Source organism: Ascaphus truei, chromosome 2 (assembly GCF_040206685.1).
Source record: "Ascaphus truei isolate aAscTru1 chromosome 2, aAscTru1.hap1, whole genome shotgun sequence".
Taxonomy (NCBI): Eukaryota; Metazoa; Chordata; class Amphibia; order Anura; family Ascaphidae; genus Ascaphus; species Ascaphus truei.
In genome coordinates, this window is record NC_134484.1 from 478,879,751 (window position 1) to 478,941,663 (window position 61,913).

The 61,913-nt window shown below is 46.5% G+C and overlaps 1 protein-coding gene and 1 pseudogene across 1 annotated transcript; both read right to left on the reverse strand.

Annotated features, from left to right (window-relative positions):
• Positions 1–25,734: 25,734 nt before the first annotated feature.
• Positions 25,735–27,080, reverse strand: LOC142488414 (uncharacterized). The gene is given in 2 exon segments (XM_075588920.1): positions 25,735–25,928; positions 25,930–27,080. Coding segments are annotated over 2 exon segments (1,194 nt in total). The 5' UTR covers positions 26,946–27,080; the 3' UTR covers positions 25,735–25,750.
• Positions 27,081–29,813: 2,733 nt separating this feature from the next.
• LOC142488307 (uncharacterized) lies at positions 29,814–60,353 on the reverse strand (annotated as a pseudogene).
• Between the last annotated feature and the right edge of the window lie 1,560 nt (positions 60,354–61,913).

Here is a 61,913-nt window from a genome sequence, read left to right on the forward strand (position 1 = left end):
TTATATCTTGTCATAAGTTACCGTGACAACTGTCTCTCACTGACTCTTCCACAGTATTTGAGGTATCTGCTACAGACTAAAATTATATATATATATATATATATATATATATATATATATATATATATATATATATATAAAATATGCAAAAGAAGATATATAAAATATATAAGGCAGCGCTCTACCAAAAACCACAGTAATAAAAAGAAATAAACCAATACTTAATGTCCCGCAGCCAGAGTCCAAAGGAGGCTATTCAAACTCCTCCAAATTTAGAACGTGTAAAAGGAAGAGAGTTCTCCGGCGCGTGGTCTTTAAATCTTCCTCTCCAAGGTATATACAGGAGAGAAAAAGACAAGAAAGAACATACCACAAACAAGTGGTATAATACGGATAAAAATAAAAAAACAATGAAATTAAAACTAAGAGTGACTATAATCTTGATACTTGCCTGTGTCTGATTCCCACTACGTGTGCTTCTCCATGTTATCTCCAGGTATATCTTAAGAGTAGAGAGGAGAAGGGCATAGCATAATACCGTTTTATTGAACAATCAAACAGAGTTAAAAGTTCTAAGTGGGCTTAGTGAATGTATTCTCCAGTGTATGCCTTCAGGTGCAATATCCCCACGTTGTCCCTTTTTTCTTAGGGTGCTTGCGTGGGCGCCATCTCAGCTCTCAATTACCAGCTCACAGCATGTTGAGGTTCCTCCAGGCTCGTGCACCGTCTGGATCCCTCTCCTGAGTCTCGTCTCTTGATAGGGACGCGGTCTGCGCATGCGTGTGCATTCTGCTGGTTCATGACGCTGATTGGGCAGAGTACTGCTTCCTTAGGGTACGGTGGCTCCAAATGTCCAAAATACCACCATCCGCTACAGACTGCATGGCTGCTACTACGAACTCAGGGTTATCTCTCTTGGAACCTTCAGTAGTACCTGTTCCTCCTACAGATTCAAAGGACCCTGTGTTTAAAACTGAGTTATACGTCCCTGATTCACCCACAATTTTTGGGGTACCCACTACTGACTGCTCTTCCTCTGCCGCAAACTCAGGGTTACCTCCCAGGGAGGGTTCTGTGGTACCGAATGTATCTGCTGATTCAAAGGACCCTGTGTTTAAAACGGGTTTTTTTCTGCACTGATTCCTCTACAGTATTGAGTGAAGCCATTGAATCTTGGACTTCCACTCCAAGTCAAGTTCTTGTTTTCTTGATTCTCCTTCAGTGTTTGAAGTACCCAGTTCTAATTCCAAGACTTTTGTTTCTAACTCAGTTTTTCCACTCACCCAGCCTCCTGCGGTACTGGATAAGATCTGTATTGATCCAAACTCTCTCACTTTACAAGCAGCTCTAATACCCTGTGTGGTGCCTGATGTGTTCCCTCTGGTCTCCTTGTTGTCATCGTCAAAGACTGAAATGTCCCCATTGAACTTCCTTGTCTTGCCTGAGGTACCTGTCCCCGCTTCTTGTACTCCCATTGTCGGCACAGGCCAGCTTCTCTCTGCTCGTTCTTTGGTGCCTACTGCATCCATCGGACCTGATGCTTTCTAAACCTCCTATGCCCAGGGATGCTGGCCTCCTATCATTTGCCAGTACCACGGCAGAGAACTACATAAACACTACTACCGTCACACTCGACTTGTTTGAGATAACGGGCCTGGACTGTATCAAAAGAACTGTATCTTTCAGTGAACCCTCCCGCCCTCTACCCTCGCTAACAACTGTCCAGATTTCTTTTGTAGTAATAGCTTCTCACAAATTTCTACGTGCCCGTTTGAGCAATATCATTACTCGTCCAGGATGTTCCTCTACCACAACCGACCAACAATCACTCTGTCTTGTCTTGTACTCTGGGACTAGTGCTGAGTACCGGGCACCTGACTTGTGCCCTCGGATGTCCCTGTTCTGGAGCCTCTGGTTCTTGCACAGCTTTGGATTTCCAAATCGTTTTGTGATGCGTTCTGCGTGTCAAGAATTGCAGTACCTTCGTTTTCTTGTCCTTATATTGTACTTGCCAATGGGCTGTTGAATCATGGCCCTACTTCCTGCCTAAGACACTTCAGAAACAATTCTATGTCACCCAGATCTCTGATCCTTCTCGTCCGGAGGCCTCGCCTGAAAGGGGGGGGGGGTGGTACTGTAAGGAATCCGTTCCTGGGTTTGAAGCAAGGTGGGTAAGGGAAACTCCCTTAATTGGATGCTCTATAACAGTCCAGTGCAATCATTCATTAACGCATATCTTTGCAAAGATATGCGTTAATGAATGATTGCACTGGACTGTTATAAAGCATCCAATTAAGGGAGTTTCCCTTACCCACCTTGCTTCAATACACAGAGATTGTGGTAGCTCATACACAACAGTGTTTTCTATGGCATGAAGTCTGTGGCCATATTATGACTTTGGGACACAACTATAATTATCAAGAGGCTGTGTTTTGGGGAGTGTGTGCGCTTCTTTCATACATTATTTTATGGTATTTTTCATACTTTTCAAACTGAGCATTGGAGCCTTTTAACCAAGAATCGTTTGCATATAATTATCCCACACTACGTTTTTGAGACTGTCTGATCTGGTTTGTGACTACATCTATTCATAATGGAAGAACTCTTAGAAGAGATTCCACAGGATGAAAATGAGGATACATACATTTTTAGATGCAGTGATCACACAAAGCGTAGCAGGAAAGCGGAACATGTGTTTGATGAAAGTGGAGGACTATTTTGTGAGGAACCCTCAGATCTTATCCAATATTTTCAGAAACTAGAAAAACTCTTGGCCCTAAATATCAGATTATGGTGGGATATAACAACTTTGGATAACTACACTAGGGTACAAAAGAATACCCAGAGGCCTCAGAATTAAAATATCCCCCACCTTTGGGTTTGTTAATAGAGACTTTGAAAATAAATGGAAGTCAGTGTTAAATGAGTGCTCCTCCAAACTAATTGGTCTTATTATAGATCAAAAAAGTGAGAAGCGTGCCTCCCTAGAGAAAGAAATTAATGAGCTTAAAACCAAGCTCAAGTCTTTCAATAAAATGGAGCATTTTTTCAAACAATGACTTAATTCTCTCACAAAATATTGACGAAGTAGAGAAAGAAATTATGGATAAGAAACAGACAAAATTTGAAAGAGACAAACAAGACTACATTAAAAACAAGTTTATTTTTGGGAAAGAGTACCGTTACCAAATGTCAATCGCTTTAAGGGCAGATCAAAGTCCCCACATAAAACACCCAGTGAACGAGACAAGGGATCTTCTACCCCCAGAAAATCTATTCTGAAAAATAAATACACAGAGATATCCAGCATGGAATCCGACAATTCGGAAGGAGAAACCCGTGGCCAACTGGTGTCCTTTGATAAGAATGAAGATCAATGGAGAAAGGAAAGTACTGGGGAGGTGTATCGAGACTCTTCCACCTCAGCTCGAGCGGGTTCAGCAGCGAAGATGTTTGACGATGATGTAAGACCTTCTACCTCCTCCTCTTCTTCCGCTTTTTTAGGACGCGGAGGTCAAAGAGGAAGAGGGGAGCATCAAAGAGGTGCAACAAAGAGAAAGAAGTACAACTGACGGAGGACAATGTGATCAATATTTCAAATACAACACTCACTCAGAACCAACTGTCACTCCTCAATAAGGGCTTACATTTTGCCCCACAGAGTCAATTTCGCCTGTTTGATACAGTTATTGATCTGCAATGCTTTACCAGAAAATTAGCCTTAACCAAATTTTTCTCCACAGCAAATGTCGACCAGGATGTTGGGTCAGATGGTTCAGATGAAACAGACTTGGATACTGTAGATATTCTGAATATGGGCTTAAACAGACAGGGGCTCTCTTTTAGGGAACATTGTGCCATTGCTGATTTAGAGGGTTTGCTAGATGAACAATTACCGGATTTGCCATCATATGACATTTCAACAGATTTCTTTCAGCATAAACATACATTATTCAAAAAGAAATCAATTTTTTGTGCTAATAGCTCCAAAGGTCCATTTATTTCAACCTTTGAAAAATTGGTTGAAAGGGACTTGAAAATATTGGCCGATGGCTTTACGATTGGCAACCCCGGAATTGATAATCTGACAAGGGCAGAGAGATATGAACTAACCAGACTCCAAAAAGATAAATCGCTGGTTATTAAAGCAGCGGATAAGGGGGGAGCAATTGTGGTCCAATCCTCTGAGGACTATAACAAGGAGTCACTGAGACAACTTGGGGACACATCCTTGTATAAAAAACTCAGGTCAGACCCAACCCCATTATTCTTGAAAGAATTAAAATCTTTATTGGAGCTGGGCGAGATACTTTATGTTCTGAATCCTAAGGAGTTGGGTTTCCTATATCCACCACACCCAGTAACACCTATTTTTTACCATCTCCCAAAGATCCATAAGACCCTGACACGTCCGCCTGGCAGGCCGATTGTGTCAGGCATTGGATCTTTGGGAGATGGTCTCTCACGTTATGTTGACTCATTTTTACAGCCCATAGTTTTGGGATTACCTTCATTTATTAAAGATTCTAGAGATCTCATAGAAGACCTCAAACACATCAAATGGAACAGTAATTGTATATGGGTGACAATGGACGTCAGATCTCTATATTCCATTATTGACCATAGGCAAGGCATTGAGGCCATTCAACACTTTTTGAACACATCTAATCTCCCACCAGCACTGTGCACTTTTTTGATTGAGTCCATCACTTTCTTACTTACGCACAATTATTTTTGTTATGATGCACAATTTTATTTGCAACTTATAGGCACAGCTATGGGCGCATCATTTGCACCTTCATTTGCTAATTTATTTATGGGGTTATGGGAGTCACTTTTTCTTTACGGTAATCACAATCTATATAGACACCACATTTTATTTTATCGTCGTTATATAGATGACCTTATTTTTATATGGGTGGGTGATGCACAAACATTGGATTGTTTTAAACAAAATCTCAACAGAAACAAATATAACCTACACTTCATGTACGAGCATAGTACTCATCACATCTGTTATTTGGACCTCACTCTATTCATAGATGTAGAAGGGAATATACAGACTGACGTATATAGGAAGCCCAACTCCAGGAATACTTATCTCATGGCCAGTAGTAACCACGCAGGGCCCCTGAAGAGAGGTATCCCAAAGGGCCAATTGTTACGCCTTAAACGGCTATGCTCCACGGAAAAAAGCTTTGACATACAGGCAAAAAAACTCATTACCAGATTTCTCGAGAGGGGGTATAAGGAAAAAGATCTCAAAGACACACTAGATTTGGTGAAGTCCATGGAGAGAAAAGATCTCTTTTTTATGAACGTCTCCAAAAAAGGACGCTGGGGTAAGCAAGGCATTAAACCATTACCCCTTTTTATTACCCAACAGAGCGGACAATCTAATGCTATACGGGCCATCCTTTCCAAACACTGGGACACATTGAAATTAGATACAGATTTGAAATCAATAACAGACAGAGGACCAAAATTGGTGTTCCGTAAAGCCAAATCGGTAGCATCATATGTGTCACCCAGTTTGTTTACCTCCCAAAAAACTATGGGTGTATCAAATATACCAAAAGGCTTTTTCCCTTGTGGCCATTGTAGTGTCTGTTGCTTTGCCAAAACAATTAAAAACATTGAATGCTCTACGCCAAAAACACGTAAGAATTTACAAACGTTCATCAATTGTAACACTAGTTACGTTATTTATATGCTTAAATGCGGATGTAGTAAGGTTTATATTGGGCGTACTATAAGGCCCCTAAAACATAGGATACAAGAACACGTTCGCTTGATCAAAAAGATGGATACACTGCATCCGGTATCGAGGCATTTTTCAACTTGCCCAATGGGAGGAATTGAGAGTCTCTACTTTTCAGGATTAGAACATATCCCAGTAGTAACTAGGGGGGGAGACAGATTAAATATCCGTAACAGACGCGAAATGTTCTGGATATTTTGTATGAACAGTCTCCATCCACATGGAATTAATGTGGATTGGGAATTGGCTCATTTTCTATAAATTCCCAAATCATAAACCGGTATTGTCTGTTAAAAATGGTGTATCCACTTCAATATTTTCCTATGTTCATGAATCTACTATAAAGGTGGATACTCACACTTCAGTCTAATATTAAGTATACTGTATAAACCAGTCCTAACTAGCTATTTGAATTTGTCTCTCTGAGTAGCGTGACCTTTAAGATTATAAATACGACTTATCATGACTTGTAGAATGACAACAATGTATGCCAAATAGTGTATATTAATCTAATTTAATATTCATAACATGATAAAGTATTGAGATTAAAGACAAGATATATTCATGGGTCTGACTAGACATGGAGTCATTCTTATAGTCATATTTGGTATATTCTTTGATTGTTCAATTAGGATCCTTTTGCAAACGATATATAATATATATTTTATATATATTATTTCTTTTTTATTCCCATTTGGAGTTTCTTTTAACTTAGGGATTATTTGATAAATTGTGGTTTATGTATGTGTTTATATTGTATTCATTATTACTGTGTTTTGTAAAATAACCTTTTGCTTTTTTAATTATTAAAGAATTGTTTAGGTTATAAGTTATATTTAGGGGTTATACATACACATATAATATTCCCTATTGAATAGTTGAAGGTCCAAATTCCATTTTATGGACTTACATTCTGTGTATTATATGCGCTTGGTTATAAGCCCTTTTTCTGTATCTTTTTTGTATTTTTAATATATTAGAATGTCAGTTTGAACAGGTTGAACCGGACCCGTTGCCAGCTAAATGTTTATATCCTCCTATGTACTGACACTGTGTGCCCATAAAGTATTCAACATGTTGCAGATCATATATGTTACTTTAATCATATTTGTATAGTACAGGGCACTTGGTGCAGCGCATATGTGGTGGTTATACATCAGTGTGTGTTCTTTTTTTATTGGCTGCCTGCTCTTGGACGCAATTGCGTGGCGACTCACCCCCACTTACCATCGTTCTCTTACGGCTGTTTGAGCTCATTACCTGGAGGGGAGGAGCCATGCACCGGCGCAGGGGAGGAGGGGCTATATATACCTGGATCCGGTTACCTCAGATCACTCTTTGACAAAGTCCCATAAGTACGAAACACGTCAGAGGATCCTCCTCGTGTGTTTTTACCTGGGCTTGTATGCCTGAATAAAGTTATTTTTTGCTGCACCCTGCCTCCAGCCTTCCTTCACAGCAGTGCTCGTCCAATTCTTTTCCTACTCTGTTCCTGGGTTTGGCTGGAGCTCACTCCTGCAGAGTTGGTGAGCTCTAAGACAGACCTCCCCTGGGATCTGCAAGCACTATCACCTGTGCGTGCAATCACTGCAGCTCTGTCTCTCTGCTCTGTCATTGGAGGAATTCCCACACACCCCTGTCTTTGGATTGGCTATCTGCCCTTCTTATACTGGGCTCTCCCTTTCCCTCATTGCTGAGCATAAACCAAGATTCCCTTGGATGTAACTGTGTTTTCTACAAACACTCCTGCCTTAGCCTTGCCTTGTTCCTGAGACCTGCTGCATTCCCTCCTGGCAGAGGTCTGGTTCCTGTGCTGAAGCGCTGGATCCCCAGTGCTAGACTTACCTTGTTCCTGAGACCTGCTGAAATGGCAAAACCTTTAGACCACTAAAAGTCTGTATACTAGAACATCTGGGATCCATACGCAATGGTCACGATACACCGGTGGCCAAACACGTTAATGGCATGCATCAAGGAGTCTGTAAGGGACTATGATTTGCAGGGATTGAATTGATACCTCAGGGGCCACGCAAAGGGGATTGGAACAAACATCTCCTACAAAAAGAATGTAAATGGATTTTCAAGTTACAAACTTTAAGCCCCCTGGGATTAAATGAGGGATTCATTTATTTCCCGTTTATTTAACCTCAGCACACATAAATGTCTCCATATTGGTACCCTATGAAGAAATCTAGATAGCATAAATATGTTAAATCCTTAGAAGGACCGTATTGACCCCTAGGGGTGGCCCACGTAGAGAGATCACACTCCTACACCCCTACATTACTATACCACCATCGGTACATCTTGGGATTTTACCTCAAGATAATCTTAATATTAGCTGATTTGGATTGTTTCTCTAGAATCAACACAAGCAATAGACTCCATCATTTATGCTTTTATTTATTTATTTTATTTGATTTCATTTAATTTTACATAGATTAAATTATACCCAAACAAAATATGATACAATATGATAAATGGTTCATATCTGCTGGTTTTCTTATTTGGATACAAACATGGGCTTTATTTGAAATACTGTCCTAATGTTTTGCCTTATTTTTGGCTGGTCCATTCACTCCATACCTGTAAGAAAACAGAAATATGCATTATTAATGATACTAAAACAAATGTTATGCTAACATCCTATGAGGAGGATGGAAAAGGAGGCAATCAGAAACTAAATGATATGATGAGTGACGTGCAACACAAACGTCCTTAATCACGCCCCTCAGGAGGGGTATATATACCCAGTCATTAGGAGTACAGATACACTCCTCCCCTTTGAAGTTGTGCCGGTTGACGGCACGAAACGATCGTCGGGTTAGGTGGCGCGACGCACAGGCTGATGACGTCAGCAGCCGGAGAAGATTGTTGTATGCCGAGGATCATATTGTAGCAGCCGCAAGTACTCCACACATATGGGTTTAGCGGGGTCAGGCAGCACAACGCATTGCTGACTACTGGAGCAGCAGTTGTATGCCAAATTATTTAATGAGGCAGCCACAATTGATCTGGATTAAGGAACCTAGCATTGTATAACTATGGCAGTTGCTAGAAGTTACTGACACATGAGTTGTCATTATCACTTCCCTTGCTGTTAGAATCAAACACAGCAAGGCTAAAGTGAGATTTTGCATTTGTATACAGCTTGTTATAGATACACAATATATGCAACATTTGGTTGCTCTAACAACTATGCTGTGTGTACAATGAGTAACTAGTCAGGTGGCTATACAGACAGTGTTTGGTGGATTACAATTATATCAATCACTAATATTGTTACTTATTGCAACACTGTGGCAAACATAATGCAACTGACTGTTTACTGATACTCTGATAATATGCTACTATAGCTGTTTATGTAAACATTGGGGTTACAAATACGTACACACTATCCCTGAGCCTTAATAGATAGAAACTCTGTGACAATTCTTTCTCCAGAAGCATAGATCTACACTATTGGATTTTGCTCAGTTTGAATATTGATACCCTCATATATAAATATAACTGAGGTTAAACTAGTCAAGGCATACTCCAATGGTTTAATTTTTTTTTTTTAATATATTTTCACTTAGAAGAGTTAAAAAGTAATTAAATTAAATGTTATTGTTTTTTCCTGGACTATATATACACTCCTGTTTGATGCATCACTTGTATGTTGGGACTAATTAGTTCCCTATTACTGTATTATTCCATTGTAGGCTGTGTGCAAAATAGTGGGATTCTTTTTTTGACCACTTCTTTGGTCATTTTTGTAAAATGTTTAACTATTCCCCATGCACCGTCAGAATACCACAATATATGAATACTAAGGCAGAGCTATGATTACACCCTCTTGACTCCTGCGCTGAAGCACTGGTCTCCCAGTGCTACCCTGCTGTGTTCCTAGGCCAGTCTGCATTCTCCCCTTGCAGAGACCTTTATCATGGGCCGCTCCCACTCCTCACACAGAGGCCAGTCCCACGCTTCAGCTGCTGCACTGAAGCGCTTCGCCCCAGCCTACCTGTTGCCGAACCCCAGCCTGGATATCAATTACTCTGACATCTCCAACTCTGACCCCGGCTTGTCCATGGATTACCCTGCCTTCTCCAACCCCGAACCGACTACGGACTGCGCAACCCAGAACCGGCTTCGTGGTCTAAGGTTGGTGTATTCACATCCCCACCTAAGCCCCGCGATCCGGTCCCGGTGTGTGACGAGCATGTCCGTTACACTACCACTGTGGTCAAGAGGGTCAAATCGCTAGGACTTGCCCGAAGCTTCAAAAGTCCCCTACAAGTGCCAAGTCCTTCACGGTACAAGTGCAAAAGGCATTACCCGCTGCACCAGAATTGCCCGAGGAGATTGGAGAGGAGGCGGCCGCAACTCTCAAAGAAGCTTTCCCAACCGAGGCCTGCTGTCGGGTAAGACCGGCCGCCCTCATAAGAATTGTGATAAAAGGCATTTATGCTTCAGCTCTACTGGACACCAGGTCCCAGGTGACCATTATCTACTGGACAATTCGCCTTCCAGGCACAGCTCCGCTGCTTTGGGTGTGTGGCTCAATACCTTCCCACCTCAGTATCGGGGTCTTGTCTTGTTTGTGGGTCGTGCAAGCATTACAGTACAGTACCTTGTCGAAGACATCTTTGAACTCGGCATAGACCTCAGGTAGACTGGATTTTTCCTCCTTGGGGATCTTCAACCCGCAGAACTGCTGCTTCGGATTGACTTGAAACATTGGGGGCTTCACTATATGAGTCCTTTGTTGGTCCAATCCAAGTGTGGGTTGTGTCGTTGGAGCCAGGGAAGGCCCAAGATGACCTCAACGGATGGTGTATCGATTACGTCCAGAGAGATTTCCTCCTGATGTCCGTCCTTGGTAATGAGAGAGAAGTTACAAGTCTTCAGAGAGATAGACGCCGGTTGGAGGGGACATCCATCAATGGCATCCAACCCGACAGGCACAGTTTTCTGAAGAAGCGGAATCTTGTTCCTTAGCGCAAAGTCTTGGTCAATAAAATTATCACCAGATCTGGAACCAATGAAGGCGGATGTAGAGACCTGGAACTTGGCACCTTTAGGGAGAATGGGTAGCATAATCCGATTCGGCAGAGTTTTCTGGGAAGAAGGAGAAGAGATAGTACCCAATGTGACCCCCTTATACCTCATTTGAGCGTTGGCATTACCCGGCTTGAATGGACAACGAACCAGCTGATGATAAGGGTGACCGCAATAGTGACAAAGTCTGTGTCCCATCGGCGTAGTTTCTCAGTAGAAGATAGTCGTGGCTTCCCAGCTGCATCGGTTCAGGTTCATTAGAAAGTGAAGCATCTATAGGAACAAGATTGTTGGTAGAGGATCTGGCCAGAAAAGGCCGGGAGGTACAGTAGAGCGTTCGATCTTTCTCTCCTGGAGATGCTGGTCGACACAGATACATACTGTACCGCAATGAAATCTTCTAGTTTAGTAGGTTTGTCCTTAGCAGCCAGTTGACCCTTGAGGGGTTCGGCTAGACCCTGCCAGAAGGCCACAGACAAAGCCTCATTCCTGAACTTAAGGGCCTATTTAGCGACTGGCCGGAGACCTTGAGAAATATACAAAAGAGAAGATGCCGCGGTGATCTTGCGACCTGGGGTATCAAAAACTTGTTTAAATTCTTTTATAAAGCGAGGGTAATCCAGAGTAATTTCTGGTCTCTGTTCCCAAATGGGGGATGCCCAGGCCAAGGCGTCACTGGTCAGCAGAGCGATAACGTAATCCACTTGAGACCTTGCAGAGGGAAAACGAGATGGGTTAATTCGAATTGAATTTCACACTGCACGAGTTGAGGAGGTGGCGGTGTGGGAGAGAGATCCGGAAAGCAGGAACTGCGGTAGGCAGGTTTCAGCAAGGAAATGGGAAATACGGATGGTATTTTCATAGATGTCGGGAGTTGTAGGCGGTATGCTACCGGGTGGATTTTTTCCAAGACTTGAAATGGACCCAAAACTCTTGGTGCTAGCTTGAGTGTGGGAGTTTTCAAGTGTATGTTCTTAGAAGAGAGCCATACCTTGTCCATGCAGGTGATGCAGGTTGGATACAGAGGGGAATGCAGGTTGGATACAGAGGGGGATGCAGGTTGGATTCAGAGGGGAATGAAGGTTGCATACAGAGGGGGATGCAGGTTGGATTCAGAGGGGAATGCAGGTTGCATACAGTGTGGAATGCAAGATGCATACAGAGGGGGATGCAGGTTGGATACACAGGGGGATGCAGGTTGTATTCAGAGGGGAATGCAGGTTGCATACAGAGGGAAATGCTAGATGCATACAGAGGGGGATGCAGGTTGGATACAGAGGGGGATGCAGGTTGGATACAGAGGGGGATGCAGGTTGGATACAGAGGGGGATGAAGGTTGGCTGCAGAGGGGGGATGCAGGTTGGATTCAGAGGGGAATGCAGGTTGGATTCAGAGGGGAATGCAGGTTTGATTCAGAGGGGGGATGCAGGTTGGATTCAGAGGGGGATGCAGTTTGGATGTAGAGGGGGATGCAGGTGGTGAGCGTAAGGGCTGCTGGACAGGCCACAAACAGGCTCTTTTAAGAGGGGCTGGATGGCTTCAGCAACAGCTTGCAGGAGGTGGTGAGGCTGGAGTTTACACTCGGATAGGGGGGCTTCCCACTTTTGTTTGCATATGTGTGGGGGGCCCAACTTGAGCCCCTCACTGGGGTGGGGAAACTATACTTGTGCTCCCACTGGGGTGGGAGGATCCACAGGAGGAAGGGTGGGGGCTTCACGGGAGCACCCATGGGGTTGGTAGGCTTTCTTTAGGGGTGTAGTCCCACTTAACACCCTGCGGGGGCTGTGGTGGCTCCGCTTAAAATGCACACGGGTTGGGAGCCCCATGAGGGTGGAAGGGCTATTTGAGCCCCCGTGGGAGTGGGAGGAGTTACATTGACCATTGGAGTGGGGAACCTTTCTTGAGCCCCTCAAGGAAGGGGGCTATACTTGTGCCCTGAGGGGTGGGAGGGCCCACAGTAGGTAAGGGGGGCTACACAGGAGCACCCACTAGGTTAGGGGGGCAGCCCCACTTAAGCCCCTGCGTGTGGCTGCCATTATAAAAACGGTGCTGGAAGCCTTGGGTTTTCACTTGTTAGGAGGGGGCAAAAAGGGAAAGATATTGGCAGGGGAGTACATGGAGATACTATCCCTACTACACAGCTATAGGGAAGTGCTGAACTGTGGGATTGATTGATTTCTAGTGCTGGTTGTATTGAGTGTACGATTAGAACCAGAATGAGTGCTGTGCTGTGTATACTAGCAGCAGTGGCTGAACTTAGAGTGTTCAGTGGGTTAATTTGGGGCGCACAGGTGGCTAACTGGAATGTAGTATTCTGGAATGACAATATGGGGGTGGTTGAGGCAGTTAATAATTTGGGTCCCGTTCCTTTCCCCCCCAGTGGTGGCTTTATTGTGTAACTTTGTTCTAGCTTGCCTGAAGTTAAATACAGCCTTTAGGGTTATGAATGTACCTGGGGTGGCTAATGCGGTGCTGACTCTTTATCCCGAAAGCAGTTAGCAGAGTTCAGGAGGTTGGCGCCAGAGGCAAATTGTTAGATCCTGAGGCGGATCCGACTGATCGGTCTGTAGGGCAGGCACACCACACACTAAACTCGCCCCGGGGAGATTTCACCACGGCACTGAATATTCTCGGCCTCTCGGATTTGGCGACACGAGCTCGGGAAGTAAGAACACAGGAATAAAGGCTGCTGCTATCTCACTTCAAATTAATTTCAGCGCGCGCGCAGGATATTTATACAGAAACATAAAAGGGCGTTGACACTAGTACACATTAATAATTATAAACCATTTCTAGTCAGACTGAAGCATACAGATCTGTCAGCAGGCATTTGTGGGTGCATATCCTGTCCGGAATGTCATCTCGGAGAATAGAACAGTTGTTAGCTTTCTCGCTCAGAAGTCACTTCTAAGAGCAGGACAGTCGCTAGCTTTTCCTGCTCAGAACATTTTGCTGTTTCACTTCTGTGCAAGCGACAAACTAAAACAGGAGGAGAATATAATGAGGAGAATATAACTAACATATTATTTTAACTCTTTCAGTCCCTGAAGAGAATAAAGCTGGCATATATTATTTTAACCCTTTCACAGATCCTGTCAGCCAGCGATGCCCGGTGGAGATGTGGAAGTTGGTGACGGCCCAGTGATGGACTTGGTGCTGGCTTCAGTGGCACCTGGTTTTTGCCTCCAGACGTTTGGATATTTGGGTATTCTTTTTTTTCATTGGGCAAAGAAGCATATGGGTTCCCGGCCATACAGGAGGAATTTGGGCATGAGCGAGAAACAGGGAAACGTATACTGGTGGGGCGGCTTGGTGGGTGTACGAGCCATTGTTGGGGTGCCATCGGCCTTTACCCGGGGGAAGAGCATGGGGGGGGGGGCGCACAACTCCAATAGTTTGTGCACCCCTAGGTTAGGCAATAACAAAAATACTTCCCAGCATAACAATATTCAGTAATTAATTTGATAACAATATATTAGCACCCAATAGAAAACAAAAACGCAAAGTCACCAAAATGTTCAAGATCATTTATTGTGAAACATATTTCTTACACAAATGCATTTCATTGTTAATAAAATGTAAAAAAAAAAAAGCAAATACATGTTAGAATATTTTAATTTTAAGAATTAAACATTTATTTATTTTTTTTCAACTTGAATTTTATTGATAACGTACATGGTTTACAAACATGGCATACAGTTGTATTAAGAGAACAAATTCCAACCGGTCATCCACGTGTAAGTACGTACAAAACCAGGCATATGGGGTAGACAGACAGACAGACATACATAAATCCCGAACCAAAGTGAAAGGGGGTAGGGGGGGAAGGGTAGTGGGGGGGGGGCGGGGGGAAGGGTAGTGGGGGGGGGGAAGGGGCATCCTGCCATGGTTACGCTTGTTGCTTCGCGTCCGCTGGCTTGCCGCTTCTGAGGAGACCGAGCGCTCCCCATGCACCACCCACGACTTGCCCCTAGGGCTTTGTCTATCCCTGTCTAGGGGTCTCTAGCCTCTCCGATTTGTCTGTGTCTTCCCATCACAACGTCTTCAAGGGAGAACACACTTGCCTCTATTATTGCCACATCGTGGCCCTTTCTACCCCCGGTATATCTGTCTGGGCCAACCATGGCAACCAGACTTTTAGGTAATTTGCGCCAGTGTCGTTGACCAAACTCGTCAATTTCTCCAACTGGCAAACCGACAAAATTATATAGCAATTAGTGGGATTTAAGTTTGTTTCCATCGTGCTGCGATCTCCCCCGCACTGCCATCGCAAAATGCACCACCAACTTATTTTCCTTTTTGGTGAGACACGGATGCGGCCTGTTTAGGAGGAACAACCACGGATCCAGTGGGATGTGCGTGTCTAGGATCTTGTTCAGCAAATCTTTAATCGAGTCCCAGACTGGGGCAATTTTGGGGCAAGACCACAGCATGTGCAACAGATCTGCTTGCTGTCCACACTGTCTTGGACACATGGGGCGTAACTGGGCAGAAATTTAGCTAATTTTGTGGGGATGTGGTACCATTGCATCATAACTTTATATGAGTTCTCCCTTAAGGTCGTACACATGGAGCTATTGGAGGCTGCCAAGACAATAGTCGTCCACTCCTCTAGATCCAATACCTTCCCCCAGATCAGTCTCCCATCTGGTCATATATCCTAATTTTTCCGTCACTGTCGAGCCAGAACCGGTAACTTCCTTGTACATCTGCGATGTAAGTCCCTTGGTGGATGTCCCTGATCGACAGAGCTTTTCAAAGTTCGTTAATTGGGTGTGGGGCTGATTTGTCTGATAGAATGCTCTGATCTGGAGGTATCTAAAAAACTCGGCCATTGGGGATATTTTTGCTGGATTTAAGTACGGTAGATCAAAAGTTTGTATGCCTCGTCTGCCCTCCAGATCCACTAGCCTATTAATATGTTTGTGTTTCCAGATAGTGAAGTTCGCGTTGGCCAGTCCCGGAGAAAACAATGGGTTGCCCCGCAGTGGGGTCATTCCTGATGATTTGTGGGTCAATTTGCATTTGAGCCTAGTAGTCTCCCACACCGAGAGTGAATTGGCCATTGAGGAAAGCGGCATTTTGGTGCCTAATCGCACCTTTATAGGGAGCCAGATTAGATGTCCCAGCTCAACCGGGGAGCAAATCTCTTTTCTAGAGCTACCCATCTTTTTGAGTCCGGGTTGGTGTGCCATTGCACAATTTGGCATAATTGGGCCGCTTTGTAATAGGATAACAAGCAAGGTACCGCTAGCCCACCTGCCCGTTTGTTTGCGCATTATCTGCTTTCCCACTCTCGCTCTCTTCCCTCCCCAGATAAATGAATCTATCTCAGATTGAAGCGAGAGGGAATCCTTTAACCTTAGTGGCACTGGGAGGGTCTGGTAGAGATATAGAAGGCGCAGATTCATTTTAATGCAGTGGATCTTCCCTATCCAAGAAATTCTGTGGGTGGCCCATCTCCTTATGTCCCCTCTCAGGGTGTGTATCAGTTTGGGGTAATTTGCCTGGTACAGCAGTTTGGATGTCTTGGATACTGCACCGACACACTTTATTCGAGCAAATACCCGGTATGTACCTGGCAGCTACCTGGAATGCGCCGCTCCTCACCTCTGACAAGCCCCGTTGTGTTTGCCTTCCCAGCCTGGGTTCATGCCTGGCTGATGGGCGGCTGATCTGTTAAATGATAATGATTAGGATTTAATTGGCTGCAATGCTTCGCGTGTCTACCAGATGGCATAAATTCATGAATTGTAATGCAGTATATATATATGTACTGTGCAGTATTGCAGCCAACGGGAATAAAATGCTTCAATCCCTGCCGGAAAATAACTCAATGCACTCGGGCAGAAAACAGTCACAAACCTCAATACACCCGGGTATACCCGAATTCGTGGGACTAGCCGAGCTCGAATAAAGTGTGTCGCCAGTGTACATTAACCCCTAGGTATTTAATTTGCTTCCGCTGCCAGTTAAAGTTGAAGTTGAGGGTGATCAGCTTCTCCAGATGTTTAGGTAGATTTATATTCATGGCGTCTGATTTAGACTGGTTAATTTTGAATCCGGAGATCCTGTTGAATCTCCCCAATAAGTCGAACAAGTTTGGCAGAAAGGTAAGGGGTCTAGATATTGTCAGGAAAACATCATCCGCATACAGTGCCACCTTATGCGACTGGCTTCCAATGACAACACCCGAGATATCTTTACTGTCTTGTATCTGAGCAGCCAAGGGCTCCATGCACAGTGCAAAGAGGAGGGGGGAGAGCGGGTAGCCTTGCCGAGTTCCGCTCCTAATTTGGAAGGGGTCCGAAGCAAATCCCTGATGGGTCACCCTGGCTGATGGTGCCGAATATAGGGAGAATATAGCTTTTATCAATTTTGCTCCCAGCCCGAATGCTCCAAGCGTGGCCTCCAAATATGGCAATTTTATTCTGTCTAACGCTTTTTCTGCATCCAGGCTGAGCGCCAAAACTGGTATTGATCTTGTATTGGCTATTTCTAACAGATCGATGATTCGTCGGGTATTATCTGCAGCCTGTCGACCCGTGATAAACCAGACCTGATCTGAGTGCATCAGTCTGAGCAGGATGAGACTCAATCTGTTGGCCAATATTTTAGCATAGATTTTAATGTCCGAATTAATCAGGGATATTGGCTTGTAATTTCTACAGTCCTGTGGGTCTTTACCATGTTTATGTACTACAGAGATTGACGCCTGGAGCATGTGCTGGGGGAAAGGGATGCCTCCTAACACTTGGTTGAACATATGGAGGAGATAAGGGGTCAATTGTTTCTTGTATTTTTTATAATAAAGATTTGAGAATCAGTCAGGACCCGGGACTTTAGAGGGTTTCAGATTTGTGATAACCTCAGATACTTCTTCCACTGTGAAGTCCCTACCCATTACCTCTCTGTCTACCTCATTCATACTTGGTAGATTCGAGTCCTTCAGGAAATACTTCAGGGCTTTCCCCGTACCAGAGGAGCGGATCACCTTCCCTCCATCATATAGTTTCTCGTAGAAGTTCTTAAATTCACCCACTATATTCTTAGGGTTGGCAGAGAGTATGCCCGATTGTGTTCGTATGGCTTGGATATTGTAGTTCTTAACTTTGGGATTAATCAGCTTGGCCAATAAGGTATCTGGCTTGTTTGCTTTTTCAAAAAATTTCCTCTTTGACCAAGTCAGCGATTTCTTGGCCTGGGAGGTAAGAAGCAGATTCAACTTAAGCTGCGTGTCTCTAATCTTTTGAAGGGTAGCTGGATCAGGAGACCTCTTATGCTGATCCCATAAGTTTTTCAAATCGCACATTTTGGGGAGCCAAATTAGGTGTTCCAGCTCAATAGGGGAGCATAGGTCTTTTTCTAGATCGACCCATCTTTTCGAGTCTGGATTGGTGTGCCATTGCACAATTTGGCATAATTGAGCCGCCTTGTAATAGGACAACAAGCAAGGTACCGCTAGCCCACCTGCCCCTGTTTGTTTGCGCATTAGCTGCTTTCCCACTCTCTTCCCTCCCCAGATAAATGTATCTATCTCAGATTGGAGCGAGAGGGAATCCTTCAACCTTAATGGCACCTGGAGGGTCTGATAGAGATAGAGAAGGCGTGGGAGCAGATTCATCTTAACGTAGTGGATCTTCCCTATCCAAGAAATTTTGTGTGTGGCCCATCTCCTAATGTCCCCTCTCAGGGTGTGCATCAATTTGGGGTAGTTTGACTGGTACAGCATTTTGGAAGTCTTGGTTACATTAACACCTAGATATTTAATTTGCTTCTGCTGCCAGTTGAAGTTGATGGCGATCAACTTCTCCAGGTGTTTGGGTTGATTTATATTCAACTTCTGATTTAGACTGGTTAATTTTGAATCCGGAGATCCTGTTGAATCTCCCCAGCAAGTCGAACAGGCTCGGCAAAGAGGTAAGGGGTTTAGATATTGTCAGGAAAACATCATCCGCATACAGTGCAACCTTATGCGACTGGCTTCCAATTACAATACCCGTGATATCTTTGCTGTCACGTATCTGAGCAGCCAAGGGCTCCATACACAATGCAAAGAGGAGGGGGGAGAGCGGGCATCCCTGCCTCGTTCCGCTCTTAATTTGGAAGGGATCTGAAGCAAATCCCTGGTGGGTGACCCTAGCCGACGGAGCCGAGTATAGAGCGAGTATAGCTTTTGTCAACTTTGCTGCCAGCCCGAACGCTCCAAGCGTGGCTTCCAAATATGGCGAGTCTATCCTGTCAAACGCTTTTTCCGCGTCCAGACTGAGCGCCATAACTGGTATCGATCTTGAATTGGCTATTTCTAACAGATCAATAATTCGTCAGGTGTTATCAGCTGCCTGCCGACCTGGGATAAACCCGACTTGATCTGGGTGCACAAATCTGGGCAGGATGAGACCCAATCTATTGGCCAGTAATTTAGCGTAAATTTTTATGTCCGAATTAATCAGGGATATTGGCCTGTAACTTCTACAGTCCTGTGGGTCCTTACCCTGTTTGTGTATTACAGAGATGGATGCTTGGAGCATGTGCTGGGGGAAGGGGGTACCTCCCAATACTTGGTTGAACATGCGTAGATATGGGGTCAACTGTTTCCTAAATTTTTTGTAATAAAGATTCGAGAATCCGTCGGGACCCGGGGCTTTAGAGGGTTTCAGGTTTTGATAACCTCAGATACTTCCTCCATTGTGAAGTCACTCCCCATTACCTCTCTGTCTATCTCATTCAGACTCGGTAGATTCGAGCCCTTCAGGAAATCCTTCAGGGCTTTCTCCGTTCCGGAGGATCAGGTCATCTTTCCCCCATCATACAATTTTTCATAGAAGTTCTTAAATTCCCCCACAATATTTTTAGGGTTGGCAGAGAGCACACCCGATTCTAAACGTATGGCTTGGATATTATAGTTCATGGCTTTGGAATTGATTAGATTGGCCAGCAAGATATCTGGCTTGTTTGCTGTTTCGAAGAATCTCCTCTTTGACCAACTTAACGATTTCTCGGCCTGAGAGGTAAGAAGTAGATTCAACTTAATCTGGGCATCCCTAATTTTTTGGAAGGTAGCCGAATTAGGAGACCTCTTGTGTTGGTCCCATAAATTCTTTAGTTCTTTTTCCTTCTATAATTTTTGTGTTTCTCTCTCTTTTTCTCCTGGCCGCCAGACTAATTAAAACCCCTTTTAATGTTGCTTTATGCGCCTCCCAAAGGGTTATATTAGAGCGAACGCTTCCTTAATTTTCTCTAAAGAAGTGTTTCATTTCCCCGTCAACCATCTCCTTCAATTCGGGGATTTAACAGGGACTCATTCGGTTTCCAATTTGCTCCGGTCTGTCCAACCCTATCTGAGCACACTAATAAGTCCAGGAGAGGGAAAAGGGGAAGGGAGGGGATGGGGGATGCTCCCGCATCAGCGAGGATGAAAGCAGTAGTGGCTAGTAAGTCGTGCCAAATACTGGTGCAAAAGAGGATAGGGTATAGGCGAACAGACATGTGTCTGTTCGCCTATCTGAGAACACCTCAGCTCTATGGGTGCATGTTCCGACCACGAAATATCGTGGATCCCAGAGTGGGCGATCTTCGGAACCAGTCTACTAGAGACAAAGAAGTAATCGATCCTGCTAAATGAGTCATGTGGGTGTGAGTAGAAGGTGTAATATTTGTCTAGAGGGTGTGACTCCCTCCAGACATCGACCAACTGCAAATCCCTTAGCCCTTGTTCCAGAGCCGTAGGTCTAGCCGTTGTTCCAAGCGTGGGAGGTCCTGGTCTGTTTAGGGCTGCGTTCAGCACTGTATTAAAGTCACCTCCTACTATCAGGGCACCTTTAGTGTGTTTTTGGATGGCTGTGAATATTGCTGTATAAAAGGCAGAGTCATGACAATTTGGTGCATATACCAAGGCAATCGTTATTGGTTGCTGATTTATGGACCCCGTGAGCCTGAGGAACCTACCCTCCTTGTTTTTTTTTACTGCGTCCACCACCAGTCCCACTCTGTTGTGTTTAAGTATTGCAACTCTGCGTTTCTTCTCCTTTGCGGATGACAAGAACACTTGCTTGAATTGCTTGTCAAAATATTTTGGGAAGCTGATGGTGCTAAAGTGGGTCTCCTGAATTAACACAATATCGGCCCCTTTCCTCTGGCAATCAGTGAGTGCTACCTTCCTTTTACGAGGACAGTTCAGCCCTTTGGTATTATGTGAGATAAAGGTTAGCGTCATGTTGTATACGTATTCTCACCTCTCTTCTGTCGCGTCACTACCTTGGATGTCAGGGTGCCGCTGGAGAGCCTCCGCTCCCACGCAGTGCTCAGCAGCCCGCCAAACCTCAGAATTGCAACACCTGGGCAGAAGGAGGGATGGGATGGGGGAGACACAAAAGGAACATAGGACACATAAGGAAAGATAAACGAAGTGGGAAAGGTACCAGTGGTCCATGACCGCTGCCCCTCCCCCGCCTTTGGGTTGTGAGAACCGGACAGAGCCCTCTCCGGATCTCCTCCCTCCATCCGGGCTGCTCCACTCCTCCCTCTCCAAAGGACTTTCTCGGAATCTTGGGCGTCCGCCCCGACCCGAGTGTGCAGACGCACGACAACGGCCAGACCGCAGTCCCAGCCGGCGTCCACTTACAATTGCCTTTCGTAAAGCACTAACTACTCGTTCAGTCATAAAACACCAAAAACCTCAGTTAACCTGGTTCCATAAAATAACTGCAGGAAAAAACCCAAGTATTCCTCCTTATAATGTGATGGATAGTGGCCTCCCTCCCCCTTTGACCCTATCTCCTGCCAACATCAGACCTGCCCCCGGCCTCAACCAAGACCCCTGAGATCATAACCAGCTAAGCCCTCACTCTAAAACTACGTACACTATTACTCCCTTGCTACCAAGATCACTCCCTAAAGCCCCTTATTCCCAATATCTTGAGCCCTAACCCCTCCACTTGGAATGTTACCCCCCCCCCTTACCTTCCTGGAGAACCTCTTTCCTTCACTTGGCCCCCCTGCCTCAGACCGCCCCCTCTATCCCTTCCACCCTTGTGGGTGGTGATTTGTAAATTTACACCCCAGGCATATAACTATACCCCCTCTATGTCTCCTTCCCGTGCGAGCCAGGGGGAGCTCTGGTGCTATAAGCTTCGCTACCCCTCGTATGCCTTCTTTTCTCTCTTTTGTGTTTCTTTTCTGTGTTTCTCCCATCTTTGTATTCTTGAGTATTGAATTGTTTTTAAAATGTTCTGCTTTTTTGGGGGGGGGGTTCTTTCTTTATTTATTTTTAAGGATCACACCCCTTGGGCCCTACCTACAGAGTAAACCTTGTGCGGGAAGCTCCCCCCCCCTCCTCGCATGCTGAAGGCCCTGTAAGTCCGGATTCTCTTCTTCTGGTCCATCGTCTCGCAGTTCCTCATGGGGCCTCTGTGTTTCGCCGCCCCTTCCGTCCGCTTCTGCCGCCATCTTGGAGGTGCCCGGTCTCCTTCCTCAGGATCCTCTCGCGAGATGTGCCGACTCCTCCTCCCATACGTCATCCGGCCCCTCCTCGATCTCATTGTGTAGTGGGAGCCGATCCAAGATGGCCACCAGTTTCGGAGGAGTGCTGCTGGGGCCATGAGGTAGCGCGGGGCAGCATTTCAACAGGTCACAACGGGTCCCAAACCAGGCTCATAACCTTAGAGCAACAACAACAGGAACAGGTAGGGTAAAAAATGTTCTGTATAGCGAGTCACATCTTCACTTCGGGCTACGGGGCCGTCTATTCTTCTCGGCTTTCCTGGCTTCCTTCAATGCCGGTTCAGGGGCCGGTCTCACTGTGGATGCCTCCTCTGGGATCTTGTCTTGGAGCCCCAGTTTGGATAAGAAGCTCTCGTCCTCCTCCAGCCGTCTCAGCGTATTGGCCGCTCCGTTTCGGGTCACCAGCAGACCAAACAGATACAGCCATCTGTATCGGATCCCCTCATCCCGGAGCACCTTAGTAATGGGGGCTAGCTGTCTCCTCTTGAGTAGGGTGGTGGGTGATATGTCCTGAAATACTTGTAATTTGTGACCCTCGAATTCCGCATCGTTCCGGGTCATTTGGCAGAAAGACTCTTTTACTTTGAAAAAGTGAAATCGTGCTATAATGTCATGAGGGGGTGTTACGCCGGTGCTGCCCACAGACCAGACCAGTCCCCTGAGCTGAAGGGGGGAGTGGTAATACACGCACCCGCAGCAAAGGGAGCGCGTCCGGAGTGTGTTGTAAAGCATTGCCAGGCCAGATGTAGTAAGGACGACAAAACTTGCCGGTACCGGTTGTAGAGATAGAGTGGTGAATGCCTTGCCGAGGTCAGGGAGCGGAGAGTTGAGGAAGGTCATAGTCCAAGCCATGTTCGAGGGGTACCATAGTGAGCATAGTCCAAGGAGTGCCTAGGTCGAGAGCCAAAGGGGGTAGTCGCACGAGCCATGTCAGAACCTGAGAAATCACCAAGGGAATACAGAGCAACATCCATGCAGCGACTATGGCGAGCGAAGACTGAGAGCACAAAGGAGCTAGATAAAGAAGGGAGGTCCAATCAGGAACGGGGGCAAAGCAGGAGGAGCTGCAGGAAGACATTGCAGATTGGTGCAGCCATTACAAGCCAGGTGAGTCTTAGTAGTGCATTGAGCATGCCCGCGCTGCGTGCGGGGGCGGAGCCTGAGGTCCGAAGGGCAGAGAGAAGTGTGCAGTGTGAGCACGCTCCGTAACGCGTGTGCGCGCGTGGCCCGCGCCGGAGGGGAGTACGTGTGCATGCGGGAAAATGGGGACGCGCCCGACGCTGAGCAGAGGGAGAAGCGGCGGATTTGCCGAGGGGGTGATCCTGTGACGGCGGCGGAAACGAGGAGCCACGGAGGCAGGGTTGCGCCATGCGTCCAGGGGCTCCCTAGAGAGAGCGTGCTCTGTGTGGGGGACGTCGGAAACGCCGATTCCTGACAGGGGGGTATCCTTGTTGATGCCGTGACCTTAGAGCCCTGTGACAACGATCTATGTGAAGGTCCTGCTCCGATCGGTCTGGCATTAGTTGTTGCAGCCATCTTCCCACAAAGTCCTCCGTGTCGGTCTCAGCCTCCGGCACCCCCCTGATCCGCACATTATTTCGGCGATCACAGTTGTCGGCATCCTCCTGCCTGTCCGTGAGATCCCTGACAGTGTCTTTCACCTGAGCCAATTGTTTGTCCATCTTGTGTAAGGCTTTAATGGTGGAATCCAGTTTCTTTTCCAGGGAGTCTGTTCTCTCCCCTATCCCGCTGATATCAGCCCTTAAAGCAGCTAATTCTGATTGAAAGCACCTCTTTATATCTAGGCAGATCTCCCGCATATCTCTCTGCCTCATCACTTGATTTTCCCTGTTGTTGTCATCTCTTTCATCTTCCTCCTCCGACTTGGTGCCACTTGGCGTTGGACCCTCATGGCTTTTGGTGCACGCCGAGTCCCCCTTTGCAAAATAATCAGTTAGGACCATTGAGGTTCTCTTAGATCTAGTCGTCCTCGACATCTTTGTGTGAGTGGGCAGATTTTAGTATGTTTTTGGTGTTTGTTTTAGAGCGCTTTGATGCTTTATTTATTAAATTAGATGACGGCTGTGAACGGAGCTGTCAACTCACACATCCATGCAGTCAGCCGTCACGCATGCGCCTCAAGAATTAAACATTTTTTAATGACTATTTTATAATAAACAAACTACACCCACACTAAGGCCACTTTTCTTCACCATTTACAATTACACCCCCCCCCCTTTTCTCCTGTACACATTAATAGGCCATGGGGAGGTGTGGGTTAATGGGCATGGGTGAGAGCTGAGAGAAATGTGGGGGAGAGAAAGGGATTGAGTCATGGTGGAAGGTTTAAGAGGCATGGCAGAGGGGAAGTGGTTAATAGGGAGGGGTGCAATTACCAACTGGATGATTCCTTATAGCTGCAGCATGTGAAAGTCAAGGAGCTGCTAATAGGAATGCCATGGTAAGAAGTAATGGTAAGTATTGCATTACCATCCATTTTTATTACTGCAGTATTATTATGCTGGTATATTACCCAACTCTACTTTGAACAATCACATATTTTATCTCATGTATGAATCCTCATGTGTGGAAGGAGGCTGATCCTCTGTGAAAAGCTTTCCCACACTATGTTCATGGAAATGGTTTCTCCCGTGTATGAATCCTGTGGTGTGTGAGGAGGTGGCTCATTTGAGAAAAGCTTTTCCCACACTCTGCACATGTGAATCATTTCTCTCCTGTATGAATCCTCTGGTGTCTGAGGAGGTTGCTCTTAACATGTGAAGGGTTTCAGCCCTGTATGAATCCGCTCATGTTGGAGGAGCTCCGTCTTCAGAGAAAAGCTTTTACTACCCTCTGAACATGTGAATGGATTCACTCCTTTATGAGTCATATGGTGTCTGAGGATATTTTTCCGAGTACTGAATTGTTTCCCACACTCTGCACATGTGAATGGTTTCTTCCCTGTATGAATCTGCTCATGGTTGAGGAGCTCTGTCTTCCGAGAAAAGTTTTTACTACACTCTGCTCCCACTCCACTTGACCCACACTGTGTCCTCTCTCTGACACCCTCCCACTCTGCAGTTGCTGATAGGAATGCCATGGTAATAAGTAATAGTAAGTATTGCGTTACTGCCCATTCTTATTACTATTCTACCAGTATATTGACCAATCCAACTCTGTACAATCAAATGTTTTGTCTCATGTATGAATCCTCTTGTGTAACGAGGTTGATTATCTGTGAAAAGCTTTCCCCACACTATGTACATGGAAATGGTTTCTCCCCTGTATGAATCCTGTGTGGGGTTGATTAGGTGGCTCTTTTGATAAAAGCTTTTCCCACACTACTGTATGTACGTGTGAATAGTTCTCCACTGTATGAATTATCTGGTGTGTGAGAAGGTTTTGCTTAATATGGAATTGTTTCCCACACTCTGTACATGTGAATCATTTCTCTCCTGTATGAATCCTCTGGTGTCTGAGGAGATCCCTCTTAACTCTGAATTGTTTCCAACACTCTGAACATGTGAATTGCTTCTCCCCTTTATGAGTCATCTGGTGTCTGAGGTCATTCTTAGCACTGAATTGTTTCCCACACGCTGTACATGTGAATGGTTTATCCCCTGTGATTCCGCTCATGGTTGCGGAGCTCCTTCTTTGTCGCAAAGCTTTTACTACACTCTGTACATGTGAATGGTTTCACCCCTGTATGAGTAATCTGGTGTCTGAGGAGATGGCTCTTAGAATTGAATTGTTTCCCACACTCTGTACATGTGAATGGTTTCTCCCCTGTATGAGTCCTCTGGTGCATGAGGAGGCTGTACTTAGCACTGAATTGTTTCCCACACTCTGTACATGTGAATGGTTTCTCCCCTGTATGAGTCATCTGGTGTCTGAAAAGGTTGTTCTTAATACTGAATTGTTTCCCACACTCTGTACATGTGAATGGTTTCTCCCCTGTATGAGTCATCTGGTGTCTGAAAAGGTTGTTCTTAGTAATGAATCTTTTCCCACACTCTGTACATGTGAATGGTTTATCCCCTGTATGATTCCACTCATGGTTGCGGAACTCCTTCTTTCTCGCAAAGCTTTTACCACACTCTGTACATGTGAATGGTTTCTCTCCTGTATGAGTCATCTGGTGAATGAGGAGGTCTTTCTTAGCACTGAATTGTTTCCCACACTCTGTACATGTAAATGGTTTCTCCCCTGTATGATTCCACTCATGGTTGCGGAGCTCCTTCTTTGTCGCAAAGCTTTTACCACACTCTGTACATGTGAATGGTTTCTCCCCTGTATGAGTCATCTGGTGAATGAGGAGGTCATTCTTAGCACTGAATTTTTTCCCACACTCTGTACATGTGAATGGTTTCACCCCTGTATGAGTCATCTGGTGTCTGAGGAGCTGGCTCTTAAAATTGAATTGTTTCCCACACTCTGTACATGTGAATGGTTTCTCCCCTGTATGAGTCATCTGGTGTCTGAGGAGATGGCTCTTAGCACTGAATTGTTTCCCACACTCTGTACATGTGAATCGCTTCTCCCCTGTATGAATCATCTGGTGATTGAGGAGGGTCCTCTTATTACTTAACTGTTTCCCACACATGGTACAAGTTAAAGGATTCACTGCTGTCTGAATCATCAGGTGTGGAAGAAGTTTCCCTTTCAGTGAGAAATCGCTCCCACCATCTGTACATGTAAAGGTTTGTTCTCTTGTGGGGACACACAGGTGTGTGAGCAGGTTCCTGTGCAGTGAGAAGCTTTTGCCGCACTCACAACAGAGAAAAGGCTGAGCACCGCGGCGGCTTCTTAAATCTCTCGCATACCTTTTGCTGGACCCATATTTAGAGTCCGTCTCCGCTGTGTGCTGTACAAAGTCTGTAAATTCACCATCATGTGGCACTGATTCCTTATATGTGTCCAAAATGTGGCAGGAATCATTGTTTTTTGGCACTTCTGGTCTGCGAGGAGTCAGGCAGCTTCTGGATGTATCAGAGCTCAAGTTCTGTTCCTCATTCAGGCCGATCTCTAACAGAAGTAAACAAAAAAGGCAGAACAAATGTTTTCAATCTGTAAATCAAATGACTGAAACCAAATTACAAATTCAAAAGACTGAAGAACGTACTTTACCAGTACTTAATTAACTAAATGTTCGCCTTGACCCAGGGTTTTAAAATTGTGGCCCATGGACATCCAGTGGCCCCTAATGACTTTGGTGGTGGTTCACGAAGGCCTGAAATGTATTTGTAGCATCTCTCACAGAGAAATCATTGATACATACATAACATGTATTTAGTACTGTATTCATTATTTAAGGATACATGTACATTCTCCAAATAATTAACATTGAAAACCCCTCCCCCCCTATGTACACACAGGCAGACAAGTGCGGGTGGTAGAGATATGAAACACGAGCCGCAGGGAAGCCCCGGCAATAGTTCCCTGGCACCGGCAGCATCGCGTTCACCTCATTCGGTACTGCAGTGGTGCGGAGCGCCTCATAAAACAAATTAACCGCACCCCCAGGAGACAGCGCCGGGAACTCCTCTTGCTGTCACAGCCCGCAGCGGGCGGGAGGTGGCGCCAAAACCTTACATGGAACGCGCAAACGGTCCGGGTGTTGCTGCCCTTCGCTATTTTGGATTCCCGTGGAGCACGCGCTGCATTTAGGGCCCGTTCTATACTGCATGAGGCCGTGCATGCCTATGCGAACACGCGTGCACGTGCCTCATGCTTTTCCCTGTTATAGAGCCGGGAGCTGCAGTGTGTGTGTGTGTGTGTGTGTGTGTGTGTGTGTGTGTGTGTGTGTGTGTGTGTGTGTGTGTGTGTGTGTGTGTGTGTGTGTGTGTGGAGTGAAGAAAGCCCTAAATAAGATTTTTTTAAAGAAAAAAAAAAGTTTAATAAATATTTTTTTATTTTATTTGTGCAATCATTGACACACACACACACACACACACACACACACACACACACACACACACACACACACACACACACACGCCGGTAGCAGCGCAAAATAATCTTTTCCCCGTCTTTGCCGCTCCCTGTCGGCTTCCCGCTCCCTGCCGTGCGAGCGTGAGCACTGCGCCATTATAGAAAGGCCGACTAACGTCAGCCAACTAAAATTCTGCGTGCAAGCCCGGCGTAGCACACACCGGCACTATAGAACGTGCCTAGGGTTGCCAGGTTGCTTGTCCAAAAATACTGGACACAATACTAGACCCCCACACCCCCCGAATACATATAAAAAATACCCCCGCGCCCCTGAATACATTATAAATTTCCCCCCACCTCCCCAATACAAAATATACCCCCACGTCTCCCCCATCATCACCACAGCTCATCCTTGCCCCCCATCACTGCCCATCTTATCTCCCCCCCCCCCGCCATCATTTTCATCTCCCCAGGCTGGCAGGCTGGCCCCCATGCCCCTTCTTATTCCCCCCCCCATCATTTTTATCTCTCCAGGCTGGTCCCCATGCCCCTTCTTATTCCCCCCCCATCATTTTTATCTCCCCAGGCTGGCCCCCATGCCCCTTCTTATCCCCCTCCCCATCATTTTTATCTCCCCAGGCTGGCCCCCATGCCCCATCTTATTCCCCCCCCCCATCATTTTTATATCCCCAGGCTGGCCCCCATGCCCCATCTTATTCCCCCCCTTCTCCCCCCATGCCCCATGTTATTTCCCCCCTCTTCCCCCCATGCCCCATCTTATTCCCCCCCTCCTCCCCCCCATCATTTTTATCTCCCCAGGCTGGCCCCCATGCTCCATCTTATTCCCCCTCACAATTATTTTTATTTCCCCAGGCTGGCCCCCATGCCCAACCCTCCCCCACCCTCATGGCTTTTGGTGCACGCCGAGTCCCCCTTTGCAAAATAATCAGTTAGGACCATTGAGGTTCTCTTAGATCTAGTCGTCCTCGACATCTTTGTGTGAGTGGGCAGATTTTAGTATGTTTTTGGTGTTTGTTTTAGAGCGCTTTGATGCTTTATTTATTAAATTAGATGACGGCTGTGAACGGAGCTGTCAACTCACACATCCATGCAGTCAGCCGTCACGCATGCGCCTCAAGAATTAAACATTTTTTAATGACTATTTTATAATAAACAAACTACACCCACACTAAGGCCACTTTTCTTCACCATTTACAATTACACCCCCCCCCCTTTTCTCCTGTACACATTAATAGGCCATGGGGAGGTGTGGGTTAATGGGCATGGGTGAGAGCTGAGAGAAATGTGGGGGAGAGAAAGGGATTGAGTCATGGTGGAAGGTTTAAGAGGCATGGCAGAGGGGAAGTGGTTAATAGGGAGGGGTGCAATTACCAACTGGATGATTCCTTATAGCTGCAGCATGTGAAAGTCAAGGAGCTGCTAATAGGAATGCCATGGTAAGAAGTAATGGCAAGTATTGCATTACCATCCATTTTTATTACTGCAGTATTATTATGCTGGTATATTACCCAACTCTACTATGAACAATCACATATTTTATCTCATGTATGAATCCTCATGTGTGTAAGGAGGCTGATCCTCTGTGAAAAGCTTTCCCACACTATGTACATGGAAATGGTTTCTCCCGTGTATGAATCCTGTGGTGTGTGAGGAGGTGGCTCATTTGAGAAAAGCTTTTCCCACACTCTGCACATGTGAATCATTTCTCTCCTGTATGAATCCTCTGGTGTCTGAGGAGGTTGCTCTTAACATGTGAAGGGTTTCAGCCCTGTATGAATCCGCTCATGTTGGAGGAGCTCCGTCTTCAGAGAAAAGCTTTTACTACCCTCTGAACATGTGAATGGATTCTCTCCTTTATGAGTCATATGGTGTCTGAGGATATTTTTCCGAGTACTGAATTGTTTCCCACACTCTGCACATGTGAATGGTTTCTTCCCTGTATGAATCTGCTCATGGTTGAGGAGCTCTGTCTTCCGAGAAAAGTTTTTACTACACTCTGCTCCCACTCCACTTGACCCACACTGTGTCCTCTCTCTGACACCCTCCCACTCTGCAGTTGCTGATAGGAATGCCATGGTAATAAGTAATAGTAAGTATTGCGTTACTGCCCATTCTTATTACTATTCTACCAGTATATTGACCAATCCAACTCTGTACAATCAAATGTTTTATCTCATGTATGAATCCTCTTGTGTAACGAGGTTGATTATCTGTGAAAAGCTTTCCCCACACTATGTACATGGAAATGGTTTCTCCCCTGTATGAATCCTGTGTGGGGTTGATTAGGTGGCTCTTTTGATAAAAGCTTTTCCCACACTACTGTATGTACGTGTGAATAGTTCTCCACTGTATGAATTATCTGGTGTGTGAGAAGGTTTTGCTTAATATGGAATTGTTTCCCACACTCTGTACATGTGCATCATTTCTCTCCTGTATGAATCCTCTGGTGTCTGAGGAGATCCCTCTTAACTCTGAATTGTTTCCAACACTCTGAACATGTGAATTGCTTCTCCCCTTTATGAGTCATCTGGTGTCTGAGGTCATTCTTAGCACTGAATTGTTTCCCACACGCTGTACATGTGAATGGTTTATCCCCTGTGATTCCGCTCATGGTTGCGGAGCTCCTTCTTTGTCGCAAAGCTTTTACTACACTCTGTACATGTGAATGGTTTCACCCCTTTATGAGTAATCTGGTGTCTGAGGAGATGGCTCTTAGAATTTAATTGTTTCCCACACTCTGTACATGTGAATGGTTTCTCCCCTGTATGAGTCCTCTGGTGCATGAGGAGGCTGTACTTAGCACTGAATTGTTTCCCACACTCTGTACATGTGAATGGTTTCTCCCCTGTATGAGTCATCTGGTGTCTGAAAAGGTTGTTCTTAATACTGAATTGTTTCCCACACTCTGTACATGTGAATGGTTTCTCCCCTGTATGAGTCATCTGGTGTCTGAAAAGGTTGTTCTTAGTAATGAATCTTTTCCCACACTCTGTACATGTGAATGGTTTATCCCCTGTATGATTCCACTCATGGTTGCGGAACTCCTTCTTTCTCGCAAAGCTTTTACCACACTCTGTACATGTGAATGGTTTCTCCCCTGTATGAGTCATCTGGTGAATGAGGAGGTCTTTCTTAGCACTGAATTGTTTCCCACACTCTGTACATGTAAATGGTTTCTCCCCTGTATGATTCCACTCATGGTTGCGGAGCTCCTTCTTTGTCGCAAAGCTTTTACCACACTCTGTACATGTGAATGGTTTCTCCCCTGTATGAGTCATCTGGTGAATGAGGAGGTCATTCTTAGCACTGAATTTTTTCCCACACTCTGTACATGTGAATGGTTTCACCCCTGTATGAGTCATCTGGTGTCTGAGGAGCTGGCTCTTAAAATTGAATTGTTTCCCACACTCTGTACATGTGAATGGTTTCTCCCCTGTATGAGTCATCTGGTGTCTGAGGAGATGGCTCTTAGCACTGAATTGTTTCCCACACTCTGTACATGTGAATCGCTTCTCCCCTGTATGAATCATCTGGTGATTGAGGAGGGTCCTCTTATTACTTAACTGTTTCCCACACATGGTACAAGTAAAAGGATTCACTGCTGTCTGAATCATCAGGTGTGGAAGAAGTTTCCCTTTCAGTGAGAAATCGCTCCCACCATCTGTACATGTAAAGATTTGTTCTCTTGTGGGGACACACAGGTGTGTGAGCAGGTTCCTGTGCAGTGAGAAGCTTTTGCCGCACTCACAACAGAGAAAAGGCTGAGCACCGCGGCGGCTTCTTAAATCTCTTGCATACCTTTTGCTGGACCCATATTTAGAGTCCGTCTCTGCTGTGTGCTGTACAAGGTCTGTAAAGTCACCATCATGTGGCACTGGTTCCTTGTACGTGTCAAAAATGTGGCAGGAATCATTGTTTTTTGGCACTTCTGGGCTGCGAGGAGTCAGACAGCTTCTGGATGTATCAGAGCTCAAGTTGTGTTCCTCATTCAGGCCGATCTCTAACAGAAGTAAATACAAAAGACTAAATGTTTTCAATCTGTAAATCAAATTACTGAAAGCAAATTACAAATCCAAAACACTGAAGAATTTACTCCACCAATACTTAATTAACAAAATATTCTCTTCACCCAGGGTTTTAAAATTGTGGCCTATGGACATCCAGTGGCCCCTAATGACTTTGGTGGTGGTTCACGAAGGCCTGAAATGTATTTGTAGCATCTCTCACAGAGAAATCATTGATACATACATAACATGTATTTAGTACTGTATTCATTATTTAAGGATACATGTACATTCTCCAAATAATTAACATTGAAAACCCCTCCCCCCCTATGTACACACAGGCAGACAAGTGCGGGTGGTAGAGATATGAAACACGAGCCGCAGGGAAGCCCCGGCAATAGCTCCCTGGCACCGGCAGCATCGCGTTCACCTCATTCGGTACTGCAGTGGTGCGGAGCGCCTCATAAAACAAATTAACCGCACCCCCAAGAGACAGCGCCGGGAACTCCTCTTGCTGTCACTGCCCGCAGCGGGCGAGAGGTGGCGCCAAAACCTTACATGGAACGCGCAAACGGTCCGGGTGTCGCTGCCCTTCGCTATTTTGGTTTCCCGTGGAGCACGCGCTGCATTTAGGGCCCGTTCTATACTGCATGAGGCCGTGCATGCCTATGCGAACACGCGTGCACGTGCCTCATGCTTTTCTCTGTTATAGAGCCGGGAGCTGCAGTGTGTGTGTGTGTGTGTGTGTGTGTGTGTGTGTGTGTGTGTGTGTGTGTGTGTGTGTGTGTGTGTGTGTGTGTGTGTGTGTGTTGAGTGAAGAAAGCCCTAAATAAGATTTTTTTAAAGAAAAAAAAAGTTTAATAAATATTTTTTTATTTTATTTGTGCAATCATTGACACACACACACACACACACACACACACACACGCCGGTAGCAGCGCAAAATAATCTTTTCCCCGTCTTTGCCGCTCCCTGTCGGCTTCCCGCTCCTTGCCATGCGAGCGTGAGCGCTGCGCCATTATAGAAAGGCCGACTAACGTCAGCCAACTAAAATTCTGCGTGCAAGCCCGGCGTAGCACACACCGGCACTATAGAACGTGCCTAGGGTTGCCAGGTTGCTTGTCCAAAAATACTGGACCAAATACTAGACCCCCACACCCCCCGAATACATATAAAAAATACCCCCGCGCCCCTGAATACATTATAAATTTCCCACCTCCCCAATACAAAATATACCCCCACGTCCCCACAGCTCATCCTTGCCCCCCATCACTGCCCATCTTATCTCCCCCCCCCCACCATCATTTTCATCTCCCCAGGCTGGCAGGCTGGCCCCCATGTCCCTTCTTATTTCCCCCCCCCCATCATTTTTATCTCTCCAGGCTGGTCCCCATGCCCCTTCTTATCCCCCCCCCATCATTTTTATCTCCCCAGGCTGGCCCCCATGCCCCATCTTATTCCCCCCCCCATCATTTTTATCTCCCCAGGCTGGCCCCCATGCCCCATCTTATTCCCCCCCTTCTCCCCCCATGCCCCATGTTATTTCCCCCCTCCTCCCCCCATGCCCCATCTTATTCCCCCCTTCCCCATCATTTTTATCTCCCCAGGCTGACCCGCATGCCCCATCTTATTCCCCCTCACCATTATTTTTATTTCCCCAGGCTGGCCCCCATGCCCCATCTTATTCCCCCCCTTCTCCCCCCATGCCCCATATTATTTCCCCCCTCCTCGCCCCATGCCCCATCTTATTCCCCCCCTCCCCATCATTTTTATCTCCCCAGGCTGACCCGCATGCCCCATCTTATTCCCCCTCACCATTATTTTTATTTCCCCAGGCTGGCCCCCATGCCCAACCCTCCCCCACCCCATAAAAAATTGTCCTTAGCTTACCTCTGACTCTGCTCCCGCTGTTCACTCCTGTCTGCGTCCTCGTTAGTAGCTGCAGGCAGCACGAGTGCAGGGTGACTGTCTAACGTGGCTCAGACCAGCATGCATCTGTCGCACTTGCCCCCTCCACACACGGGCCCTCGTCTGCACACCACACTATAGAACGGGCCACATCCGCCGCCCGCAGATTTTCAACCGGACAGGCATCAGAATTATCGGCCTGTCTGGTTGAAATCACGGCGCCCCTCTAGCCAAGCCACGGCGCACCAGGGCGCCGTGGCGCACAGTTTGGGAACCACTGATCTATAGTGTAAGGATACTGTTGATGCCCATGTATGTCTTTGTATAATGCCCACAGTGTACTCAGCACTTTACAGCAGAAACAATACAGTACAGGGAATTATAATACAATAAGTGCAACAAACAAAATCAGACAATAGGAACGGAAATCCCTGCCCTGGAGAGATTACAATCTAAGTGATACAGTGATTACACTGCCCATGCAGTCTTCTGCCGTAAGACCCACATAAACAAGACTCAATTGCTCCATTTTGTGCCATATATTGTCAGTCAAAAATACTATTCATATAATTCCCAAGCACGCGGCCTTGGTGTAATATTTGACTCCTCTCTTTCCTTCTCCTCTCACATTCAGGCTGTTGATAAATCTGGCAGATTTTCCCTCTGCAACATTTCCACAGTCTGCCCTCTCCTAAAACTCACGAACGTAGGGGAAGGAATGGGGGCTGGGGAAGGGGAGGGGGAGCCTCGCTACTGCTTTGGAAGTAAATGAGAGTGACGGTACTACAATCAGGGGTGATATAGATAAGTAACGGCAAGAGAAAAGAACCCCAAGGAGAGCACTCGTCCACTCCGTGATCTTGAGTGGACGAGTGCTCTCCTTGGGGTTCTTTTCTCTTGCCGTTACTCTCCTAAAACTCTCCTGCATACCCTCATCTTCCCACTATGGAAACTTTCTCCTCTCTGGCCTTCTCTTCTCCCAGTGCCACTCTACAAACTATTCAAAATGCTGTTACTAGAATTCTCTCACTCTCTTTTTGGTCTGTCTCTACTCCTCTTCTCATGAGATCCATTCAAGTTCTTCCCATCAAACACTGCATTACTTAGCAGATTCTCGTTCTCTCTACGTTCTTCTGTCCCCTCTTACATCTCAGCTTTTATCTCCTTCTATACCCCTTCTAGCTCTGCTGAGGGCCGTCTCCTCTCTGCTCCATTTGTCTCTTCAGAACTCTCACATCTAAGGCTACGGCCCCAGTCCTCCCTGCTGCACGCACGCCTGGCAGCATGGCGGTGCGTGCAGAGACTACAGTCATGATCGATGGTCTGTAGGGGAGAGCAGGAAACGGGGCCATGGCGGGGGGTGCAGCCATGATGGGGCTTATCTGCCCTGCCATTGGCTGCATGGCGCCATGTGACGGTGGCACGGGAAGACATTTGTGTTTTCCCTGCCAGCATACACGGCACAGCGCTTTGCACGCCCACTCACACAGCCACTAGGGTCTGTCCCATAGAGGGCCGGGGTGTGTGGCGCACATGTGCTGCCGTCACCACCGGGAACTCAGCCTTAAACCTGTCTCCTTGCTGTGCAATTCCCTCACCTTCAGCCTTCACCAATCCACATCCCTACCAATCTTCAAGCAATGCCTGAAATCTCATCTCTTCAATTAATAATTTGCTTAGTTTGGGCCTCTGGCTAGTCCTTGCACTTCTGATGCACTTTTGTCTTTCCTGAAAATATTTTATATTGCACTTGCTCTTATTGTATTCTGTAAATCTCCCTTTATTCCATATAGATTGTAAGCTCTGTGGGTCAGGGATTCTTTAGTCCCCACTATTTAACTTCCAGTTTAATGCACGTGTGAAACTTTATATATTGATTCCCTGTATTGTCTTGCTAATTCTGTAAGGTATACAACAGACGACAGAGAAGCCCAATGATACATCCAACATGACAAAAATACACAGTAAAATACTTATATATTCTCTTGAAAAAGGGGTCATTTAGTTTAACCCTTTGGCCAAAGCATTGTAAGCTTGCGAGCCACGACAAGGCAGACCCAGTTCGCAAGTCCTACACTACCAGATAAAATACTAATATATCTCTATTAGGATTAAAATTCTCATTTCACTGTGTATTTTTGTCATGTTGGATGTAGCATTGGGCTTCTCTGTTGTCTGTTGCATACATATGCAACGCTCAAAAGCACTCCTTTGACATTTATATACATATATATTTTGTGGGGGCTCAGGGGTTCCCAAAAAGAGATTGCTGGGGTTTTGTTTGTTCTGTTAATTCAGAGGAGTCATCAAGAATTCTTAATGATTCAACAACGTATTTAAAATTGGAGGGTAATCCAACTAATCACTTTAAGGAGGAGTTGTTGGTTCATTTGAAAAAAGGATTTCGGGATGAGATCATTACAAAACAAGAACTGGAGTTCCTTATCATAGAGCAACCTAGAATTCCAGTTTTTTATTTCATCCCGAAAATCCATAAAAACCTTACCAAGCCCCCAGGTAGACCCATAATATCTGGGATACGCTCCCTTACTTCAAATCTTTCACATTTTTTGGATTTTCTTTTGCAAAAATACGTCAAACAGGTCCCCTCATATCTTAGAGACACGTTGCACGTACTTACAACAATTCAAGAGCTAGAATGGACCGATGAGTATTGTTGGGTTACGTGTAGTCTCATTATATACAGTAATAGATCATGGGATGGGACTTGAAGCAATTAAGAGGGTTTTATATAAAGATATCACTGTTGATGAAAAATTAAGGCTATTCATCTTAGATGGAATCAGGTTCATCCTGACCCATAACTATTTCTGTCATGACCGTGACTTCTACCTCCAGACATGCAGTACTGCGATGGGCACCAGATTTGCACCAAGTTATGCAAATTTGTTCATGTCCATATGGGAGGAGGATAACATATGGACCTCCAACCCATTTGGTGCAAACCTGGTGCTTTGGAAAAGATATATCGATGATGTGCTGTGTGTCTGGAGGGGGTCCTTGGATGAACTTGAGTCTTTTAAACAATATCTAAATATTAACAACTTGAACTTGCGGTTTACGTTCAGTCAGAGTAGATCTAGTATCAACTTCCTTGACCTTTCTCTCTATATAGAAAATAACATCATTCAGACAAAAACTTACAACAAAGAAGTAGACGCCAATACTTATCTATTGGCGTCCAGTCACCATCATCCTAATTGGCTCAGGAACATCCCTAAGGGACAAGCATTAAGGATTAAACGAAACTGTTCTAATAATACAGTTTATCAACAGCAGGTTAAGGATCTTAAAGACAGATTTCTGGAATGGGAATATAAAATGTGTGATATAGATTCTGCAATCTTAAAGGTAAATAAAGTAGATAGAAGAAGCATTATCTGTAAGGATCCATCAAAAATCAAACAAAAAGAGCATGATCCTTTTCCATTGTTTATAACCCAGTACAGTGGTCTGGCTCCCGTTGTTTCACAGGTTCTTACCAAACATTGGGGTATCCTCCAGAGGGACCCGGTCCTTAAGGAAATTATTCCAGATAAGCCAAAAATAGTGTACAGAAGGGCGAAGAATCTTAAGTCCCAGTTGTCACCCAGCTGTCCTCTTGACGGCCTTCGAGACCGTCATGTTACATGGTTAAATGACCTAAAGGGCTACTACACTTGTTCTAAATGTATTGGGTGTAGAAATAGTGTGAAAGAAAAATCTTTTAAGTCCAATGTAACGGGAGCTATTTATAACATAGAAACATTTATCAACTGTAGGACAGATTACTGTGTTTATTTACTTCAATGCCCATGTGGGTTGCAATATGTAGGGCGGACTGGGAGACCCCTCAAGCGGCGGTTTTCCGAACATATATACAATATCAAGAGGGGACTTGAGACCCATAGTGTCTCCAATCACTTTAAGCTAGTGCATAATCAAAATCCGGAAGGCCTAACCTGCATGGGCATTGAAAATTTGAAGCATAATGTCTATATTTTTAAATCTGTGTATCTGTATGAAATCCAATATTGAATGTTTATTCATTTTTATTAGAGTTTTTAAAGTTCATAAGGAGTGAGCTATTATCACTCAGTTTTAGCATAAATTGAATGTCTTGAGTGTTATCTAGGACCAATCTGACCCCATCAGCTTATCACTCTGTGTTAGCTGTTTTTTGTCCTGATACCACTAATTGAGTCTTATTACCCCCACCCATCCGGGGGCGGATATTTGTTCCTTGCCTGTACTTAAGCCACTAGTGTACTAGGCTCCCACATCCCCTGAGGAAGTGACACATCGTCACGAAACGCGTAGGGAGGAGGAGCCTAGTACAGTGCATGTGAGCCGGTCACCCTCTGTGTTCCTTCTGGTGTGGGAGAAAGCCACGGGCGCTGCGCCGTTGACATCATCAATCGGCGCGTGACTGTGTGTGCTTCAATCCCACAGAGCTGGTTACAGGGTGCGGACGGCATTCGATAGCGGCACGTTTGCCCTCACAAATTGTAAGTGTGAGCAATGCTGCCTTTTTATTATTATTAAAGTGTTTTATGCGGAGTACACTAGGCTTTTTCATTTCTCTCACCAACGACCGCTGCGGTGTATGCTGCTCCCGCGAGGGCGCCAGTCGATGTGAAGAGAGACATCTTGTGAACCACGAGGGGTCCGTGGATATCGAGGTGAAGAAGGAGCTGTGTACAGATTCTCTCCCCTGAACCAACAAGATTTTATCTTGTAAGTAGGGATTTTCCACCTTTGGTTGGGGCTGTGTGACCTTTGATACTGTGCAATGGTGTTTTTGTTCTTTTTTATTACAGAGACCACCTGGGTATCATAGTCTGAGGACCCATTAATTTAATAGAACATTGGCTGGTGCAGTACTCCATTATCAGGACTGTCATTCTATCCAGGACTGTCTTTTTGGATATGGTATTGTGACCATCAATTTCTAGCGCCGGGGACATTATCTTTGTGTATTTATATTGTTAATTAGATTTGGAACGGTCTTTTGTTAATCATCCCCTTGGTTGCATTTGAATTCACAATCATCACAATTTGTTTGGTGTATTCACATCTATTCACTCGTTTCACTTATTATTAATTGGATCGAGCGCTGGTAGAGAGTTATAGTTAGTTGTAGTATAATTCTGTAAGGCACTGGATACATTGGTGAGGCCATACATACATACACCTTGCAGGGCTGGAAGACACCATACAGCACATGGACATTAAGGAGTCTTCTATCATTGGAAGGTTTCTTATGGTAGAGGACTGCTTAGTACAGTGGTTTTCAACCGGGGTTCCGCGAGCACCCCTCAGGGGGGTCCTCGGCCGCCAGGGGGAGAGAGCTGGGACAGCTCTCACATGCTGTCCCAGACCCGGTGGCACCCCCACATAGCAGTGACCCGGCAGCTCCCGAGCTCAGCAGCAGCAACATACATACACCTACCTTGCAGAGCTGGAAGGCACCATACAGCACATTGACATGAAGGTGACTTCTAGCACTGGAAGGTTTCTTATGGTAGAAGATTGCTTAGTATATACAGTATTACACAATCTCTTCTAGTATGAGGGAGCAAATTACAGGGATAGTTTGGGGTCAAATCTGATAAAAAGTGATTAAACCAAAAATGTGTGCTTTTGGGGCCAAAAATAAGAATATGAATTATTTCTAAACATTTTTTGCAGCCATCAATATTGTTATCGACAACGACAAGGGTTAAAAATAAAAAATAAATAAGAGCTACGACTTTGAGCAGGAAGGGGTTATTTCAGACAAGGTTTGCGGCTCGAATCATGTTTTTATCAAAAGATGCAACCAAACGACTCCTCCGTTACAGACTTAGGTTCTAAATGTAAACGTGTCACTAGAATATTTTAGCCCAAATTGGAAGGAGCGCAGGATTTGTTCTTCTGTTTTCCATATATCAGTGACAAGGGTGTGTAACACGGAAGTGTTAGACGTGAACGAGCGCACGTGCCGGAGATTGAACGGCCAGAGGATCGGGATTACGTACAATTCCCTGTATTGTATTTTAAAATCTGAGTGTATTTGATCTCTTTGCTACTGGTCTTGAAATACACGTTGTAGATATACTACACCATGCCAGTCTCTATCCTTTTTGTATGACGCTGAAGGAGGGATTACCTCACAGACACAATATCGTGTTGGAGTTTTCCATATATGTAAGGCCAATCCTTTTACCAGCAGCAAACTTCTAAAGGGAGGAGCACAGTAACCTGTACAGTCTTCCACAAAGGTTATTTCAGACAGAACACAGGAAAAGCTGATGCTCAGGTTTTTGGGCCTCATGAGATTAAACGGTCAGATGACGAGCGCCTCTGCTTTATTAAGACCTACAGGCCTGGTATTCCGACACGGGACAGCTGGTTACAGACAACATCAGAGGCCTGGAAATTGAAAATAATAAAATCCAGGTATGCCTTAGAGCAGGGGGGGCGCAATCTTTTTCCCCTGCGCCCCCCTGCTGGCTTTCCCCCTCACCTTGATTCAGGCGTCCTGATGTCACTTTGTCATGGCAACGTGACGTCAAATTACTCCACGGCGACGCGTCACCAGGAGCATCTGAATCAAGGTAAGTAAGGTTTACAGAGGCCCTGCAGTTACCCGGCATTAATTTAAATGCCTTCGGGAAGCGTGCGGGGCCTCTGTAAACCATGCGCCCCCCGCAGCAACCTGTATTGGTGTCAATGGATGTAGCACTGGGCCCTGTCTGTGTTTTTATATTCTGTCTCTGATTTTAATACAATACATTACTCCCACATAACCAATTATCATGATAGATAACCCCAGGGGCTCATAACACGTCAGGCGCAAGGTTTAAGATCATAAAATGACACAAGATCCCCAGCAGATCAGCGGGGTTTAGGAAAGAGTGAGTAGAGGGAGGTGAAAAATAGACTAACAATCGGCTCATGGGGAAGCACACCGCCCCAGCAAGTAGCGCCTTTCCCTGTCTGGTCCGGAGGGGAGGACTCGTCAGTGAGTATGGGGGACTAGTGGCCCTATTAGATATATGTTAAGTTATAGGAGGACTCAGATGCATGGCTTGAGCAACAGGCCACAGTTAAAATCAGTATTATTCTTTGTTAGCAAGCAGAGGAAAGCCGGTGGGGGTTTACCCCGGCAGTTAGTCTGCGTCTCAACAGGTGTCCCACGATGACTTACCGTGGGTGCTACAAAGATCATGGGGTGTCAGTCCTACAGGACAGTGGTCGCCCTGCAAAGGTTGACCATCGTTCAGTACCACCACTAGGGCAAAAGACTCAGGTCTGATGTGGGTCTGACGTAGGTCAGACTCAGCTCTTACTATGTTTTGGATTACTGTTTTATATGTTCGCTTCCCTTTCCTCCCCCCCCCCCTCCTCCCCTCCCCTTCCCCCTGGGAACGCGGTTCCTTTCGCAGTAAGCTCCGTTAGACCCCTGCATTGGGGCATAAGCAGGCCATAATGAGTGCCAGCAGATTGGGCTTTCCTAGTATAGGGATTCCTAGTATAGTATACAGAGAAAAACTTCACTTTCTATTCACACCCACACGACACATACAGCAGAATCGACTACTTTTTCATCTCTAGTAGACTGGTTCCTAAGGTCTCCCAAGCTGGGATCCATGATATTTCATGGTCAGACCAGTGACAAAGTGAGAATATGACTTAAGGGGGAGGTCTGACATAAACAGCACTGGGATCTAAGCCGCCATTTTGAGTCAGCATCCATCTTAGGTGCTTGATATTGTCTATTGTCTGTATGAAAGTTGGTATGGAAGTTAGTTTAAAATACATTTTTTTCTGCTGAAGTTCCAATTCATATTGAGCGGTTCACTTAAGCCACAAGACCTTGAGCAGAAGAGGAAAGTACCAATGTTATGAAAATATGAGACAGATAGGCACTGTCTCGCATTCAGAGGGGGGGGGGGCATGAAGTTCCATATGTAGAGGAAAGGGCAACGGCTTGTATAAGGAATATTGCTGAATCATTTCATTTATGCATCCCATAATGTCATTAACTCAATGTGTTCATATTCATATTTTGCTTACGTAGTGACGACACGCAACCTTGTATAGGGGGCGTGGGCTTAGTATTTTGTAGGAGAGGGGTCAATGAGTCTATCTTAAAGATCCCAGAGATATATGATTTTATAAGTAAGGAGATCGATCAGTATTTTCAGATCAATAGTGGCTCAGTGGAATCCCAGTTTACGCTCTGGGAGGCACACACAGCAACCCTAAGAGGCACACTAATTGGAGTAGCGGCCAGGAGAAAGAGGGAGAGAGACGCCAAAATTAGCACACTCCAATCTAAATTACATCCCCTTCTTGACTGTCACAAAAGAGAGGCGACCCGCAGATCCTAAAAGAACTAAAAAGATACCAAAATTGAATTGAATATGCTCCTAACCTCCCGGGCAGATAATTCCCTAAATTGGTCAGAGGAAACTTTATGAAAAAGCGAACAGACCAGATACTATGCTGGCTCGAAAATTAAAAAACATGCAAACAAGCTTCAATATCCAGGCGATCAGATCAAAATCAGGGACAACGACAGCCAACCCCAAAAATATAGTATTGGAATTCAGTAGGTTCTATGAGAATTTCTATAATGGGGAGAAGGTGGCACATAACCGAACAACTGAACAAGCATTGATATAATTCCTGGCAAGTTCAGACCTGACGGGCCTGAGTGAGGCGGGCAGAGAGGTATGGGAGCAGATTTCACAATAGAGGAAATATCCCAGGTCATTAAAGACCTAAAACCATCAAAGGCTCCTGGCCCAGATGGCTTCTCGGGGTTATATTATAAGAAGTATTGCAAGTTGTTGGCCCCTTGTTTGCTCAGATTATTCAATGCTGTTTTAGCGGGAGCTCCGTTCCCGGAACAGATGCTACAGGCGTCTATATCCTTAATATACAAATCAGGAAAAGATCCGCTGGATTGTAAAAGCTATAGGCCAATTTCCATAATCAATACAGACATCAAAATCTACGCTAAATTACTGGCCAATAGATTGAATCATATCCTGCCCAGACTTATACATCCAGAGCAAGTCGGTTTTATTAAAAACAGACGAGCAGCGGACAATATCCGACGAATTATTGATCTCGTAGAATTAGCCAATTCCAAAAAGTTAAAAGTTATGTTGTTAAGTCTGGATGCAGAAAAAGCTTTTGACGGGATTGACTGGCCCTACCTGAAAAAGACGCTGGGAGCGTTCGGTTTTGGGGAACGGGTGAGTGGGGCGATTCTATCGCTCTACTCAGGCCCAACCACTAGAGTTATCCATCAGGGCTTCCCATCAGATCCATTCAAAATTAAAAGTGGCACTAGACAGGGGTGCCCCCTATCTTCCCTCCTGTTCGCCCGTTGTATGGAGCCCTTAGCAGCACAAATACACAGCAATCCGGATATCAACGGGCTTACTATCCATTCACAATGCCATAAAGTAGCCTTGTACGCAGACGATATTCTATTACTAATATCAAAACCTTTGACCTCCCTCCCGAACTTATTCGACCTGTGTTAGGAAAACTTTATAAAGTTTCTGGCTTTAAGATCAATCAAGCCAAATCAGAGGCCCTAAACGTAAGCCTCCCAAAAGAAGTAGAAAAACTGGTAAGTCTAAATTTTAACTTTAATTGGCAGCAAAAAAGCATCAAATATCTGGGAAGCTACATTACTAATAATTCTAATAGTATATATAATGCAAATTATCCCAAGCTGATTCGGACTCTGAAGAGTGATTTAAAGAAGTGGATGTCCCACAGAATTTCCTGGATAGGTAGGATACACAGCGTTAAAATGAACATCCTCCTGCGTATCCTTTACCTATTCCAGACTTTACCAGTGCCACTGAGACTGAAGGACTTACTCTCACTTCAGTCTGAGATCTCCAGCTTCCTATGGGGAGGTAAAAAAACGAGAGTAAATAAGACAATTATGAAAAGACCCACCCGGACAGGAAGACTGGCGGTACCTTGTTTGCTCTCCTATTATTACGCGGCTCAATTATGCCAAATTACTCACCGGCAGTCTAACCCAGCATTGAAAAAATGGGTAGATCTGGAAAAAACAGTTTGCTCCCCATTGGAGTTAAACGATCTCACCTGGCTACCTAAAATAGCGCTAAAGACAGCGATCTTGCCGCTCACCTCGATGACCAACTCCCTATCTGTTTGGAAGGCCACCAAATTTAGAAACTCTCTAACGACTAAAAACTCATTGATGACATCACTATGGGGAAATCCTGATTTTGAACTTGTAATGTTAGGGGGCGCCGCGGAAGGTTGGAAGCGGAACGAATATAGGCGTTTTAAAGATCTGGAGGGTAATAAGATTAAATCATTTGAGCAATTTAGATCAAACAAAGAGATCCCGCAATCTGATTTTTTAGATACCTCCAGCTATAGGACACAGTGGGAGACAGATCTAAGGAACAACTAGAAGAGGAGGAATGGGTAGCCATATATGAGGCAACAGCCAAGAGTTCGATTTGCGTCACGTTAAAAGAGAACGCATATAAAGTCCGAATGAGGTGGTATCTCACCCCACAAAAATGATCAAGGTTTGTGCCAGGATACTCCCCGCTGTGCCCGCGACAGTGTGGAGAATCGGCTGACCTGCTTCACATGCTGTGGTCTTGTCCTCGGATAGCGCCACTTTGGGAAGAAATCAGAAATTGGATTCAGAGGATTTTCGACCTCACAATTCCCCCGGATCCGTCGCTGTTCCTTCTGAATAGACCACTACCGGGTCTATCTAAAGCTAAGAATAAATTAGTTGCACATTTTGCAACGGCGACAAGATGCGAGATAGCAGCACGGTGGAAGCAATCTGAAATCCCAAATATCCCCATCATTCGGAACAGAATTTGGTACGAGTGCCAGATGGAAAAGTTAACGAGTCTGGTTAACGACACTGGCGTTAACTTTCTAAAACTCTGGTTAGCATGGTTGGCACAGACAGATATCTCAGGGGTAGAGATTAACACAATTTGGCATTGATATTCAAAAATGCGTTCTCGGTTGACTGACGGCTTCCGGACTCAGACAAGATCATGATACCTACAGTGGTAAAAGTACTGGACGGGCAATAGCAGAAGCCAAAAAATAGGGATTCAACCCTCACCCTGTCAAGCGGGACCGAGAACCGGGGGACACTCGTGAGCACGCACGCCCATTCCCTCCCCCTCCCTTCCCTGCCCCCCTCCTCCCTGAGTTATTTTATTCTATTTTTATTTTGCGGTATTCTATTTTCTTTTTGTTAGAATAACAAGACATACAAAGGATATGTGTGATAATGTTAATTATTAGATATTATACATGTTAGTATAGCCCATGGTCCAAGAGAAATTGTTTATATGATTGGATTTTACCTGTTATGTACGTCTTTTCAATAAAAATTGAAGTTACAAAAAAAATTAATTCATGTGAATCATTTGAACCCTCCCACCCCCAAATAAAAATTACAGTATGCTACTAACCTCAAAGTACAGTATAGTGTACATGACTGTAGAATTAAAGTGTGATTGTAAGAATGGCCAAAATTGTTAAGCCCATGTCGAGGTAAAAAAAAAGGGATGTCTTTTTTTTTTTTTAGACTTGAAATTCACATACACGCATGAGCGTTTCAACAAGGTTCCAATGAGACACACGCATGCGCATAAAATAAAAGCAGTAAGAAAAGAAGAGCAAGCTTAGCAAAAGTTGAAAGTATTGAATAATAAATAAAAGATATACATTTTTATTTTTGAGTTTCTTAGCAGAGTTAATTACACATGCACGTCTATTGTAATTATACTGCAAAATGCAAAGTCAAACAGTAGTGATGATTACAGTACAATGTAAAAAAGTACTGAATATAAAAACATAGCAGAATACTGTAAGGTTTTCTATAAAGCTCCCAATTATTTTACACTAATCAATAAAACTTGCAATGATTTCCAATGCTCAAGCAACTTTAAAAAAAAGTGATATTAGAGGTTCATCCAAATTCCTCCTTTTGCCTTTATCCGCTTGATGTCAAAGTTTCTTTTCTGGGGGAAAAAAATGCTATTTCCGGTATTGCGCATGCGTCAAGTCACGTCATTGGGAATTAAAGCAGCAGTTCAAGCAATATCCTACGTGTGTCTGTGCGATGAGAACAAACTTCGTATAGGCTCTGGCTCGATCCCCACTCTCTCCCTAGCTGTCCACCAACTGTATCTACTGAAGTAACTGCTCAGTCAATCATATTGCAGGACTACATTTTCAATAATTGTACAAGAATTGAATTAAATAACCCTGAGCAAAGTGATTGATTACGGGAGAACGGACCGATATGCAGCTTACTGTAACTAATCACTTGTCTGTGTGCATATTGTATTGATGCACATACAGTATTTTAAAAAATATATATATATATTTTTTTTAAACACGGCAGCTTCAACTCCAGCTTTAAACGTAATACTGTACTGTATAGTGTAATACAGTACACTGTAGTACAGTACATTATATTTACCTTCATTATAAACTTTGCCAAACGGGGGTTGATGAGCCACTGTCACTCCCATAATCTGCATTACAGTTTACAGGTGACAGCTGGCCTGCTACACCTGTAGTTGTCAGCTGATGATGCTGGAAATCTTTTTGGTACACGCAAGCTTGCTGGAGCCTGTACTGTACGTAAAATCAGGCTCAGGCTGGAAATTTTGCAGGTAGTCCGGCGGGGACAGGTAGCAAGGATTGCCGTTCATCAGGTTTTCACGGACGGTCGGACCGTTATATTAAAAAGCCGGTGCTGATGCTGTTGCCGGCACATTGCTGGATTGGGATTGACGAATCTTATATGCATTAAACCCAACCTTTCTTCTTTTGAAGATGCCATGATCAAACATACTGTAAAATTCTGGGAACACACCCCAATACCCTCTTGTATCTCCGGCAGGAGGGGCAATGCAAAAAAAACACTGATCGTTACTTAATGTTTTTCTTATCGAATGCTTCCACCCACGAACGTCAGGTGAAAAGGTGTAAAAATCGTAGTTCAAAATGAAATATTCATATATTTCTGATACAGTTGCCTTCTTATCTGCTGCAGCATTAATTGCAGAAAATATAAAAAATGCATAAATAGTCAGGTTTTTTATACATGTACGGTGTACACATGGTGTCCAGTCAGCAATTGTGCAGGGATAAGAATGTAGAAAAAAAAAGCACAGAGCATTGAGTTTTATAAGTTTTTATTTTGAAACACCTAAATTTGATAACGTCTTCATCGTCTTCAAGGACCAAGGTCAATTCACAAAGGACCACTGTGGTATACTTGGTTTTTATCTGGCTTTTAAACACCTGCAAATTGACAGTGTAGCACAGTACTGTACACATTACAATTCATAATTCAATCATTTCTGACACCTGGCGGATACGCGAAGAATTGCACCCAAAGAAATCCGAAACCATTACATTAAAACGGATCAACCGCGGGTGCCTGGCGGCGTGAATGCAGGAATAAGGCACGAATACCATGTGGTGCACAGCAGAGCACACGAAAACGGCTCCGTGATTTGTTCGAATAACGGCCGCTGCATCTGTAAGTTCTCATTCATACATTATAATATAATAAACGGATTTCTAACATTTCCCAAAATATTGCAGACATTTCAGCCCATTTAAAAAATAATACTGAATATAGACAAGTGAGGATGTAAGGGCACTTACCACAAACAGGAAATAATTCTATTTCTTCCTTTATTGGGGTCAGATGTTCCTCAGTGTTCGGTTCTTCTGTCTCTGACTTAATCTCTAATCTCTCCGGTACATCCACTGGGAAACCGGACAATAAGAAAAGGAAAATCCATCAAGTAAAGCTGGGAGTGGGGGCTCTTCATTTGATTTCACTTCCTCTGATATTGGCATAATATATTACATATTATAAAGAAATGTATTACAAGCCCTTATGGCAGAAAGTTTTTTAAAAAGTTGAAAATATAGAATCATCAGCAGCTAAGAAGACTGACCCCAGAGTGTCTGTGAATGAACGGACGTCCGACGTAAGCGAGGTGGTGAGCGGCCGTGATGTATTGTCCCACCACACATTAATTAGTAATTAATGTAGGCGCAAAGTTCACCTTTCCTGTCTTGCCTTCAAATTATTTCTGGGCAACCTACCCAGCTATCTGAACAAGCTCCTCACCCCTACCACATGCAGCACTTATCATCTGAGATCAGACTCCAAAAGACTGTTCATGGTCCCAAGGTTCAACAAAGTATCCAGCCGTTCCTCCCCCTCTTACCGTGCACCCCAATACTGGAACAACCTACCGGAGACTCTGACATCCACAACCAGTTTAGGTTCTTTCAAAACTAAAGCTGTCTCACATTTTAATCTGGTCTGTAACTGTTTCATACGCCCATAATATATATTTTCTTTAACTGTGCATGCAATGTCAATGTCTTGTATATAATGTATACCCTGTTCATTTATGTAACTGTATTTGTAACCATGTATTATTTGTTTAACTCTGTGCCCAGGACATACTTGAAAACGAGAGGTAACTCTCGATGTATTACTTCCTGGTAAAATATTTTATAAATAAACACTCGTTAGTGTTATGTGCCCTTTTATCATTGCATTTTTGTAAGTGCATTTTTTATACTTGTTCATATAAACAATTTTATACTCATTGATTTGAGCTATGGAGCTATTTGTCTCTTCCTGTTGAGGTGCATCTTTCCTGACCTTGCTGGGAGATTATACAGCTTTTCGTGCTATACAGACCACAGATTACCACAGCCCATTGCTATATGCCTGAAAACCACTTGCATCTTGTGAGTAGGCTGAATATAGAGCCAAGATAAAGATCTGACATTTTCCCCTCATTGCAATACATCTGCACTCAGACTTTTGTTTGGTTGTTGTTTCTCCTTCTCCATATGCTCCCCCTGGATTGTGAGAATATATTCCTACATTTTGGGACCAGACAGGTCCCACCAGAGGGTTTGAGCAGGGAGTTTTCAACCTTATATTTGTATTTACACAAGTCACTTCACTATCACATATCTGTATTTAACAGATTTATCTATTCATTTTAAAAATAGTGATCACTCTTTGTTGTTTTGCGCCTTATTTGATCACCTTCACTTGTATATTATAAGCCCTTCTGGCAGAAAATTATTAAAAAAAGTTGAAGATATATTATCATCTTAGCTGCTGATGATTCTATAAGAAAACAAGATTAGTTTGGGTGTTTGACTCGCATAACTGCAAAATAACCAGATATTCCCTCCTTGCAGATTTCAAAGACACCAAAATATCTCCTCTACTCACTTAACAAGTGTGGATCCATGCTGGCAGTGGGCAGTGCTACTCTGGAGGTGCTGGCAGTGGGCAGTGCTGCTCTGCAGGTGCTGGCAGTGGGCAGTGCTGCTCTGGAGGTGCTGGCAGTGGGCAGTATTCCTCTGGAGGTGCTGGCAGTGGGCAGAGTTCCTCTGGAGGTGCTGCAGGTGGTTCTTTGATCTATATTTGTTGGATGACAGCTGTGTCTGTATAAAAGAGAAAACAGAATTGGAATGATCTGTTTTATTGGACAAGTATACCGCATTTAGTATGGGCTTTCAAACCTAAGATTATTAACCCCAATGGAGTCGGAGAAGACAGGGGCACCAAATAAAAAAAAACACGGTCCATCCTCAAACAGCTACATATACACCCTGTGCCCCTCTGTGTGAGGCCCATATACATACAATCACAATACTGGTTTTAACCCCTATACCCCCAGCTATATACACACCCTGTGCCCCACTGTGCGAGGCCCATATACATACACTCACAATACTGGTGTAGCCCTGTTTCCTAGTAAATACAGTATGCTACCAATGCTGTGTAACCGGTTGGCTCGCAGGGCCTGAGCCTCCGCCACAGAGAGCCTGGGCCGCTCGCAGGAATACTGAGAACCTCTTACTTGGTGCAGCGCCTCCACCTGCGATGGCTCCCATCAGAGGGGGAGTGGTTACTCGCAGGACAAATATATATCACTCCACACACGGCATGTAAAATAACCAATGACTTTACTAACGCAACCATAAGTATGCATATAACCAACAGGTGTCCCTCCATAGAAGAGATACTAAACTACTGCGTCTCGCAGGACGCTTCCCCCTTCACCGGGTGATCCCACCCCTTGTCCAGTACCCACACTCAGTGTTCCCCCACCCTCTAGTAAGAAATATGTGTGTGACTGCGCAGCCACTATGTCCTGATATAGATATATGGTATAGTTGGTGCACTTGATGATGTTACCTGCCGGGCACTCTAGTGCCCGGGCCTGCCAAGGAACTTCACAAAGGATCCGATGACGGTGGAATGCCAGGACTACCTTCCGGGCCGATCCCACCCGGTCGGCTGCTGCTGCGGCTGTGGAGGTCTGAGCCCAAACCTCTGACTTGATAATTGTACTGTCTCTGTGGTTATAGTTCTCCTTTGGGCACTAAAGGGAACTGTAACCTAACTGAGGGCCGGTCCCTACTTCCGCTCCACTCTACGGGGACTCAGGGCCTAACTGGGCCAGGGTATATGGCCTAGTGTAGGGGCTACTGGCCTCCCCACATGTAGAGCTCCTTCTCCTTCCTCCTCCCGCTCAGTTCTGCCAAGCGTGCTCCCCTGCGCAACCTCCTAACCTTCCTCCCAATATCCTGGCCGCCCTATAGACTCCCTGGCGTCACCTGGTCTCGCTATGCCTGCTGGGACTCGTAGTCCCGTGCGCTCCACCCTATAGGAGCCGCTCCTCTTTCGCGAGATTTGCAACCTCCGGCCGCGCATGCGCGACCTCTACTCCATCACCACCTCCACGGCCCGCTGCGCTTGCGCGAGCACCCAACATGGCGGCGCCCTGATCGCTCGGATACTGCGGAGCCTCCGGTACATCTGAGCGCTCCCTGCACTCGCTGCAAACTTCCTTGCGCATACAGCGATAGGGGTGAGTCTGGGGAGCCTGGCTACATCCTCCCCCCTGGGGACTGCAACGACCCCACTTGGAATACTAGAACATCAACTGGCACAACGATTATATAATAAAAATGCATGAATACGTAAACGATACATTTCACACTCTATATAAGGTTATAAATCTCACTGAACATAACGATAACTGACTTCACTCGGTTGCGAGCCCACTGCTGAGCCTCATAATGGGGTGCCCCGAACTGGTCATAGGTCATCCTCATTGGAGGCTGCCCAACTCTCTGACTTCGTCTTAATTGTTCTTCAGTCACTCCCTCTGGAGAATGACTATCGCAGTCCTGAGGCTCAGCCTCTTCCCTTGTGGGAGTTACAGTCTCTGCATGATCATTGAAAGGCACAAAACATGGACTCTGCGGGTCCAAAGTAGAATTCTCAAGAACCACCGTATTGGGCGTGTGCTTGCCGAGCTCTTTACCCGTAGCTCCACCGGGAGATGCTCGCTGCTTCTGAGGGCCCCTTTGAGAGGGTCCCTCCTGTGGGTCCTCATAAGTCATATTTTTGTCAGTCTCTGAACCACCCTCACTCTGGGTCGTCACTCCATCCAATGAAGTAGCGGGTAGTTCGGCTTCATCCTCCCCCACTTACAGGATAGGAAGCAAATTGTTTCTATGCCATACCTTTACCCTCCGAGTCCTTCATACGATAGACCGGGAGGCCAGGCATCTGCGACTCTACTTCATAGACTCCTTTTCTCCACCGGTCAGCCAATTTGTGTTTTCCCGGTACTCCCAAGCTGAATGTCCCGATGTTGGACCTTGTGGTTATAGCATCTCTTGTTACCAGCATTCAGCTTTTCTGTAGATCTTTCAGCTTGCTGATAGGCCTGTTGCAGGTTCTCTTGCAGTCTCTGCACATATTTGAAGTGAGTGGCATTATGAACTCCATCAGTGGAGACCCTCAGCCGTATGTCTACTGGCAGTCGGGCTTCCCTTCCGAACATCAGGAAGTAGGATGAAAATCCGGTAGATTCATGTCGGGTACAGTTGTAGGCGTGTACTAGCGTTTCCACATGTCTACTCCACTCAGTCTTTTGCACCCCCATCAAGGTGCCCAGCATGTCCAGTAAAGTGCGATTGAACCGTTCAGGCAATGCGTCCCCTTCAGGGTGGTACGGGGTGGTTCGTGATTTGGTGATGTGCAAGATCTTTAGTAATTCCCGTATAAGTTTGCTTTCAAAGTCTCTGCCCTGATCAGAATGTAGTCGTGGGGAAGCCCATAATGTATGAAATATTTTTCCCACAGAACCTTGGCTACTGTGATGGCCTTTTGGTCTTTTGTCGAGAAGGCTTGCGCATATCTCGTGTAATGATTGGTGATAACCAGCACATTGCAGATCCCCCTGCTATCCGGCTCAATACACAGGAAGTCCATGCATACCAAGTCCATGGGACCCGTACTTTTCAAATGACCCATTGGGGCGGCCCTGGTGGGCAGTGTTTTGCGTTGAATGCATCGGCTACACCGTTGACAATGATGCTCCACGGCATCCCTCATTTTTGGCCAGAAGAATCGATCTCTCACCAGTCCAAAGGTTTTGTCGACGCCCAAATGGCCAAATTCATCATGTAATGACCGTAACACCAACTATTGTAACATTTTAGGTAGAACCAGCTGCCGCCTACTTGGATGGTTATGATATTCCACAACCCGGTATAATAAATTGTCCCGTATTTCAAATTTATCTGCTTCTCGCATCAGAATACCTCCCACATCGCCAGGGGCGTGTTTGAGTAGATCAGGTCGGTTTCTCTGGATAGCGTGGCGGATGGCGCTGGCTATCGGGTCACGAACTTGATAACGCACCATGTCTTTCCAGGATATAATCTTGTCAGGGGTGATGTGCATGCCGCTGGGGTCCCGGTACGCATCCAGGATGGCTTTGGATGCACATCCTAAAGAATCCGCCACCCTTAATTCGGAGAAGGCTACTTGATCATTCACTATGGCTGCGGTGCAGCACAGAGCCCGCATCCCAGGGCCAGGGATTTCTTCCCATTGATCGTTGTCGGGGGTTGCGACCAGCCCCGGTCGTCTGGATAGGGCATCGGCCCCCACATTCAGGGGGCTCGGCTTGTATTTCAGGGTGAAATTGTAGTTGAAGAGTGCTGCTAATCAGCGATGACCAGCCGCATTCAGTTTAGCTGAAGTCATGATTTACGTGAGGGGATTATTGTCCGTGCGCACCTCGAAAGTGATTCAATAGAGGTAGTCATGGAGCTTATCCACGATAGCCCACTTTAGGGCGAGGAACTCTAGCTTATGTACTGGATAGTTTTGCTCGCTGGGCGTTAGGCTGCGGCTGATGTAGGCAACGTGTCGTAATCCTTCTGGGTGTTTCTGATGCAGTACCGCACCTTGTCCACTGAGACTAGCGTCCACATGTAGGATATAAGGTTGTTCGGGGTCAGCATAGGCTAAAACCAGAGCCACTGTCAGACTGTTTCAGGTCCAGGAAAGCCTGTTCACACTCTGTAGTCCATTTGTCCCCGAAGGGTTGTCGGGCGGGAGTGGCCTTTCGCCCCGTGTCTTCGGGATATATTTTGAGAAGACTGTTGAGGGCCTTAGCCTGATGAGAATATCCTTCCACAAACCTACGATAGTATCCGCAGAACCCCAAGAAAGAGCGCAATTCTAACACGTTATCGGGTCGTGGCCAGCTTACTACGGCTTCTATTCTGGCCGGGTCGGTGGCTATTCCTTCAGCGGATACAATGTGTCCTATGTAGGTCACCGATGTCCTACAGAATCGGCATTTATCCAAGGACAACTTGAGCCCCTCTCGGGCTAGACGGTCGAGCACCTTCAGGAGCCGGGTCTCATGTTCCTCTAGTGTTCGGCCGAAAACAATGATGTCGTCCAGATACATCAAACATTCTCGAGGGTTCAGGTCTCCCAAGGTTTTCTCCATTAGTCGTTGGAATGTGGCCGGCGCCCCACAAATGCCTTGTGGCATGCGAGTGAATTGATAGAATCCCAACGGACAGATGAAAGCAGTCTTCTCTTGATCCTCGGGGCTCATGGGTACCTGGTAGTACCCGCACCTGAGATCCAACACACTGAACCATTTGCTCCCAATGAGGGCATTCAGGATCTCTTCTATACGTGGGAGGTTATATTGATCAGGAATCGTGCGATTATTCAAAGTCCTGTAATCCACAGATAGTCGCACAGTCCCATTCTTTTTCCTCACTACCACGATGGGTGAGGTGTAGGGGCTCCTTGACTCCGTGACTATCCCGGCCTCCTCCATCTCGTGAATCACGGCTCGTACATCATCGACATCCCTAGGGGCGATACGCCGGGAGCGCTCCCGGAAGGGGGTCGTGTCATTCATCCGGATAGTGTGCTGAGCACTGCGTCTGCACCCCACATCCATTTCTCCAGTAGAGAAGACGGCCCACCTGTCTTCCAATTGGCCCCTCAATCTCTTCTTCCACTCTTCGGGCAGCCCAGACGAGCCAAAGTCGAAGTCTAGTCCTGCCGAGGGGCATTCAGCTCAGGCGGTTTTGACCTGGACGGCTTCATCCACTAGACTGACCGGGTAGATCCGACCCAATTTCTGTCCTGCATCTATAGCCATGGAGAAGGGGGATAGGTTCTGTATCAACACATAGATGCGACAAGGGGATGGCAGTAGGCCAATCTCGAAATTCAGGCACTATCCGATACCCTCTTCGAGCATCTTCTTACGGAGTGCTTTCCAGCGAAAAGAGATGTTCAGTGTCTTCTCGCGCGGCATACGAACACCAGGCTGGCATTCTCTGTATTGCCCCTGGCTGAATTTTCGTTAGGCCGGCTCTACCGCAGAACAACAGCCCATAGTCCTCGAGGCCCGAGGCTGGAGGGTCCGAGTCCACCTGAACGAGCTGCAGTTGAAGACTGAACATGGGCAATTCATTCGTCTCTTGCAAATAGGCTCGGATAACTGCTTGTACAATGTCTGCATTGGTCCCCAGGATGATCGGGTACTTCGCTAGATCCTTGGGTTCCGGACACACGAGGGCGTCCACGTTCATGGGGTGTGACTTCCCAGTGTTGAGCTGCTGAATCTCTAGGGACACCGTCACAATGCCATCGATAGGGTAGTCTTCGTTGCTCAGACCCCTTACTTTGATATGTTCAGCCAACTTCAGAGGCTTGTTCTGGAGATGTTGATCATAGAACCCCCGATATATAATGGTCACTTGTGACCCCGTGTCCAGCAAGGCGGAGGAGTAGATGCCATCCACTAGCACGCGTTTGAGAGCCACCGGTCCCACCCGATTATTCCAGTCACAGGGACATTCACTATCTCGGGTGGAGGTCGGATCTGGGTCAGTGGGCTCCCGGGGTACGGTGGGAGCCGGCGCCGCTACAGCTCCTCCGCTGGCGGCGTATACTCTGCCGACCATGGCATTGGGCGTGAACTTCTTGGGGGAGGGACTTCGGTCGCGAGATTCCCCCATCCGGCAGTCATAAGATATATGCCCTTTCTTTCCGCACTTATAACAGGACAGATCCCGGGGCGGGGTGCGACGGTTGTGAGGGGGCGAGGTTCTCCCCGAGTACTTCGGTCGCTCGGACACGGGCTTGTCCGGAGGGTCTTCCTTCTTTTCACTAGCTCCCTTACTTTTGGGATTGGTGGCCCCTTTTGCTTTCTGCGGAGAATAAAGCATTAGATGAGCCTCGTGTTCCTTAACTTGCTGTAACAACTTCGTGAACGTAGGGGGGCTCCCCGGGTGAGGTTATCGCGAATCATGTTGGCAATGGGGTGGCTAGGGCTGGATATTGCTTACGGAGGTACTCATCCATTTGAGAGGCTATAACATACTTATGGTGAAGTAAGGGCCCTAACGCTATCTGCACCCGATGGATGTAGGCGGATAAGTCTTCCCCTTCCATCTGATTAATGGCATAGTATTTGGCCCACAGGGATCCATCATCTTCTGCCACACCATAAGCCTCCGTCAAGAATTCGACCATTCGAGAAGTCAATTCAGGATGTTGTTCTCGATGAATGCTGACCAGAGAAGACGCTGGGGGTCTCAAGCATTCCATGATGCGTTGGCGTTTCACAGCGTCCGTACAGGACAATTCCTCCATTACACCCCGGGTGTGTTCCTTCCATGGGTCTATCCCATCTTCCCCCGTCGGGATGGGCAGGGTCCCCGAGAAAGCTTTCAATTTCCGGTAGTTTTGGGAGTGTGTGGCCAGAGTGAGGGCTTCCACTGAGGGTGGAAAATTGGGTGGGGCGGTCAGCTGGCCTACTTTGTCGTTAAGTTTTTGCAGCATATCCCTACACAGTCCAGCTTCCTCGGACGCACTGGACCCCTAGAAACTGAAGTCTGACCGACAACTACCCGCGTCACTGGCCGGATAATTAGCGGAGGTGGGAGTATGACTGTCGTCGCCAAGCACCTCAGTGGGTATGTCCCCGAGTGGGTAGACAAAGGGGCTTCCGCCAGGGGGAGAGTTGGGGAGCTGTAGGTATTGTGGAACAGAGGGCTCGAGTACCACTAAATCTCGGCGACAATCTACTAGCAGGGTGTTCCACTTGGCGTCTTGGTCTATGAGGACGTCTACCAGGCAGGCTTTGGAGAAACCCGGTTGTCGTAGGGCCGTTTGTAATGTCTCTAAGGGTAAGGCCATAGGAACTTGACTCATGGCCACCACGCGGCGGGCGGGAGTTTGCATCTGCTGTGCCCAATCGCGCACGCTCTGATGCGAGGGGAGAGTCATTGTGGATACGTGGCTGTGTGGGTATAGCAGTGGGGCACCCCAGGTCTGATCTCAGCAGCGCCTCCAAATGTAGACCTGTTTCCTAGTAAATACAGTACGCTGTGTAACCTGTTGGCTTACAGGGCCTGAGCCTCCGCCACGGAGAGCCTGGGGCGCTCGCAGGAATACTGAGAACCTCTTACTTAGTGCAGCGCCTCCACCTGCGATGGCTCCCACCAGAGGGGGAGTGGTTCCTCGCAGGAAAAATATATATCACTCCACACACAGCATGTAAAATAACCAATGACTTTACTAACGCAACCATAAGTATGCATATAACCAACAGGTGTCCCTCCCTAGAAGAGATACTAAACTACTGCGTCTCGCAGGACGCTTCCCCCTTCACCGGGTGATCCCACCCCTTGTCCAGTACCCACACTCAGTGTTCCCTCAACCTCTAGTGAGAAATATGTGTGTGACTGCGCAGCCACTATGTCCTGATATAGATATATGGTATAGTTGGTGCACTTGATGATGTTACCTGCCGGGCACTCCAGTGCCCGGGCCTGACAAGGAACTTCACAAAGGATCAGATGACGGTGGAATGCCAGGACTACCTTCCAGGGCGATCCCACCCGGTCGGCTGCTGCTGCGGCTGTGGAGGTCTGAGCCCAAACCTCTGACTTGATAATTGCACTGTCTCTGTGGTTATAGTTCTCCAGTGGGCACAAAAGGGAACTTTAACCTAACTGAGGGCCGGTCCCTACTTCCGCTCCACTCTACGGGGACTCAGGGCCTAACTGGGCCGGGGTATATGGCCTAGTGTAGGGGCTACTGGCCTCCCCACACGTAGAGCTCCTTCTCCTTCCTCCTCCCACTCGGTTCTGCCAAGTGTGCTCCCCTGCGCAACCTCCTAACCTTCCTCCTGATATCCTGGCTGCCCTATAGGCTCCCTGGCGTCACCTGGTCTCGCTATGCCTGCTGGGACTCGTAGACCCGTGCGCTCCACCCTATAGGAGCCGCTCCTCTTTCGTGGGCTTTGCAACCTCCGGCCGCGCATGCGCGACCTCTACTCCACCACCTCCACGGCCCGCTGTGCTTGCGCGAGCACCCAACATGGCGGTGCCCTGATCGCTCGGATACTGCGGAGCCTCCGGTACGTCGGAGCGCTCCCTGCAACCTTCCCTGCGCATACAGCGATAGGGGTGAGTCTGGGGAGCCTGGCTACACTGGTAATAACCCCTATACCCCCAGCTATATATACACCCTATGCCCCTCTGTGCGAGGCCCATATACATACAGTTACAATACTGGTAATGCGCTGCACAGCTGTGTGCCAATGTGTCTCATAGTCTCCCCCTGTGTTACAAGGGGCCCGTGTGTACAGGAGGGGCCGGCACACACGCTGCAGCTCTTGGGCTGCGAACCCGCTGCGGCCGCGAACCACCAGACCCTTGTCCGAGTGGTCCCTGCCCCCGCTGCCTCCTTCCGACAGGGCTGACTACGTAGTGTGACGCGTCAGCCGGACGATGCTGCAAGAATCTTGTGATTTTCGGCGTTGACGCGTCACGTGGTACGCAAGTCAGCCAATGGGGAGGAGAGGAGGGAAGGAGCTAGGTGGGAGGCGCCTTGGGCGGGGAGCAGGGAAGGAGCTGCGTGTTATTAAAGTGTGTGAGTGTGTGTGTGTGTGTATATATGTATGTGTGTGGGGGGGTGGACGGCACCACGATCGGAGACCCGCCCCCCTCCCTCTCCGGCTCCCGGCTCCTTACAGACCGCATATCGCGGTCTGTGTCTGTCAGCGCCCCGCCTGTCTGCAGTGCAGGCGCGCTGACTCTGGGAGCGGGGCCTTAGCCTTATACTCAGCGTTATACTGCAGCAGCCTGTCTCTGTGGCACACACGCTGCAGCTCTTATAATCAGTGTTATACTGCAGCAGCCTGTCTCTGTGGCACACATGCTGCAGCCCTTATACTCAGCGTTATACTGCAGCAGCCTGTCTCTGTGGCACACACGCTGCAGCTCTTATACTCAGCGTTATACTGCAGCAGCCCGTCTCTGTGGCACACACGCTGCAGCTCTTATACTCAGCGTTATACTGCAGCAGCCTGTCTCTGTGGCACACACGCTGCAGCTCTTATACTCAGCTTTATACTGCAGCAGCCCGTCTCTGTGGCACACGCGCTGCAGCCCTTATACTAAGCGTTATACTGCAGCAGCCTGTCTCTGTGGCGCACACGCTGCAGCTCTTATACTCAGCGTTATACTGCAGCAGCCTGTCTCTGTGGCACACACGCTGCAGCCCTTATACTCAGCTTTATACTGCAGCAGCCCGTCTCTGTGGCACACACGCTGCAGCCCTTATACTAAGCGTTATACTGCAGCAGCCTGTCTCTGTGGCGCACACGCTGCAGCTCTTATACTCAGCGTTATACTGCAGCAGCCTGTCTCTGTGGCACACGCACTGCAGCCCTTATACTCAGCGTTATACTGCAGCAGCCTGTCTCTGTGGCACACGCGCTGCAGCTCTTATACTCAGCGTTATACTGCAGCAGCCTGTCTCTGTGGCACACACGCTGCAGCCCTTATACTCAGCGTTATACTACAGCAGCCTGTCTCTGTGGCACACACGCTGCAGCTCTTATACTCAGCGTTATACTGCAGCAGCCTGTCTCTGTGGCACACACGCTGCAGCCCTTATACTCAGCGTTATACTGCAGCAGCCTGTCTCTGTGGCACACGCTGCAGCCCTTATACTCAGCGTTATACTGCAGCAGCCTGTCTCTGTGGCACACACGCTGCAGCCCTTATACTCAGCGTTATACTGCAGCAGCCCGTCTCTGTGGCACACGCTGCAGCTCTTATACTCAGCGTTATACTGCAGCAGCCTGTCTCTGTGGCACACACGCTGCAGCCCTTATACTCAGCGGTATACTGCAGCAGCCTGTCTCTGTGGCACACACGCTGCAGCCCTTATACTCAGCGTTATACTGCAGCAGCCCGTCTCTGTGGCACACGCTGCAGCTCTTATACTCAGCGTTATACTGCAGCAGCCTGTCTCTGTGGCACACACGCTGCAGCCCTTATACTCAGCGTTATACTGCAGCAGCCTGTCTCTGTGGCACACACACTTGGGTCCCCCCCGGGCCTGTAATTAAGATCCCTCTCTGGTTACTCACATCTCCTTTAGTCTGGCAGACTGCTGCTCCGCTCTCAGTGCTGCCACTCGGGGGGGAGCCTGTTACCTAGTCACACCCCCTGAGTTATACCCCTCAGCAGCAGGGCCTGGGGATCAGGGAGCAGCAGCAGCAGCTCTCACACACAGGGCTGCTCTCTCCTCATGCTCCTCTCTCTCTTCCCCTCCCTGCCTCACTCACCTCAAGCTTTGCTCTCCTGTCCCCTCATTGGCTGTCCTGTCATGTCTCCCTGTGTCAGCAGCAGGGGCTTCTGGGAGTTGTAGTCCATCTGCTGCTGCTGCTCTGTTATTAGCTCCTTCCCCAGCAGCAGCACACACCAGAGAGGATCACAGCCAGGGGGCAGCACGTATAGATCGCTGTATCCTCACACATACCATGTGTTCAACACTTTGTGGGTCTGTTTCATACAATAAGTTATCTCCCCCCCTCCCCCCCATGCTTCCTATCAATGGGTTACACACATATAGATTATTTAGGGGACAAGCAAACATTAATTGATACCCTGACAACCAAGACCTATGCCAAACTAGGGGTACTTTACAGGAACAAATCCTCCCTAAGTCTCCTGGTCAGAAAACGTATCGCACAGCAGATGCTAATGCCAATTATTGACTATGGAGACATAGTATATGGCTCGGCACCTCAAACCCACCTTAGCAAACTTGACACCCTCTACAATTAAATTTGTCGTTTTGTTCTCCAATGCAACTACAACACACATCACTGCGAAATGCTCAAAGAACTAGATTGGTCATCACTAGAGTCTAGGCGCAAAGTTCACCTTTCCTGTCTTGCCTTTAAATTCTTCATGGGCAAGCTACCCAGCTACCTGAACAAGCTCCTCACCCCTACCACTTGCAGCACTCATCATCTGAGATCAGACTCCAAAAGACTGTTCATGGTCCCAAGGCTCAACAAAGTATCCGGCCGTTCCTCCTTCTCTTACCGTGCACCCCAAAACTGGAACAACCTACCAGAGACTCTCAAATCCACCACCAGTTTAAGTTCTTTCAAATCTAAAGCTGTCACACATTTTAATCTGGTCTGTAACTGTTTCATTCGCCCATAATATATATTATCTTTAACTATGCACGCAATGTCTTGTATATAATGTATACCCTGCTCATTTATGTAACTGTATTTGTAAACATGTACAGTATTATTTGTCTTAACTCTGTGCCCAGGACATACTTGAAAACGAGAGGTAACTCTCAATGTATTACTTCCTGGTAAAATATTTTATAAATAAATAATTAATGAAAGATAGAATGTGGCACTGAAACATCTGTAACACCCCTCCTCCTCCCTCCCCCTAAGGCTTAGTCCATAGACATTGAAGCCATGTGGAGCCGTCCGTGGGCGTGTCTGGGGGCGGGACAGTGACGTCACGGAGCTGGTTCGCCCACATTGGGCGACCCTGCGCTCCCGTGAGTGCAAAAACTAAAGATTTATTAAGACACACGCTTTCGCAAGCGTGCACAAGCCCCTGCTAAAGCCGCTCTCATTGCGGCTACAGGGGCTCACTGCCGAGCAGCAGCGCGCCTCGGCACAGGTCAACGCCTAAGCGCTGACCATGCCCGAGGCCTAAGGCTGCATCCATGGAAGGACAGGCAGCGCTGAGCCGTGCGGATGCTCCACGCTGAGCCTCGGTCTTTAGAGGGGGCTCAGGCGAGCGTACGCAGGCGTGCTGAGGAGTTGGATTTTTCAGCCGACAGCGAAAGCTGTTTTTCAGTGAGCTGTCGGCTGAAAACCTCCAATCACAGCACAGCAGCGTCACGGCGCCGTGACGTCTGTGCGTCACGGGCTATTGGCCCAGCGACGTCACTGCCCTGC